The 72,089-nt window shown below is 29.6% G+C and overlaps 2 protein-coding genes and 1 long non-coding RNA gene across 4 annotated transcripts; 1 reads left to right on the forward strand and 2 right to left on the reverse strand.

Annotated features, from left to right (window-relative positions):
* Nucleotides 1-4,252: 4,252 nt before the first annotated feature.
* Nucleotides 4,253-10,278, reverse strand: LOC110652405 (PTI1-like tyrosine-protein kinase 1). The gene is made up of 9 exons (XM_021807992.2): nucleotides 10,132-10,278; nucleotides 9,865-9,951; nucleotides 9,158-9,332; nucleotides 6,616-6,872; nucleotides 6,359-6,485; nucleotides 5,976-6,249; nucleotides 4,999-5,131; nucleotides 4,819-4,905; nucleotides 4,253-4,670 (listed from the first exon to the last, which is right to left on the reverse strand). The coding sequence occupies exons 2-9, from the start codon at nucleotides 9,895-9,897 to the stop codon at nucleotides 4,542-4,544; spliced, it is 1,215 nt and encodes a 404-aa protein (XP_021663684.2). The 5' UTR covers nucleotides 9,898-9,951; nucleotides 10,132-10,278; the 3' UTR covers nucleotides 4,253-4,541.
* A 5,655-nt stretch (nucleotides 10,279-15,933) lies between these two features.
* LOC110652259 (2-isopropylmalate synthase 2, chloroplastic) lies at nucleotides 15,934-32,804 on the reverse strand. Of its 2 annotated transcripts, none has more exons than XM_058145244.1 (12): nucleotides 32,043-32,800; nucleotides 28,855-29,068; nucleotides 28,691-28,771; nucleotides 27,622-27,714; nucleotides 27,436-27,522; nucleotides 26,370-26,470; nucleotides 24,381-24,414; nucleotides 24,199-24,273; nucleotides 18,741-18,824; nucleotides 18,506-18,640; nucleotides 16,495-16,637; nucleotides 15,934-16,387 (listed from the first exon to the last, which is right to left on the reverse strand). In XM_058145244.1, the coding sequence occupies exons 1-12, from the start codon at nucleotides 32,744-32,746 to the stop codon at nucleotides 16,252-16,254; spliced, it is 1,887 nt and encodes a 628-aa protein (XP_058001227.1). In that variant the 5' UTR covers nucleotides 32,747-32,800; the 3' UTR covers nucleotides 15,934-16,251. The 2 variants fall into 2 exon arrangements, 1 of the variants encoding a protein (XP_058001227.1); XR_009148159.1 differs by lacking the exon at nucleotides 15,934-16,387 and adding an exon at nucleotides 16,873-16,947 and having other exon boundaries at nucleotides 32,043-32,804.
* A 16,474-nt stretch (nucleotides 32,805-49,278) lies between these two features.
* Nucleotides 49,279-50,468, forward strand: LOC131178414 (uncharacterized). The gene is made up of 2 exons (XR_009147414.1): nucleotides 49,279-49,540; nucleotides 49,906-50,468. It is a non-coding gene; the product is annotated as an uncharacterized LOC131178414 (long non-coding RNA).
* Nucleotides 50,469-72,089: the final 21,621 nt, after the last annotated feature.

Consider the following 72,089-nt stretch of genomic DNA (forward strand, 5'->3'; position numbering starts at 1 on the left):
GTGCAAGATTACTCTCCCTCTCTTCTTTAAGTATGTTAATCATGCCTAAGGGAGTGGAAATTGAATGAAATTGAAAGGAATTGTTGGCTAATTGCATGACCCTAATTTCAGTCAGCCTAGGTAAGTGAGGGATGTTGAATTTAATTGAATTAAAATTTCAATCCTAGCTTAGATAACATGAAAGATATGGTATATGTGTTGAATTGTATGTGGTATGCAAAAATTGAGAAATTTGAGCTAGGGTTTTTGACTTAATTTTTGGAATTTGGTATATGACTTGTAATTGATGATGTTGAGATGATTTGTTGCTTATTAGACATGCCATGTATGCCAATTGAAGTATGGGAGTTGGAGGAAATTGAAAATTTGAGAGTGTGTTTTCATACAGGTTTTGGGACTAATGAGTCCAGTGTGAAAATTGAGTCATAACTAGAGTTGTGTTGCTCCAATTAGTATAAGGCTAATTAGAGATAAAACTTAGGTCAAAATGCTCCAACTTTCATGAAGAAACTATGCCCAAAAACTGTCCACAACTTGATCTAATTACTGCTTGAATTCGGATGACCATAACCTAAACTCAGAAAAATGACTAAATGAACAGGCCATAACTCCCTCTAGAAAGGTCAGAATGACCTGATTTTTATACCATTGGAAAGGTTAGACATAGGAGCACAACTTTCATGAAGAATATAGAACCCAGAATTGCCTCTAACTAAACCAAATTACTAGAAAAATTTAGATTAACAAAACTATTCAGAACCAAACTGTCCAGAAATTCTGAACTTAGGCATACCCGACCAGTTTTGGAAAAAATATCATAACTTGGCTGACAAAATTGCAAATGCAATGAAACCAGTGCCAAAATTTTTATAAGACATAGATCTACAATATTGGTGTTTTGACCAGAACCCAGAACCCAAGGGAACTAAGTCAAATTGTTAGAACAAATCAGTACACCAAATCCTGGAATTTGCCTCAACCACCACCTGACCCCAGAACAGAGTTTATATCATATCTCTCACTAGGAAATCCCAAATGGGATAAGCCAAACTGTTATGGAAACCTAAGAAATAGGGCTCCAACTTTTATTCAGGAACTTGTCTCAAATTTTGAGTGTATGAACCCTAAAACGGGAGACAAAGCCACTGACCTGAACCTGAAATCCTGAAGGCACAGAGTACCTGAGTCTAGGCCAATTAATTTGCTATAATTAATTCTACAAAACTTGAAAAATTGTAATTCTTAAATCTGAATGATCATAAGACATAGAGTAACAACTTCTATGAAGAACATTAGGCCTAAAAGTGGCTGTAACATATCCAATTAATTAGGTAAAATTTAACTCCAGAATCTGCCTAATTCTAGACCCAGAAAGAGACAGTGAATCAGTTGTGGTTATTTGACCATAACTTGAGTTCTAAAAGTTCAAATGACATGAATCAAAAAGGAAACTAAAAACAAGACATAGAAAAACAACTTCCATAAAGGAAGTGTGGCCAAACAGTGGCCACATCTTAAATAATTTGCTAGGTGAAGTAAAGACACCAAATCTAAACCTTGAGAAAGGTTCATAAAATGACTTGTTAAACATAAAAATGATATGAATATATATGTGAGACTTATGTTTCCTATTACAAGTGACATGAAAATGCTATGAAGTACAATTAGTATATAATACGAAATAATAAAACTATAAATACTTAAAAATATTATTTCTTTCCAAAGTATATGTAGATTTATTTATATAGCATGGATCGATTGGTATACCAATTAGGGACTACATATTGTAGTACTGCCCACAGAAATAATCATTGATAGACAATATATGTCTAAGATGGTTATTCTACTGGTTTTATGCTTGCCCGTTGGCCATTGTGCCTGACATGACAGGTGTATACATGTTAGACATATGGATGTTTAACTAGTCAACTCCCATGTATCCAGTCTTTATAGTTTGTTATAGGTTACTTTGGCACAGATAAGAGTAATAAGCCTTAAATTTAAATAAGTACATGAATAGCTTATAGATATGAACAATAAGATTAAAAATAACATAAATGAATAAAGAAAATCCTAATAACTTACTTGCTCCCAAGATTTCTTAAAATATGTAAATGACTTCAAAATTTATGAAATTACACATAGAATAATTATTTTAATTATTTAATTATTTTTCCTTTATTTTATACACTACTAAGCGTTATGCTTAGCGCGTTGGTTTTTCCATTGCATAGGTACTGGAGAGCAGCAGCATCAATAGCGGTAGTGCTAGATAAGATTCTGACCAGATCTACTACAGAGTGGTTATCACCACAGACGGTTATTTTAGGTAGGGCCTATATGCATGTTTAGATTTTGTATTTTATCCATTGTACATAAGTAAACGATGTAATTTATTTTCTGATTGTAAATAAAATTATAAATATTGTACTTGATTTTATATGAATGAAATGAAATATTTTATTTATTTGAAATGATTATGAGTATTATGATGATATGACATGGTTTATGGAAAATGAAATGGATATAAATTATTTTTAATAGGTAAATAATGGAATCCGCCATACGCTAATAAAAAACAGAGGAGACTCTATCTGGGTCTCCACAAAAATAAAATGTGATAGAAAAAATAAAGAAAAATTTCTCACACATAGAATAATATAAATAAAATGAAATTTAAATTAATACGGTATAAGACAAGATAAGATAGAGTGCTCCGACACCGAGTGTAGCACACTTTGTTCGATTACACTATAGACGGGTGAGGGGTGTTACAAGATTTCAATATAATCAAGCTTTTAACATTATATACAACCTATCTTTTTTTTCATGTCTCTAAACTTAAAGGTGTTATACTATCGTCATCCCTAAACTTCAATTTATAACAAAAAAAAAAACCACTTAAACTTTAATTTAAGTAATATTAAAGTCCTTCTAACAATTTATAATTGGTTTCCCAATTACCAACAACACTTTACAAAAAAAAAAAAAACTGACATAAATACCTCTAAAATCATCCATCTTTCTCACCCATTGCCCCTCTTCTCTCCTATGCTCTGTCTCTCTCCTCATATGCACTTTCTGTCTCTCTATCTCTCTCCCTCACACTCTCTTTGGACGCATAAAAAAATTATATGTTCTCTCGTCCTACATAAATCACAAATCAAAAATTAATCCTCATAAATTAATGCAACACAAAAATATACAAATTACAAAATCACAAATTAAATCTCAATTACAATTATAAATATGCAAATTGAAAAATCACAAATCAAAACCTTAATTGCAAGCTCTACCTATTGATTTGCAAAGAATTAAACTTGTAAGATGAAATCACTAAGGATAGATGGATGGAGAGGCAAACAATTGTGCAAGAAGCCAAAAAAAAAAAGAAAAGGGGATAGTTAATGCACCTCTGCTTCTCCCTAATATCGTTTGGTGCTATAGGGAAGACTTGTTTGGGTAGGCAATAAAAGAATCAACACAAGTGACAAACGAAAATTGCAATTTTAACCAGTAGATGAAGGACAAGGATTAAAATCTAATCAAGATGGCATCAGAAAATCAGACTAGTGAGTAGAGAATGAAGAAGATGATAATGAACTAGAATTCTCTACTCACTAGAATAAGATACTGCAAGCGAAAGAGCTGAAATGGGTGAAGAAAATAAAGACAATGAAGATGGAGACGAAGATAGTGAACCCTTTTCGTGCTGAAGATAGTGGTAGGGAAGAGGAAGACCCGAATGAAAAATTTTCATGGTAAAATCAATAGTTACCAGATTTCACACTCAGCGGTTCCCAGACACTAAATAAACCAGATTTCACACTAAATCCCCTCTTCTTTTTTTTTTATTCACAAATAATGACCTATAAATTACACATAAAATATAAACTGCTCTTTATTTTATTTTATTTTATTTATAATAATCTGCTGAGCTACGGTTATCATAAGGCCTTATTTGATTGGGATAAGTGAGCTCTAGAAATTCAAATTCCCAAAAAGTGTTCACCTCTTAAGAAGTGAAAAGTAATTTTTTCTCCACTTCTGAGGAAGTTACTTACCTTAAATCAGATAACTTCATGAGAAGCAGAATTCCAAGGAAATGATTTATTTGAACCAAACAAGGCCTAATATTTAGCTTAAGGAACAGGGAAAAAAGGGCTGTGTCACCGATAGTTATAAAATCAGATATGATTTAGCACTGAGATAAAAGGGATAAATAGAAGCAGTATAAATAAATATAACACAGTGAGAACAAAGGGATCCATTGAAACCAAACAAGTAGTAATTAATATATATATCCACCGCACAACCCAATCCCAACATCATTTTATGACTTAAAAAAAAAAAAGAAAGAATCAGTATTCAACACAGAATACATCAGTGATGTTAAACAGCCCAATCCCAACCCCAACCTGCACATCCAATCCCATTTACTAACAATCAAAAAATATATTTAGAAGAATCCGCAAGCAAAGTAACCAAACTGCGCACAAGTTGTAGATTTTCCAACTCAAGGTGTAACTGTTTCTTTGCTTTTAGCTTGCTGAAGGAGGAGGATGAGGAGCTGGGGCCTTCAAAAGCGGTTGGAGTGCCTTCACAACGATGCTCATATTAGGCCTGAACTCAGCTTCATATTGCACACATAATGCAGCCACAGCTGCCAACTGCAAAAAGCCAAACAATCACAATCAGTAACTAACAAAATGTTTCCACATGCAAAGGATAGAAAGAAGGAATAAAAAAATAAAAATATAAAAAAATAAAAATCAATTCACACATCCTTGTGTGCATCGTTTATAAGTGGGATCATACCTTGGCCACACCTTTAGGAGGATAATCTCCCTTCAGCTTTGGATCTACGCATTGTTTAACTTTGTCTTCACTCAGTCTTGGAGTAGCCTAACCAAAAACAAGTTTGTGTCAGATTATATCTGGCACAAGAAAAAGCGTAGAAAGATGATAATATTGAAGAGAACAAGGCAGAAAACCCACCCAAGTGACAAGACTCTGTTGTCCTCGTGGCATTGTGTGATCAACAGGTTTCCTCCCAGTCAAAAGTTCCAGAAGAACCACCCCAAAGCTATAAACATCACTCTTCTGTGTCAATTGTCCAGTCATTGCATACCTGTGGAGCAGTTAGAAAAATCACACATCAGTCTCATTGCTCCAAAACAAATTGTATGTACTTGATGCGGGAAACAATAATTTGAGAAGAAAAGAAATAAAGATATGAATATGTTGATAATTCATCAATATATATAGGTGCATTTACAGAAGAAAATAGCTCCCAACAGTTGGCACCAACTCACTAAAGTAAAAGAGGAAGAGGAAAAACAAGGCATTAATGATTACTTTCTGGAACAATTCTACCTAAAATTTGGCACACTTCACACTCAAGGATAAGATGCCACTCAAATTCAAAATTCATATTGAACTTATGACACTAGCATTTTCAAAAATTTACATATAATTACTATTTTCATGATTGCTTTACTTTCTATATCTATCCTGAACGCTCAGTTAATAGTAGGTTTATACATTTTTGTGTTAAATATTATAAATTCAACAATGTAAGCACACAAGACCATATCTGCCTGTCTAGAATGGCAGTTTCCACGTCCAAACATGACTTCAAATCAAATTTATTTGTTCATTAAAAATATTAATTAACTGATACAACTTATCTCAAATAAGTTGATGATATAATCCATCTTGCCCATGTAGTTCAAAGACAACATAATCACTTCATGCCAAAAGATACTTGTGCACTAAATTTCCATGACCGTGCTTTTTCCTGATATTTTACTGCACCTAGTGACCATTTGGCATTAACATATATGTGCACAACAGCACATACATAAAATAAATTAAAACAAAATAACTGCCAAGCATGATCATGCAAATAAAAAAGAGAACTCTCAAGAGTGACAATGACCAAATAAACTGAAGAAGTGTTTCAGAAGCATTACTCCGGAGCATGATAACCAAAGGTTCCCAAAACACGAGTAGAATGAAGGCGAGCAGCCATGTCAGGAGCCTGATTTGAAAGGTTAAAATCTGCAATCTTGGCTTTGAAGTCCTCAAATAGAAGCACATTGCTTGATCTGATATCTCTGTGTATTATAGGAGGTTGTACCTTCTCATGCAAGTATTCCAACCCCTTTGCTGCATCAACTGCAATTCTCACACGCTGCATCCAGTCAAGTGTGGGACCTGGTTGAGCCCCTTGAACTCCCTTTCTACCTGTCATTGCAAATATAAGGAAAGCTAACCAATCATTTTCTTTTCCAAGGGATATTTGCTGTAAGGTGATGTATAATGTAAATGAGGAGTACATAAGATGGGCTCACACCATGTAATATGTCATGGAGAGATCCCATTGTTGCAAATTCATATGTAAGCACTCGAAGATTTCCTTCCACACAGTAACCAAGCAACTCAACAACATTTTCATGTTTCAATCTTGACACCATGGAAACCTGAAATCAAAGAATATATATAATCAGACATCTTAAGACAGAGGCAAAAAGAAAAAAAAAAAAAATCACTTGACCATAATAAGGAATCAACAATTAGGTATGTTCTGTCTTCCCCAAATTGCTGGCATACCTGAGCCAGAAATTCGACGTTTGACTCTTGCTCAGATGCAACATCAAGTTTTTTTACTGCCACAGCTTTCCCATTATCTAAGTTAGTATAATAGACTCTTCCATAGGATCCTTCACCAATTAATGCCTTCGAACCAAAATTGTCAGTCTTCTCTTTCAATTCATCTAAAGACAATGCAGGCACTTCAATTGGAGGTGCTTCCTTCTGCACTTCAGCTCTGACCGGAGCTGATACCTTTGAGCCCTTCATTGGGTTCCCTAATATTTTTAGAAGAAAAAAATTAGAAAAAGAAAATATAAGAAAAGAAGCCAAATTGGACAATTCAAAAGATCATACATAATCTACAAAGCGAAAATAAGATAAAGTATGATGTGTTCAATCATTCAACAACACCGTATCATGATGGCCTCCATTCACATTATTTATTTTGAAGACTACAGAGAAATTATACCAATTACTTGCTTTCACTTCTTTAAAAAGAAGGGGGGAAAAACACATAACCCACAATATCCAGAAAATTAATTCCATAGAATTGGTATGTACCAACAAGCAATCAAATAATAGCTGATTTGGTAGCGCTTCCATTAGCTAAGATGCATTTAATTTGTGTACTGTAAGGATACCTATTCTAATTTGTTAAATCAAATTCACAATTGTAAGCCAAAATGTTGTAAGTTACAAACACTTGCAGAGGAATGGCACCTAGACACCCCATTTGGAAGAATCCTTGTGATAGAACTCAATTTGACACCATTCAGCTCTGTTGAACACCAAATCCGCATCAATACCCAAAGCTTATAAATCGCTTGATACTACTTCTCTCCACATCATCTTAGGTCTCCCCCTTCCCCTTTCCCATCCACGTCATGATTTTATTAGTAGAATTCAATTAAACTGATTTTTTTAAAAAAAATGAATATATTTACATTTTACATTTCACAACTTGTTGAATCTTTTGCCCAACATATTCATGATTTGTGTACTAAGATTAGGCGAAAGATTGCTTTACTTAATTGCTGCTTATGTGCATTGTAGGAATTAAAAAAAAAAAAAAATTCCAAGTTGATGATTACATGGTTCATGTTCACCTTGAAAGATACCCTGTAAATTCCTTGAAGAAATAGCATGCTCAAGCTATCGTTCCAGTCTCCATTTAGCAAGAACTTTGATCAAATGCATATTTACTTGACTTACCTAACCATATGAATATTAGTCATGTTCTCAATGTGGAGGATTTCTCACCTTATCAAGGCACTTTTAAGCCTCCTACATTGCTTTCTAGAGTTTATGCAAATCAACATGTTCCAAAGTCACCTCTCTTCCTCAACAGAAAAATACCATTAAAATTGTGTGAAATGATGAGTTTGTTACTTTCTCTCAAGATGGTTTCCATAGATTTCTTGTCAAGTGGCATGGTCATTCTTATTTCAATGCTACTTGGATTTCTGAAAAGGACTTTCAAACTTTGGATCCTTTTTTCTTGAATTCTTATTTGCAATTCAACTCTTTAGAGTTGAGTTCTTTTCAACCAAGGCGAATGATGCAAGATTTTCTTTAGGAAAAAATATAGGAAGTAGAATTTTAATTTTGTGTTGATTTGAGATTCCTATTTAGTGGTGGTTTAAGATTGTCTCATTCCTAATCCTAGTAGTAGTAGGATTAACAACTCTACTATATATACCTAAGTTCTCTAGGTATTTTGGTACATTATTATTATTATGATTATTATTGATTTTGAGAATTAATACAATAGAGAATTTGTTTCCCTGGAAAATTTGTTTCTCTTCCTCTTTTATTCTATTGGTTCTACATCAAGGGTTGTCTTGGGATTTTAAATACAGGGATCCCATCAAATATACTAAATTCTTGCAAAATCAGGCTGCTTTTGACATATTTTTAGTAACTTGAAAATTGAATTCCAACAACTATGTGCTTTTCCAAGTATAAGAATTAGGCAAATAAAATTCAATTGAAACAGTGGAAATGATTTAGCAATTGCAGTGGAGTAACATGGCAAAGACATCATCAGGACATCTAACATTTTAGAATTGCAACCGCATGCAAGTGGAGAGGTAATTGTAATGTGAAGCAATTTTACGAAGGTAATGATTATCTAGACTCTGCAAAGGCATCATGTAATTGTGTACTCAGAGAGTGAGACAACTTAGTTGTGAGATCAAACAATTAATTTTGAATCCTCATGTCTTAGAAATGTTTACATAAATCTGAACACAATCAAAATATTTTACTAAAAATATGTTCCCAAACTTCATACTAAGTTGCTACAATTTAATTTTAATATAGTTTCTATCATATATATCATTCAACTTGACAATTCCATAGTGATAATTCAACACCTAGACTTCCCAACAATTTATTTTCAGCAATAAGCAGTAAAGCAGGAAAAAGAGAACTACACATGTTATGAGCTGGATGAACACTGATAAGTCTTGGATAGACCTAATCAATTTTACCTTTAACAAGACAGTTATAACTATAAGAAAAACTTGCTTAGTATAAGAAAAGATTAAAACAAATGTACCATCTGTGTAGTTCTTTGGGCTTCTTTGTTGCTCATTCTCCCGTGATGGGTATGATTCTTCTACTTGACAGGTACAACAAAGCCACCTGCGCATCTTGTCTCTCTTCCTCAAAGCCAAATCGTCTACAGCACCTGTTTTATCCAATATATAGTAACCAGGAGAAGGTGCATGTGCCTACAACATACCCACAAAATATTCAAGGTAAATTCAACATCAAAACGTAGTAAATGGATCTTCAAATCAAAAACACAATTCAGCAATAACAAATTAGAATCCAAGGAATTTTTTTATCACATCCAAGCATTTAAATGGAGCACAGGTCACAATCCATAGTAAACAAGCATGACAGAGTAAACACAAATGATCCCATTAGTTAAAATCCTGGAAATGATAAGGGGCACCTTCCATCACAACGTAAAAGCATGTTCATCTTGTTTGATTAAATGACAAGACAAAAATCCGAAAATTAAATTCAACAACAAAATTACAATTATTTTTTTTTTCATTTATCTATGAATAATAATTCCCATCAAGTTGACGCAAATTAGAGTCAACCCAATCACCTATTATTCAACACTGACATTACTCATAATTAATAACACAGAAAAAGAATAGAGAGAGACACCCATTAATGCAATTGCTCCAATTAAAGGATCCAATTAACATTTAATTTAATAAAAAATAAGAGAGACCCAACAATCCTCACCCCAAAATTGCGCTGATGATAATCGTCCGCCATTAAACAAATTCAAGATCACAAGCAAATCAAGAAAAAGAACCCCAAATAATGAAACTGAATAAAGAAAATATTGAAAAAAAGAAAAAGAAAAAGAGGAAACGAAAGAGATGACAGTGAAAATGAAAGAATAGAAATGAAACGAAAGGTAAAGAGCGAAAGAGACCCAAATATTAAAACAAAACAAGAAGTGGAAAAATGAAATCAAAACCGAAATTACAGGAATAGACAAGATACCTGAGCTTTCTCTCTCTAACTCCCTGGTATGGTGTCTCAAAATTGATGGTTTGAGTTGGGAAAATGGGTTAGAGAGAGAAAGGAAGGAAGGAAGGCAGGAGAGAGAGAGATGGGATTTAAGGGTTTGCTTTGGAGAGAAGAGAGAAGAAGTGGGAAAGACAGATAAGCATAGCAACGCGGAAACAAAACATTACTTTGCTTATAACAGTATTCTATTCTCCCATTTTCCTTTCTTTCTCTCTCTATGATCATTTTTCCTTTTTTCATTTAATTTTTTTTTATTTTTTTTTAAATTAAATAATAAAAAATTAATTTAATTACCGTTTAATACGCATCTTCTTTAATATTTTTAATACCCAATCTTATTATATAGATTAATTTATTATAAACAAATTGAAAGTAGACTTCAATTTAAAATAATCATACATTTGAATTATGTTAAATAAAATTTTAATATATGTGTTTCTAGATTGAAATTCATTTATTTAAATGTTTAAAAAAATAAAAAATTAAATGATCACTAATTAAGTGTTATATTAATTATTATTAAATATATTATAATTGAATAAAATTTAATAAAGTAACTTAACATGGCGGCATATTTATATTTAACTCATCACATTTATATAAATATATTAAATTTTATAAATATATTAAATTTTGATCTCGATATAAATATAGTGAGAATATTTTTAAATATATACGAATATAGAAGATATAATATTTTCTATAATATGTGTAATCAGTCTAATTATATATCTATTTTTAGCATCTAAAAATTAAAATAAATATAAATAATAAGCAATAAATTTTAGTTAAGTATGGAATCATTCATATATAATAAAATTTTTTATTGTTGAGTAAATTTTTATATTATTATTCATTTAAAGCATAAAATTTTTTGAAAAGATTAAAATATTTTATAATAAACTAGTTAAAAGACTATATATAATTGAAAAAAAAAATCCTTGAGAAAAGTGAGCCAAATTTAAGAAAAACTAAAATATAATGAAAAAAAAATTATAACTATAATATTAAAGATTAAAGTGTAAAATAAAATAAAGTATGATATTTTCAATGTTTTTATTGGTAATATTGAAATCAAAATTATTAATTTTAAATATTAAAATATTTATTTTGGCAATTTAAGGGTATTATTAATGTAAGCTAATAATTAATGGCCTAATTACATCTAAAATAAATATTTTTATGAATTTAAAATTTAATCCAAACTTTTTAATTTTAATAATTTTCATAAATTATTCGACTGTCTAACTTGTTCAATATTAAAATTAAAAAAAAAAATTTTTTTCAATGAAATATTTTTCTTTGTCCTTTTCTCTTACTCTCTTTTTGTCAATCAATTTTCTATTTCTTTATTCATTAAAATCAATTTTTATTTTTAATGAATAAAAATTTTATTTTTTATTTTTGCATAATTTAATAAATTTGATAAATTTACAAATAATTTCCAAAATTGAAAATTTGAAATTAAATTAAAATTTTACAGAAATATTTAGCTCTTGGTGTAATAATTAGACCATAATTAATGGATAAACGTGAATATGGATTAGGCTTAATAATAAGTTTTAATGTAAGTATTGACTTATTCGAAATTTCTAAATCCAATAGTAAACATTCTTAAGGCTCGGATTGGTTTGACTTTTAAATTTTTTTTTTATTTTCATGTCAAAATATTAAATTATTATATATATACAACATTTATTAAATTTTAGCTTTTGAAAAAAAATCATATTTTAATTTTGGTATAATGATAAAAATTGAAATCCTTGCACATATTTTTAATTAATTTTAACTAAAACTTATCAAATTACGATTGATAAGCCTGCTATTTATTTTTAACTTTTAACTTAAAATAAATTTTTATAATATGAATCAAATTAAAAATAATTAATTAATTATTTAGTAAAATTATTTAAAAATAACTTTTAAATAATTTAAGTGTTAGGTTAAAAGGTAATTAAAAGTAATTTAATTTATTAAAATTAAAAAAAAATATATAATTAAGTGTCCTAATTGTTAAAATAGAATAATATTAATATTTTTTAAAATTATTAAGATAATATAATCTTTTATTTAGTAAAAATAGTTTTAAAATAAATAAATAAATTATAAATAAAATATCTTTATTTAAAATTTTTGACTTATTTTAAATTATTTTTTAATTTATAAGCAAATTATATGTTAATTTATTTAAAATTTTCTACTTTTAAATAAATTTGATCAATTTATAAGTCAAATCAAATACTTTCTAATCAATTTAATTTAATTTTATTTAATAATTAATAATATATCACTTATTTAACAGAGTTAAATTTTAGTTTTCACTCTTTTAATATCTTACTTAAAAAAAAATAATACATTAAATTATATAAAAAAATAAAGTTCATAGTTAGTGTGAGATATTCCAAGTGGGGGAGGAGTTGGAATGTCATCACAGAATTTTAGTAGTGATTTGTAGTGGCCCACACCCCATGTGTTGTTTGTTGCAGTGGAATTATGAGAGCATCACAAGGTGGAAAGTGGAAATTTCCAACCCACCTAATGCTAATTCTCCCTTTTATTCTAACCTTTTGCCAGCTTCTAACTTAGGTGTTCTTTGTATCCACTCTAATATTTTTCATCACATTTGTCACACTTAAATCTAAGGATTAACTTAATTGTAACTGTATTTTTTAATTTTGGGTGATTTATTTTTTGAATTTCTTTTTTAATATCAATATAAAATAAAATAAAATATTATATCTCATGCATTTTAAAATAAAAAAACACTATAGCTATCATGAAAAGAATAAAATATAGTTTTTAAGGAAACTTCTCCATGCTGATTTTTTGTTTATTTTTTTTTATTAACTCTCAAATCTGTATACATTTTCAAATGAATTCTGGGATATCTCATTAAATCTATTATTTGATAGATTTTTAGTGAATAAATTCTCATATTTATTTTTATTAATTAATCTTAAATATATAATTTTATTATATTTTTCTCCTTTAATAAAGTTATTATTTATTTTTGTTAATAAACTATTGTGTTTTGAATAAGAATGCTATACGAGATATAGATCCTTCCTTCCTTCGATAAGATATTTAAATTTAAAAGTTTTATCATGAGACTTGCAAAAAGAATATAAAGAGTGAAACATCCAATTTACCTATTAGTCTATTTACATGCTCTATTAATGCTATGGATTTTTTAATTTTTTTTGTATTAATTTTTTGTATAAATGATTAACTTGTATGATTTGTAGTTTATTTTTATATTTAATAAAATATCTTTCTTATTCAATGAAAAAAATTCACATTATATATTAGTTAATTCACAAAATTATTAGATTTTTTAAGTATAAACACATTATAAAAAAAAGCACATGAATATATTAACTAATAAAAAAAATAGAATCTTTTTTATTTTCATTTTGTCATTACTAGAGCTAGAAATAATAGTTGCACTAATTAGAGAAAAAAAATTCATAAAATGAGAGAAATAAGAAAAATAAAAGCAATGTTATTATTGAAAGTATATATAAGCTTATTAAAATAAATAAAAGCATAATTAGGAATGTAAACCAACTTGGGTGAGCCGAGATTTAAAAAGTTCATCAAAAATTTTTCAAACTCAATCTCCTCTCATATCAAATTCGATCTAAATATTTATAAGTTTAAATTTAGCTCGTTTAAAAAATAAGTTTTAAATGAGTCGAGCCAAATTGAACTCTTTATCAAATTGAGTCTCGAATAACTCGACTCATTTACAAAGTGAGTTAGATTTATTATTATAAAATTCAAACAACGTAATTTTGATTAGCTTTAATATAAAAAATAACTTAATTTTCATAAAAAATTAAACTTAAATACTAAATAACTATATTTAATAAATACATTTTATATAATAATTATATCATAATTTTAAATAATATATTATTTTTATAATATTTCAAATAAAATAACAAATATTTATAATATAATAAATAATATAAATATTTTTATAAACAAGTTAGTACACGAGTATCGAGCCAAATACTATTAAACTCGAGTCCAACTCATTTTCTGAATAAATCGAGCTTTTATCAAAATTAACGTCGAGCAATTCACAAATAGGTTGATTCATTTACAACTTTTTTTTTAATGTCCGTTTAATGTTTTAAATGAATATATATATATATATATATAAACACACATATAAACCTAGCTTCATTGCATTTATTTTTAAAAGTAGGAAGAATGACGTTAATGATCATGTGCTAACGATTTTGGTAACTGGTATTCCTCAAATGCACTTTTCCGTAAATTTGCAAAAATTCAATTCATGCAGTTAATAAAAAAAAGCCAAAACTATATTAAAAAAAAAAGTCAAACCTTTATGTGAATTGTAAATTTTGATCAATTTTTTTTTATTTTATTAATTTTAACATAATTTGAAAATTTAATATTTATTTTGTCATTTAAAATTAGAGATTTAAAGAGCTAATGTGATGAATGACATGTCAAAATATTATTATTATTATTTAAAATGGTATTGCTCATTGAGAAAATACGTAACGACTGACTAATACATTGTTGCTAATGTGAAAAAAGTATTATTATTTTATACGTTTTACCATGTGGCATAAATTTTGATAACAAAAAAAGCTAAACATTTTTTATATTTATCAATTTTAACTAATTCTATTCGAATGGAAAGAGAGATAAAGAGAGGTAGGTGCAAGGTGGAGAGAAATATCCTCTTTTTAAAAAATAATTATATTACTTAGCATAATAAAAAGTAATTTATTTTTTTAGAGAGAGCCAACTCTCTCTCTTTAAAACAATAATAATTTTTTTTTAAAATATAATTTAACAATAATAAATTATACTAATGAACTATTTTTATTAAAGAGAGAGAGTGGATGAAATGTCAAGAGAGAGGTCCTCTCTCTTAAAAATAACATAGAGAGAGATAGAGAGACACAAAAGACAGACAGAGAGAAACATGACTATTTTTTAAATAAATGACATTTCTCTTTTACATTCCACTACCTCTCTCTCTTTAATAAAAATATTTTATTAGTATAATTTATCATTTTCAAATTATATTTTTAAATAATAATTTATTTATTTTTTTAAAGAAAGAGAGAAACAGAGAGAGACAAAAATTGACATAGAGAGAAATACAAAGAGAGACATATACACGGAGAGAGATGGGTGGAGGATGAGGAATAAAGGTCCCCTCTCTAAAAAATAATGAATTATTTTTTATTTTACTAAGGAACACAATATTTTTTAGAAAGAGAACATCTCTCTTTCACCCTTCAGCCACCTCTCCTTGTCTCTCCTCCCATCAAAAAAGAATCGGCTAAAATTGACAAAAATAAAAAATATTTAACTTTTTTAATTATTAAAGTATATGCTACATTATTAAAAATATATAAAATAATAATATTTTATTACATTAGTTACCACGTCAATAACAATGTTTTAGTCAACCACCACATCATCTACCAAATCAATAACACTATTTAAAATAATAATATTTTATCTACATCATCTGCCACATCAACCCCTCAAATCACTAACAAAAATAAACACTAAATTTTGAAATTTGCCAAAATTGACAAAAAAAAAATCAAAATTAACAACTAATGTAAAAGTTTGGCTTTTTCGACAGGCAGACTTAAAAACAAAATTAAAAGCTACACTAAAATAAACAAATAATCCACCATTATTGCCTGTCCCTAATATAACAAAAAGAAAGGTACAATTCTACCATACGCATAGACTCATTCAAATCTTTCAGCAGTAGGCCATACAAACAGAAGTTCAGCTTCCCATCAAATGCTGGAGGCTTTGAGTCTCTCCTATCCAGCTGAATAATGGTCAGAATTATGGGCACAACAATAGAGTATTGATATAAAACTTTCACTCACTTTTGATCTAAAAATCCATCCATTCTCAAGTCAACATAACTTTCTTCAAAAACAATAGCCAATTTCAGATTAAGTTCCAGAATTATAGACAATTTTTTTTCTTGCCCTTTTACATTAAAGCACCTCTACTCCCTATTTTTCACATGATCAATAAGGTGTTATTGATATGCATCAAACTTGTTCTCAAGCTTCTTCATGCGGATACAGGGGTCATATCTGTAGAAACGCTGACTCTTGGCAACCGCCGCTTAAACGCTAGCATCTTATTTAATGCACCAATGTAGGCCTTCACACTGGAAACAACAATATCCATTCCAGCACCGGATCCACTAGCAAAAAAAAAAATAAATAAATAAAATAAAATGATTTTATGATCTGAAAGGGAAGTTGAAAGTAGATATGCTAACTTAAAGCAAGGTTAAGCCAGGTAACATACCTAAATGAACGTATTAGTGGTTCGCCTGTTAAAGCAAGAGTAGTGTGAATGTTCTCTCCACGAATTACAACACGGGTAGTGGCTATTGCATCTATGCCTTCTGTAACAGCATTCATGGAGTATTCAAGAAGTTCAACAGGTTCCTGCAAGCACAGTGAAGCAGACACAAAAGCACCACTTAAATTACAATTGCTTCACTAAAAAAAAAAAAAAAAAAAAAGCAGAACAAATGTTTAAATAAAGTGGGAAAAGTTGTCAAATACAACAAATTCATCACCAGTAACAAAATTAAGTGCATAAATTACAGCACACTACAAATTTCTGTGACATGTTAACCTGAAAATATTTTAATCCTCAATACAAGCATTGCAGGTATACCATGGCTTTAAATCGCGGTCGCGGTTGTAATCGCAGTTGTAATCGCAGTCGTTATCACGGATAACGGAAACAAGCCTGTGATGGTCATAATGTAACAATAACGGCCTATCGCTACGCAAATTTTTTTATAAAATTTGCAAAGTTCATAAAATGAATAGATATTTAAAGATATAATTAAAACAAGATATACAACTAAATTATAAGCATAAATATATTAAATAAAGATATCAAATCCATCCAATCATTAGTATTAATCAAAAAAACCCAAAGATTCTCTGCCAAGAAAATAACAGCCTTTACTTAACAGTTGGTAAGGGCCATTACCTTTACATAACAGTTGTGATGGCCTTTACAACTGTAATTTTAAAAATCCGTTATATAATGGCTGTAACGGTAATGCTAAGCTTATTTTCCTTTGAATAACTATCTAAAACAATGGGGTATACTACATTCTAGGTTTGTTGAACATAACTATCCAATACAAGTAAATCTTGTATCTTTCTTCTTTCAGGTAACTGGAAATAGAGGAAAAGAGAAGTTCAAACAAGTACGGAGAGAAAATAAGACAGAAAAAGCAACTGAATTCTGTTGTTTTCAACTGATTGGATTCTATACATTCCAGATTATATTGCTACTGCTGATTATTGCTCTCAATATGATCACTTGCTATTCCAACACAATCTGTAACTTTTCCTAACTACTATAGCAACTAACAGCCAGCTTATTAATTGTCGTAACTGACATTCCTGCCAAAGCACTTGAGCTGAAGTTTGAGCTGATTTCTCCTTGCATCACTATCACCACAAATAATTTAACCAAAATTTCCCTTTCCCAGACTAGGGCCTAAAAAACAAACCTGTAAGGCAAACAATTCAAAGCTCAACAAAGAGTAAGCTTTAGGATCAGTCAAATTTATAACTAAATTTTAAAATAATTGAGGAGGGACCTATTTGGGATGAGCACTTGATCAATCTTTATTAGTCAATATTGAGTCATATTTTACACTTCTTTAGCCTCTGTTTTTCTCTTGAGTAAGCAGTACCAGCAGCATATCTAGTTTGTGTTCTGCAGAATAAGTACTGGACCCACTCAACTAAATCTTTAAACAGAAGCCATATTACTCAGATCTTATGCAACCCTTAAATCTTCTCTTCCCATTTAGTTTTGTCCATATCACTCAGACCAGAAATATCTCCTCATTCCAACAACTCTGCAATCCACAGCCCATAGATTAACTTTAATCCGCCTAATGATAACTAAACCTTTTTTATCAAACATATCCATCGAACCTTTTTTATCAAACATATCCATCGATTTTACTCTTTACACACGCACACAAAGTTGAACACAAAACCTACTTTTGTTTGCATTGTACGAAACCATGGCCAGATTCTGAAGATGGAAATGAATTTTCCAAGATCCTACACCTGAGCTTTCAATTTACAAACTATATCCTAGGTCAAACCATAAACCTTAATTATAATCCTGAGAACTCATTAAACCTTGCTTTGAATAAGGACTTGCAGCAGCATTATCTGACCTGCAACTGTCACCTAGTTAACTGCTCATTAAAGTTTTTGGACAATCATTTTAAAGTCAATGGAGCATTCTAGCAAGTAAATTCGAATTGCACCTTCACAATGAGATCAACAGCCTTGTATCCTGCATCTACTGGCCCAGATCCAACAGAGCATGCAGTGTGCTCTTCACCATTAGCATCAATGAGTTTAACTGTTGCAGTAGAGAGACCAAGTGTTCCACAAGTAACCTATTTATGAAGTTCATTTCAGTTGAACATTAACAATAAAAGAGAATTAAAATAAATCCGCAGCATGAACAAAACAAATGAGACAAAATTTCAAACGAACCTGCAGATCACAAAGCTTCCACACAATTTCTGGCTGAAAAACTTCATCTGACACCAATGCTATCAAATCCGCATCAGTAACCCTCTAGAACATGAGCAAATCAACAGAATCAACAAAAGCATCTCAACAAAACAACCAGAAAAACCAATAATTAAACCAGAAAAAAGACCAACTCAGGTATTGCTTGCTACACCACAAATTCAACCAACAATTTTAATTACTATACTTCTATATATTTTGTTTATAATATTCTTTTTGGATTTTACAGACATTATATATTATATGTTTTTAACTCTGCCTATACGAGCTTAACAAAGCATAGTCGGTCTCAAGCTTGGGGAAAGGAGGAAGGTTGTGGTAGGTTGACAACCAATGTAAAACTAAATCAATTCTCATGAGTACGGATCTTTTTGATATAAACTTGAGGACATGCCCACTTAGGCATGCGCTATATCGACACTTGAGTTTAGTGCTAAACGAGCAAGAGATTTTAGCATACCGCCTCTTGAGTGTGTCGGATCATATAAGCAATGGTTCCCACATCATAGACGAGTGTGAGCAAAAAAGCTAGTCATGCCAGGAACATACAAGGCGCAAACCAAATAGCTTTTAAGGAAGCTATTGATAGAAGGTGTATGTAATTTAGACAATAGCTTTGATACCGAGAGAAGTTCATTGGTGTGTGCTAGAACAAAAAAGTCAATCTCAAATATACAAATGTCATTAAGAACACATATGAGGGAGCGATTACAAGTGTGAAAACAATAGAAGATGATACGGACAAGTTATCCATAACAGTGGGTTTACATCAGGGATTAGCTTTGAGTCCATATTTGTTTGCTTAGTTATGGCTAAACAATTATATTCAATATGATGTGCCACGGTGCACCTTATTTGCACATAATATTGTCTTAGTAGATAAAATAAGTGAAAAAGTTTATTAAAGTTGGAGTTGTGGAGAAAGATTATTGAGAATAAGAGCTTTAGGCTAATTAGAAGTATGACAAAATATGTATATTGCGAGTTTAGCACTCAGTGAAGAAATGAAAGGGAGGTTCAATTGGATGGAATTTTGGAGCCAAAATGTAGTTAATTTAAATATTTAGGTTCTATCATTCAAAAGAATGAAGTAATAAATGAGGATGATTCTCGTAGGATGAAAACAAGATGGATGAAATGGAAGAGTGCAACAGGTGTTTTATGCGATCGTAAGATCCCTAACGAAGTTAAGTTTTATATAATTGTGATCAGGTTAGCTTTGGTATATGGGAGTGAATATTGGGCATCTAAGGGACAACATATCTACAAGATGAGTGTGGCAAAGATACAAATATTAAAATGGATGTCTAGTTGGGTGGACGCAAGATTAAATATTGGGGAGGGGGCGCTAAGATTTAACTAGTCCTCTAATTATTATAATTAATAAAAATTTATAAATTACACTTTTATTAAACAATAGTCGCTATTCATTGCTTTTTTTATAAATCATATATTTTATTATTTTAAAAAATAAGGAAAAACTTAAAAAAAAAAAGGGTCCATACTACACCCTAGTCAATGAACCCATAGCTTGCCCTCTAGACACCACCTCTAACATAATAATCCCAAAGCTGAAAACATTAGATTAATAACAACACTTCTTTTATGGAAATAGCAGTTTCTCTGCTAAGTGAAATAGCAGTTTCTCATTGAAGGCATCTTGATTTGGAACTCATGCTCCCAACACTGTGCCAACCTAAAGTTGCCCAGCTGAGCATTATAATGGGAGTCAAGCATCACATTGCTTATCTTTACATCTCGATGAATGATCTGAATCTCCAATTGTTCATGAATTTAATAAAATACAGCAGCTAGGCCACCAATTATTTTCCTTCTCTCCCAATTAAGCAGTGTTGCTATCAAGTTTTCTACCCTTCTGAAAAGCACCATGACAAGGTTGCAGTTGGGCACGTAGTCACAAACCAAAATCAACCGGACTTCATGAACACACCATCCTCTTAGCCTAACAAGATTCCTATGTCACAAATCAAGCAAATACCAAAATAGGATTTGAGAGCCAAACCTCAGAAGTCCTTTAATGGTATACTGGATCAGGCAACAACACACAATGGTGAAATGAGGGGGTTGAGGCGACACCGGAGATGCTGATCGGAGTCGAAACGACCAGCAGTCGCCTCCATGCGCCGGTGAGTGAAGAAACGGCGAGAACCTGAGTTGGGCGCGTGAGCCTCATGCGCTTGGATTCCGGCGCTCGTATCAGAGGGGACGGCCGGTAGGCGGCCAAGGTCTCTCTAGAGCTGGGTGGTGAGAACAAATAGTCACCTAGATAGATGACCTGCTCTAATACCATGTAGAAAGAGATGATTCTCCTTAATTTCAATTAATCTGTACATGGGTATATATATACAATTGATTCCTATAATTGTGTTCTACTAATTAGGAAGAAATCCTAAATAAGAAATCCTAAATAGGAATATAGACTACAGAATATACAGAGAAATAATATAGTGATTGACTTTCCATAACAGTCCTTATCTTTCACCAACACTTTTCCTTATTTATCCTTAATGCACCTAACTTGATTGAGATCTTGGCATTTCTTTTCTCTCCTCCTTGCTAATCTATAAATATCTCTCCCCTTCTTTAATTTCAAGTTTCTCATATAACTTTTCAAAAGCCTGCGCTCTTGCTTGACTAACTGCCTTTTTTGTCTCTTTCTTTACTATCTTGTACTGTTCATACGTCTCATTATTATCACACTTAGGTAATTTCTTATACCATTCCCTCTTTCTCTTCACTGCCTTTTGTACTTCCTCATTCTACCACCATCTCTCTTTTGAGGGTGGTCCATGTCCTCTAGACTATCCAAGTACTTTTCTAGCTACTTCTCTAATTTTTGATGCCATCTGTATCCACATACCATTGGCCTCCATGTGGAGGGCGATAATGACAAAATTTACAATTTTTAAATATTGACGCAAAATTTATCTCAAACAGAGCTGAATGGAGAAAAAAGATTAACATAGCTAACCCCAACTAATTTGGTTGTTGTTGTTGTATTGTTGTATATATTATATGTTTTACTGGAACCAAATTAAACCAGGATACATTAGCTTTCATTCGGTTGTAATCAGGGTCAAAGCCCTTAAGAGGCCACAACCCCCCCCCCCCAAAAAAAAAAATCAAAATATTTTTTTAATTATATATAAAAATTAAGATTTATATGTAATAAATTTGTCTATAATTAACTCTTTCGAAATATTTATTTTTAGTAAAATGTTTACATATAGAATTTCAATTTTGTTTTCAAATAAATACTTTATTATATAAAATATTTTTAAGGAAATGAATTTTATTATATTTATACTTATAATTAATTAATTAATACTTATCCCATAAAATCTCACAATAATTATCTTAATTATCACTTGATAACTTGCATTAAAAATAAAATCTTTAATTTTGAATAAGCCTCATATCCACCTACATTACAGTAACAAATAAATTCTTTAAATTTTTCAATTTCATTTATAGTTTACATGAAATTGTCTTAGAAAAACTTTTAAATAGAAACAAATTAAAAAAAATTATATTGTGATTGACCCCTCCAAACTAAAATTCTTAGCTTTCACCACTGGTTATAATATTTTAGTTCAGTTTGAGATATATCTCCAATGTGAAAATCAAACCATGCAAATACCTCCTGTTCTATAAATTGAAATGTCAACTCATAAAAAATAGGTTATATAAAATCTAAAATAGGAAAATCAACTTATATCAATAAGCTTTAGGAATAAATCAATCTCATTTCAAAATTAAAGGAATTTTAGTATTATGCTGACAAACATAACTTTAGCCTCTTTCTTTGTAATGAACTTTAATCTTGTTTATATTCCTTTAACATATATTACTTTGTGTACGTGTGTGTATAGATATATACAAGTTAATCTCTATGTAATAATTGAGAGAATTTTGTTGAAATTTTCGTGAAATGTTGTACAGGCATTAATCCTAAATACGGTTTTGTATCCTAAATCAAAGTAATTTTAATGATAGAGTAATTTATTGTAGTTATCATTGATTATTAGAATTATTAAAGACTATATTATTAAATCATATTATTATGATTCTAATAGATAGGGCTGAAACTAGATGCAAGGGTGAGGGGCTGTGGTACTCCTAAAATTTTACTTATAAATTTTAGTATATTTTTCAAAAAATTAATAACGCCCCCCCCCCCAAAAAAAAAAATAAATAAATAAATAAAATGATAAATTAACCTGTAAATTTTAGTGTATTTTTTAAAGAAATTATTGTTTGCCCCTTCAATATATGTCAATTTCATTTAGATTTTTATATTATCTAATTTTAATCCCTTAATATTTTATATTTTTGCCAAAATTTCATTTAGTTTCTTTTTAGTATTTATTTCCTCCCCCCTCCACACCCCCCCCCCCCCCCCCCCTCCCTCTTCCAAAGCCAAGATTCTAATTCTGCCCTGCTTATGATAGGTTTTTCTTAGATTTTATGGTTATTGTAATTGCGTAAATTATTGTTGTTATATTTGGTTCCTAGAATTATTAAAAATCGTGGCAGTATAATTCTTACATTTAAATTTTTTTAGCTAGATTTTCATTTGTTATACTGTAATTAGTAATTATATTAATTATAATTCCGCCCTATTGTTCCATTAATCAATTTTGATTTTAAAGTGGAATCAAAATGAACATTTAGTTTGATAATTAAATTAATAGTTTGGAAATCAAACAACTTGACAAAAAATATTGTAGTCTCAAGTCCTTAGTCTAATAGTCAAAAATCAATTATTTAATAGTCGAATTAATAGAAAATATTATCATTTTATTGTTGAGGATATTTTAAGAAGTAATAATAAATGAATTTCTAAATATAAGTTTTTATCAAGCATGAATGATATATAATTCAATTGAAATTCCCATATTAATATTAATTTTGATTCTAGTACTCAATAAGAACAAACACTTAAAATGATTGAATTCCTATTCTTTATTGAACCAAACACCTTGAAAAAATATTCATTTTATTATCATTTTCTTAATTTTTATTTTCATTATATTTTTTATTTTGAAGTTCAAATAAAATAGACTCATATATATAAAAGAATATTTTTCCTTTGAGAGATTACCCCCATTCATTTCAAATCCTAGATTCACCATTGGCGCTCACCTTGCACTTTGCTAGAGACACAAACCTTAACAAAATGGGGCACACCTGTGAAGGTTGCTTGCCTTTCAAGGTTGAGGCATTGAGAGCTATGCCCCTTGCGCCTGAGGCATGCATTTAACAACTATGATAGAAGCAACATTGAAATAGAGAAATTTTGAAATGCAAATAGAAATTTGAAATCACGCTAAAATAAGTGATAAGTTCAATAACTACAAGTGAAATAAGCTAAAAAGTATCAATGGTTCATCTTCACCTTTTTTTGTTCAGCTATTGCCTTGAAACGCCAAAAGATGTTGCCGAGTTGCTCATCATTCAATTCATAGCCAAGCTGAAAGAAGCAAAAATGGCAAATGGTTAAAGAATAGCAAATGGTTAAAGCACAGAGCAAACAAAATGGTAATTAATCAATTCTCAAGTGTGTGAATATTCATTTACCTCTTTTAATCGATCTTTTAAAGCATGGCGGCCACTATACCATAAAAAGGTCAAAAGGGGCAAAAAAGTAAAAGAAAATCATTAAATTGAATTTGTGGAGGCTAAAGAACATATGATGTAGTAACCAACAAAAATCAGTAATAGCATCTATAATAATTAAACATAAAATACAAAAAAGTAACATGTATCAAAAAAAAAAAAAAATGTATCTTCTTTTCTATAAGTGGGTAGATATTATTTATTCCTCATGTAGATGCAAACAAATCAGCTAAATTAGAAGCCTATTAATTTGTTGAAGCATAACAAATAGTTGCTTTGGGGAATCTCTTCCTCTAATAATGACAAGAGTTCATACCAAATGCATTCACATAGTTTAGTACTCATGTCTCATAGAAACACTCATGTCTCATAGAAACTATGTCCACCACTCCATGACGAATGTAGCTTGTGCAAGAGTCCCTCTTGTCAATCAAAGCTACGACAAATGAATTTACGATGATTAGGGGTGCACACGGCTCTTAAGGGTCCTGAATTGAGTCGAACAACCGTACCAAATCGATCAGTACCATACTGAACTTAACTTATTTTACTGTTTTGATTCGATTTTAATTCTTCACTAAGAATCAAACCGAAACCATACAAGACCCATGTCAAACCAAGAACCAGTAATGATAACATTAATACTATAAGCACTCTCACAAACTTGTACTCATGTCTCAAAGAAACTATGGCCACCAATCCATGAGGAATGTAGCATGTGCAAAAGTCCCTCCAGTAAATCAAGGCTACTACAAATGAATTTACACTAATTAGGAGCATGCAAGGTTCTTAGAGGTCTCAAATTGAGCCGAAGAACCATACCAATCAGAAATATACAAAACTAAACTTATTTTATTATTTTAGTTTGGTTCTGGTTATTAACTAAGAATTTACTGAAGTCGTACTTGACCCTAATCGAATTGGAACCAAATCGAAAATAGAAAATCGATTTTATACATATGTTTTTCTATGATTTTTTAAAGATACTTTCAATATAATTATATATATTTACATTTATCTACATTTTTCTTATTAATTTTAGTAATAAATACATTAAATCACCTTATAATTCTTAATTATAACTATATTAGTATATTATATAATATGCTTAATTCTTAATTATATATTTACCTTATAGTTAAAAATTATATAATTAAAAAATAGCTAACAACCAACTTTTAAGCTTACATGGCAATTTAAATATAGCTTTTCATGACAACAATTGCATAAATTCATTTTAAAAACCAAAATCCGAACCGAAACCAAAGTACTGAGAATCAAACCAAATCAAAACTAAAGCATCGAAGAATCAAACTGAAACCATACCAAACCATAACTATACTGAACCAAAACCGTATCCAAATTATATTTTGGTTCCAATTTATAGGCAAACCCCAAATTGAAGCCGCACACCCCTATCGTTGATAGTCGCTTTAATTGCCTCTAACAAAATCATGCTATAAACAATGTAGGACCAAATATTAAAAAGCTAGCAACTAATGTTTAAGCGCTTAGAGAACCAAATATGGTGTTCGATCTTATACATATAAATTCTAAAATCCATGAATCCAAGGAATTACCTTTTTCTTTTCCCCGTTTCAATATCACTAGCTAGTCTTTATGTTTAGCTAGTCCTATATGAAATTTCAATCTTGCTAAATGTCTACTAGTACCACCTATAAAGTTCAACTTCAGTTCATTCTCATAACTTGATCAATGAGACTCAAGACTCAACTAAGTCTTTATCTCAAAAATTTGGGATCGGCTATATGGATTCGCTTTCTCCACTCTAAACGATTTTGGGTTAAATCCTCATAACTTGATCAATAAGCAATACAAATAATAAATGTTTATTTGCTTTCAATTTGATCACCAAATTTTGTCTAAGAAATGCATAAGAAGTTAAGAAGACATAATAAATTGATCTATCATAACAAAGAAGATTAATACCTGAGTTTTCCAAGGACAATCCCAGCATTATTAGATCGTTCAAGCCCAATATCTTCAGGAGACATAATCTCATACGTACCTTTATGTTTTAGCATTCCATCCTAGAAAATCAACATATATATATATATATATATATATATATATATATATATATATATATATATATATATATATATATATATTAAAGCTAAAGTCAAAAAGGAATGATTCAAAGATACCATTATCAATTAGGAGATGTTTCCCCAAAATGCATGGTCTATAAGGCAAACCCATGTAATGCGAAACAAATGGGCCAAGATATCCAATGCAAGCACTTCTAACTACAAATGATATATTACTAGAAATCTACATATTGTGAAAGGTCTATATAGCATTGTTGCTAGAACAATTGTTAAAAAATGTTATTAAAATTTGTTTTTAAGGTAAATTTAACATGTTTGGGTACAAAAAACTCCACAATGGATAAACAGTAGTTTCAAATTGCTTTTTATAACATCTACAAATTTTCTCTTCAAAAAAGCAAGTTTCAACCTTAATACCAAACAAATCCAAAGAATACATTTATGCAACCTTCAAAAGCAAATGAAGCAAGTGTATTCATAAAATGAATAAGAGAAAGAAAAACAATAATGAAGGTTAAAATATTGAGCCCCTTATTAAGGCAAATTTCCATGCTATGAAGACAAAAGCATGATTTGTCAACATCTACATTACTTTGCAGAGTTTGAAATTGTCAAAAGACTAAAATATCTTGCTATAATAGGAATCCCTCTCAATCATTTCATAAGCTCAAGCAATGATCACCATCTCAAATTTCCAACAATTCCCAACCCCATAGAAAAATTCAACTGCCATATTTGGACATAAGGTCTTTAGCAAAAGAACAAGCCGGTCATAGGATTTAATAAAACTAACTGCGACATAAATATACTTCATAAGTAAAAAGGCACCTAAACAGCATATAAATGGTTTCGCAACAAAGGTCTAACGCAAACCAATTGTATAATCATAAAGGTAAGCGGTAAACACAATAGACGCTTAGTGTTTGGAGTTTATTAGTACCAACCTGATGTATGCCACTTTCATGAGCAAAAGCATTAGCTCCAACAATAGCCTTGTGCGGCTGCAAATGCAATCCAGTGTACTCTTCTACCTGAATAATCATTGCAAGTAATAAGTATGATAAAAACAAACAACAGTTGATAAAGAAAAAACATATTCTGGACATGCAAAAAAAAGCTCATAGTTATACCATCTTGCTTGCCATAGTGATGCGTTTAGGATTGATTCCAGTATAAAGACCTCCTAAAACATGCTCTCCACGACATTTGATGGCCATTACAACCTACATTAGTAGTTAAAACAAACATAAGAAAACGAAAACACAAATACAAAGAAAATAGTGAAAAACAATTAAAGAAGCAAGGATATGATATGAAGAACAATGAACAAAAAAAAATGCTTCAACAAAGCTGAAAATTCAAAGAAGTGAAGTCCGAGTAGCATTGCTTTTAGAAATTTGGTGGTACTGCAGAAACGCAAGTAAAGCTCAACATCACATATATACAAGCTTAGTAAGTAGGTTGTGTATTCAAAGAAACAATGCATGAAATCAAGGAAGCACACACATTGTGCAGAAAGAACAAGCTATTTCTATGCAACAATCAATATAACAGTAAAGTCCATTCATTAAATACCAAAAATTCTAAAAATGCCCTTTAAAAAAACCGAAACAAGAGGGGAGATTAGGGCAGAAAGGAGAGTTGGAGTTGGCTAATTCTACAAATTCCAAAACAAGTTTGCCAATTAATTGCTATTGCATATTCCCAGAAGTTTATTGTCACCTGTAGTTGCAATCCAGGACTAGAACTTTTAAGTCCAAGTTCATTTTGGGATATTTTGACTACCTCCAAGAGTAGTTTTTGGCAGGCAAGGTAGGAAAGGGCAATCTTTAGAGTGAAATAATTAATTAATGGTGATCTTTTAGATAAAAAGATGAATCACATCTTTCTAATTGTTCTGATAAATAAGTTTAAAGAAGTGTGTCTTCCAGGTAATTCAATTGCTAAAAATTAAATTCCTTCAATTTTAAAGGGCAACAGTAGGCCAAAATTAGATTTTTTTTTTTTTCTTTAAGAACCAATTTCAGAAAGAAGCATGGCCAATAACTACCCTATAAAAGTTTCAACCTTTGTTACCACAGAGAGTTGGTAAACTACCTTATGAAGCATTTCAGAAGCTTAAAGCTTCATTTTTATCAACTAAAAGACAAAAATGCCATGTTATAGGAGCATTCACAATCATGCATATAATAGGCTCACCTCCTCCAATGAAGCATTTCCAGCTCTTTCACCAATGCCATTGATTGTTACTTCAAGTTGTCTTGCGCCTGCATATGCTCCCTGAATTAAGTAAAAGCAAGGATGTGCGCACTTAGGTTCCAGCCCAACATGCATTAAGTAGAATAGAAAGAACAATGACATACTGCTAAGGTGTTAGCTGTGGAAAGTCCAAGATCATTTTGGCAGTGTGTTGAAATGATGACATTTTCTATTCCAGGGGTATTGGCTTTTATTTCAGCTATCAACTGTCCAAATTCACTAGGCAATGTTATGCCAACAGTATCAGGTATGTTCAGAGTTGTTGCACCAGCCTTGATAACTTCACCCAAGATCTGATACAAGAACTCTCTGTCAGATCTGGCAAGGGATCCAGAAAAACAAGAGACCATCAGTCATAAGAAAACAGGTGAGCAAGCATATCCTAAAATTTCTAAAAAGGACTTTGTGACACTTTAAGACTTTCCAGTCATTCAACATAACATTCGATCATATAACAATAAAATATAAATCATTAGCTCATTAATTACTATTAAAAAGGAACAAGCATCCAAAAAGAAATTTTTAAGATGTTGAATTACGAAAAAACCTATGGGAAATAATCATTGCTCTTTGACAATCCTTATGAAGAATCATAAAAAATGAGAACTAGCATATAACAACAAAATCAATGTGATGCAGAATATACTCCTAAAGATTCTAGGAGTACCTATTTTAGGAAAAAATATAGAAATAAAAATTTTAGAGATTTTATGATTGTGTATCATCACAATGCCAACTTTCTTAAACTAATTGAATCAATTGAAAATACAGATTTTAGCAGCATAAAGCTTTTTCCTTTTCACCATCTCTTGGCTCATGGAAGACTAGATTGGATTGATCAATGAAAATACAGATGATCTTTGTTAACAACTTTGCCTAGTTTCAAAATCCAAAGTTGTTAAAAAGAACATTATATTGATATCCTTTTGCATGGAAATGCAGACAAGTATTTCCATGCGGCTGACCCTAAACAAATGTGGTTGAAGAACACAATTCAGACTTCCAGTAAAACGAAAGTAGTGTCAAGCGCACTGCCATGGCATCACAACAAAGACACATCAAGTATCAATTGATTGCTCAAAAATCAATGAACTAAGGCCAGAAAATTTGTAAGGCTCAAAAATGATGGAAAAGAATGTTATCAGTCTCTAGCCATTTTCGGCAATTGCAAATATTGTTTTGGTTAGACATCAACAAGTTAGCAAACACTTTTGAGCAAATTAGCAATATGTAAGGTTCCTTCACTGGATAAGTGCATGTATGACTCCCAAAAACAAAAAGTTCTCAACTCTCTCTCTCTCTCTCTCTCTCTCTCTCAAACCTGAAACTCGGGCCTTCAGGAGTGTCTTCACCCTCTCTCTCTCTCTCTGTCTGTCTCTCTCCCTCTCTCAAACCCTAAGCTTGGGCCTTTAGAAGTGTCTTCAGTGGGGGAGTTTTGGAACTCTCTCTCTCTCTCTCTCTCTGTCTCTCTCAACGTTGCTCTCGAAACCTGAAGCTTGGGCCTTCAAGAGTGTCTTCAGTGGGGGAGTCTCTCTCTCTCTCTCTCTCTCTCTCTCTCTCTCTCTCTCTCAACGTTGCTCTCGAAACCTGAAGCTTGGGCCTTCAAGAGTGTCTTCAGTGGGGGAGTCTCTCTATCTCTCTCTCTCTCTCTCTCTCTCAACGTTGCTCTTGAAACCTGAAGCTTGGGCCTTCAAGAGTGTCTTCAGTGGGGGAGTCTCTCTCTCTCTCTCTCAGTGCATAACAGTAGTCCCAAAAATTAAAAGTCTCAAAGGTTCTCTCTCTCTCTCTCTCTCTCTCTCTCTCTCAGTGTATAACAGTAGTCCCAAAAAAATAAAAGTATCAAAGGTTCTCTCTCTCTCTCTCTCTCTCTCTCTCCCTCTCTCTCTCTCTCTCAGAGAGTATAACAGTAGTCAGAAAAATAAAAAGTCTCAAAGGTTCTCTCTCTCTCTCTCTCTCTCTCTCTCTCTCTCTCTCTCTCTCTCTCAGTGTATTGTTGTCCCAAAAATAAACAGTTTCAAAAGTTCTCTCTCTCTCTTTCTCTCTCTCTCTCTAAGTGTATAACAGTAGTCCCAAAAATAAAAAGTCTCAAAGGCTCTCTCTCTCTCTCTCTCTCTCTCTCTCTCTCTCTCTCTCTCTCTCAGTGTATAACAGTACTCCCAAAAATAAAAAGTCTCAAAGGTTCTCTCTCTCTCTCTCTCTCTCTCTCTCTCTCTCTCTCTTAGTGTATAACAGTACTCCCAAAAATAAAAAGTCTCAAAGGTTCTCTCTCTCTCTCTCTCTCTCTCTCTCTCAGTGTATAACAGTAGTCCCATAAATAAAAAGTCTCAAAGGTTCTCTCTCTCTCTCTCTCTCTCTCAGTGTATAACAGTAGTCCCAAAAATAAAAAGTCTCAAAGGTTCTCTCTCTCTCTCTCTCTCTCTGGTTCTCATAAGCATGTATCATTTGCAGTAAATGCAATTAACAAACATATCTCTAGAATTCTATATCAAACATATCAGATCAAAATGAATATTTGGCTCTCTCTCTCTCTCTCTCTCTCTCTCTCTCTCTCTCTCTCTTAAATAAGCATGTATCATTTGCAGTAAAATGCAATTAATAAACATATCCCTAGAATTCTATATCAAACATATCAGATCAAAATGAATATTTGGCTCAAGTAGATACCAGTAAATGTATTTCCTTTCACCTGCTATCTATTCTCAACAACAACAACTAGTTGAGATTAGCAGCTATATAAATCCTTTTCACCATTCAACCATGTTTGAAACTAATTCCGCATCAATATCTAAAAATTATAAATCTTTTATACTTCACAACATTTTTTGTCTCCCCTTCTCCTATCACTCTTTCCACCGCTAACTTATCACACTTCCCATTCGATACCTTATGTTGGACATGACCAACTCTATCTATTCTCAAGTAAATAATTAAAAAAAAAATAATGGTTAACCCTCTATTTCAGTCGCTGTTCCCATCACTGATAAGAATGCATCAGTTCTCACTCTCAAGTTGTTCATGCCTCATTTATTCGCTTCCCCTGAAAAAGGGATAAATATTCTGGAAATGAGTAGCTCAATATCGCATTTCATGATTACTATTCAAATTTAGATTTTAAATTTTTTGAGAATCAATTGAAGACTCGATACTGGACCTAATTTCGAATAAGTAAAGGCGAGAATCGGATAAAAATAATAGGATCATTCCAGGATTTTTATTCCAATTTCATTTTCTAGAAGAATAAAAAGGCTCAGTGAAAAAAAAAGTTTCAATATTCCAAATTCAAAGTTCGAACCTGCCAGCATCCTCAGGGCTAAACTCCACATCATCACACCCCAAACTCCTGGCGAATCTAACCATATTCCTGGCAATCTCCAACACCTCCTCTTTACTCTTCCTCAACTTGTACTGCATATGGATCGCACTTGTGGCAATAAAAGTATGAATCCTCGGCCTCTTGGCGTATTTCACAGCCTCCCACGCAGTCCTAATGTCCTTCTCATTACACCTCGACAACCCACAAATCACCGGCACATAACCATCCCCATCGATAGCATTTCCCACTTCCTTAGCAATCGTTTTCACGGCCTCAAAATCATCCTTGGAGGCAGCAGGGAATCCAGCCTCAATTATGTCGACACCAAGCTTCGACAACTGGCGAGCGATGTCGAGCTTTTCCTTAGAGGTGAGGGTGGCGCCAGGGGACTGCTCGCCGTCGCGGAGAGTGGTGTCAAATATTCGGACATAGGAAGGGTCAGGGATATGGTTTGGGATGTACTGAGGGCGGCGACGGGGAGGAGTAGGGGCAGCGGAGGAGTAGGAATGGGTGCAGGAAATGATGGTCTTGATGATGGGACTTGAAGAGGGTGATGAAAATGAAGGATTTCGAGGGAAATGGGAACGCTTAGAGTTGAAGTGGAGAAGAAAAGGAGAGAGAGGTGGAGATTTCGAAGTGATTTGAGAGACGGTGAATTTGGGTGGTGTGGAGATACACGCCATTGAAGAAGAAGAAAGGAGAACAAAAGGAGAACAAGTATTTGAAATTGAAAGACGGGCAACTGATATGTATTTATATAAAATATATAAATATAATATAATATTTAGCACTCATGTGAGAAGGATCAGCACGCTAATAAATAAGTCTACTTCAATTTTTGAGCCATAAACACGCGCGCAACAGTTCTATCCATAGCCTTTTGCTTTTTTTTTTTTTTTATCACAGATAAATCGCATATAAAATAGTGATAAAAATAAATTATTATTAAAATTATAATAATTTTAATAAAATTTATTATTTTATATAATTCATGTTTATATACATTCTGTAACTAATGCGAGATTAACTCTTCATTCTTATATAATTCACATTTAATTTATTATAAATTAAAATATAAATAAATAAAATACATATATTTTACAGATGAATTGTCATATACAATAATATACCAAATTTACAAAAGAATCTGGATTTTCGTCACCTTTCAGCTCAAATTAGTGTTGTCGGTTATGTGAATCTTATCATTTTAAATTTTATTACTTTTTTTGCATATGTTGATAAGATGGTAGCCTAGTCTGACTGGATATAATAATTACAAATATATCATTCTCAAATATCACATTCTAGTTTCATTCTTTTAATTCTATATTAAAAAAATAATAGAGAGTGAATGCAGTGATTTTTATTTTTATTTTTTTTTAAGGAATGGTGATTTTTCATGTTATTAATGTATTTTACTTTGAATAAAATTTATTATTAAATTTTTTTATATAATTATCTCTTATTGGAATTAAATTTTGAGATTTTTTTTTTAATTTTAAAGGTGATTTTAATATAATTACGTTAAAATTTTATTTTTATTATAAATTATTTTAATTATGTATAAATTATATTTAATATTTAATTTTAGAATACTTATTTTAAACATATATGAAACAAAAATAAATATGAGAAAAAATAAAGAAAAAAAAAGTAGGATAAGAGTTTGTGAAGAAAATATGAATATTTCAATTTAAAATTATTATTATTGTCTTAATCTTATATAATTTATTTTAAAATTTTATCAAATTTATATACAACTAAATTACATCAAATTTTATGAAGTTAGTTTCAAATTAAGAGTCTATTTGTGAGTTGTTGTTGAGAAAATTAATTTTTTAAATATATTAATTAAAGAATATTAAAAAATAATTTAAAATAAAATCTAATAATTTTTAATTATAAAAATATTAAGCTTCTTTTAAAATTTTTTTTTAAATATCATATAAAATAATATTTTTATTAAAAAAATAATTTTAACACTCAAATTGTATTTATACTTATTTTTATCCTCAATGTTTTTATTTTTTTAATATTTTTTTATATTTTAATGAAATTATAAAAATGTTTTAATTAATTATTAATAATTTTTTATAAAAATAATATTATTAAATTATTTTTTTTAACCCTTATAAAAAAATTTTAAAAACTATTAAATATAAGTCTTATTGAGGGTGAGGAAATTAAATGGTTATGCAGGTCTTTGGTGGCAATGAGTCAGATTCGATAGGGTTAGGCTTAGTCACCGCACCATCCTAGAGTGTGGCAGCCGTGTGCGTGGACGACTTTGTCTTATTTATTTTTTTTAATAAAATAATAATAATTAAAAAAAGAAAAAAGAACGAAAACCTGACATCTTAACAAACTATGGGAAAAAGCATAAATTAATACTATGGAATTATTTGATATTATTATTAAAATTATTTTTTAAATATATTAACTAAATAATATTAAAAATTTTAATAATTAAAATTTTAAAATAATAAAATAATTTTTGAAAAATGATACCTAAAATAATATCTTTAATTTCAATGTGAAATGAGGCTTCACATTTATTTAATATTGTTATTAAAATTATTATTGAGAAATTATTTTTTTAAATATATTAATAGAAAAATATTAAAAAATAAATTAAATTTAATAAATTTATTAAAATAAATATTCTTAAAATTTTTTAATATTATATAAAATAATACTTTTATTTAGAAAAATAATTTTAACTCTCAAATCTAAATATTAAATAAGCACTAAATGACATTTATAATGTATTTATTTTTGTTAATATTTTTCTATATTTTAATGAAACTATAAAAATATTTTAATTAATTATTAATCTTTAAAGCTATTAAAATAAGTCGGAGAGTGTATAAGTCTATTGTAATAAGGAGGATAAAAAATTTAAGTGTTCATTTAACATTATGTTTAGGGAGTTGAAAATATTATTAAAAAATAAATTAAAAAGATTATTTTATAATTTTAATATTTTTATAATTATAATTTATTAAATTAATTTTAAATTATTTTTTAATTAATATATTTAAAATAATAATTTTTTAAATAGCACTTTTAACGGTAAGGTCAAACGAAGTCTAAACGTTGCAAAATGTGAATTGACGTAATCTCTATATTAAATTTACTTTATGAAGACATTTGAAGGGAGTGAGTTAGATTCGATAGGGTCAAGCTTGGTCACCCCACCATCCTTGAGTAGAGTGTGGCTGCCGTCTGAGTGGACGACTTTGTTTTATTTATTCTTTTTTTAATAAAATAATAATAATTAAAAAAATTAATACTATGAAATTATTTGATATTATTATTATTAAAATTATTATTTAAATATATTAATTAAATAATATTAAAAATTAATTTTATACATTTTAATAATTAAAAATTTAAAATAATAAAATATTTTTTAATAATACCTAAAATAATATCTTTAATCTCAATATTTAATGAGACTCAATGCCTATTTGATATTATTGTTTAAATTGTTATTTAAAAATTATTTTTTTAAATATATTAATTGAAGGATATTAAAAAATAATTTAAAATTAAATTTGATAAATTTATTAAAATAAGCTTTTTTTTAATTATTTTTAAAATTTTTTTTTTAATATTATATAAAATAATACTTTTATTTAAAAAAATAATTTTAAATCTCAAATTTAAATATTAAACCTCAAATTTAAATATTAAACAAGCACTAAATGACATTTATACCTTTATTTATTTTTATTTTTAATACATTTATTTTTGTTAATAATCTTTCTATATTTTAATTTTAATTAATTATTAATATTTAAAGCTATTAAAATGAGCCGAAGAGAGTATAAGTCTAATGTAATAAGAGGATAAGAAAATTAAGTACTTATTTGATATTGTATTTAGAGAATTAAAATTATTTTTTTAATAAAAATATTATTTTAAAAAATAATTTAAAAATTATTATATTATTTAATATTTTTATAATTAAAATTTATTAAATTTAATTTTATATTATTTTTTAATTTTTTTTAATTAATATATTTAAAATAATAATTTTTTAAATAGCACTTTTAACCGTAGTGCCAAACAAGTCTAAATGTTGCAAAATGGGAATTGACGTAATCTCTATATTAAATTTACTTCATGCAGGTCTTTGATGGCAGTGAGTTGGATTCGATAGGGTTAGGGACCCACCATCCTAGACTCTGGCAGCCGCGTGCGTGGACGACTTTGTTTTATTTATTTATTTTTTAATAAAATAATAATAATTAAAAAAAGAACGAAAACCTGACATCTTTACAAACTATAGGGAAAAGCATAAATTAATAATTATTTGAATAATATGAGAAATTAATTTTATACATTTTAATAATTAAAATTTTAAAATAATAAAATAATTTTAAAAATATTTTTTAATAATATCTAAAATAATATCTTTAATCTCAATATCAAATGAGACTTAACACTCATTTAATATTGTTGTTGAAATTACTATTAAAAAAATTATTTTTTTTAAATATATTAAATAAAAAATATTAAAAAATAATTTAAAATTTAATTTAATAAGTTTTAATTATTAAAATAATAAAATAATTTTTTTTCAATTACTTTTTTAATAGTATTTAAAATAATATTTTTATTCAGAAAAATAATTTTAGTCACCGAAATACAATGCCAAATACGCACTTAAATGGTTTAGCACTTTTACAAATTCAAATAGTTTTTTTTTTCACGATTAAGTATTCTAAAATTATGTTAATAAAAATTTATATAAATTAATAATATAATATAATATAATTATTAATAAATTTTAACTCAATAATACTAAAGTCATTTATAGAGTTGTGAGGTATTGAGCTTGAACTTCAATCAAAATTAATTGTACCATAAAAAATAATATTATCTGTTGTTGATATATTATTTTTTATTGTAATATGTGTATGTATCAGGCAATTTTTTTTTTAGTATTGCCATATAAAATTTCAAATAAATTACATATATGTCAAGTGATAATTTTTAATTGAATTTATTTATATTTATTAAATTTCATATAACATTTATAGAATATTGATTTTTATTCCTTAACTAATTTTGACTTTCCAAATACAAATGATAAATTATTCATGATATTCTATATGATTGTAATATATATTTGTTATTTAATTTTAATTTAATTTTTTGATTATAAAATATTATAATCCAAATTTAATTTTTAATTAAATTTACCTTTTAAAACCAAATAATAATAAACTGGATTACATTCTTTCCAAAAAAAACAACAAATATTGAATAGTACATAATATGTTAATCTAACATACTAAAATTAAGAAAAGCAATTTAATAAACCAATATTAATGTATTCACAAAAGGAAAATTAAAAAAAAAACAAATATTGAATAATACACAATATATTAATTTTACATACTAAAATTAAGAAAGTAGTTTAACATACCAATATTAATGTATATAAATTTATTAATTTCATACTATAAATGATTGAATAGTATATAATATATTAATTTAAAACATACTAAAATTAAGAAAAGGAATTTAATATATCAATATTAATGTATTTTAAAAAACAATAAATATTGAATAATACATAATATATTAATTTAACATACTAAAATTAAGAAAAGTAATTTAATATACCGATAATAACGTGTATGAAATTATTAATGGCATACTATAAATTTATTTTTTTTGTCAAATAAATATTTATCAATGTATTTATCTTTTTTAAGTAATCTTTCTATATTTTAATGAAACCATAAAGATATTTTAATTAATTATTAATATTCAAAGCTATTAAAAAGAGCCAAAGAGAGTATAAATCTAATGTAATAAGGAGGGTAAGGAAATTAAATGCTTATTTAGCATTATATTTGAAAGGCTAAAATTATATTTTTAAATACAAAATTATTTTAAATATTATTAAAAAATATATTTTTTAAAAAATTATTTTATTATTTTAATATTTTTATAATTAAAATTTTTAAAATTTAATTATTAATTATTTTTTAATACTTTTTAATTAATATATTTTAAAAAAATAATTTTTTAAACAATAATTTTAACAAATAAGTCCAAATGTTGTAAAATGGGAATGGACGTAATCTCCATCTCCATATTAATTTACTTTAATGCAGAATGATGGCCGTGAGTTAGATTCGATGGGGTTAGGCTTAGTCACCCCAACATCATAGAGTAGAGTGTGGCAGCCGTGCGCGTGGACCACTTTGCTTTATTTATTCCTTTTTTTAATAAAATAATAATAATCAAGAAAAAAAGAACGGAAACCTGACATCTTATTGGTCACGCTTATCTGCCAATAAACTATAACGAAAAGAATAAATTAATCCTATGAAATTATTTGATATTATTTTTAAAATTATTTTTTAAATATATATAATTAAAAAATATTAAATTTAATTTTATACATTTTAATAATTAAAATTTTAAAATAATAAAATATTTTTTAAAATATTTTTTAATAATACCTAAAATAATATCGTTAATCCTAATATCAAATTAGACTTAAATGGTTTAGCACTTTTATAAATTCATGATTAAGTATTTTAAAATTATTTTAATAAAAATTTGTATAAATTAATAATATAATTTAATCATTAATGAGTTTTAATTCAATAATATTAAATTTATCAAAATTGTGAGTATTAAGTTCAAACTCTGATTGAAATTAATTATTCCAAAAAAAAAATATCTATTTTTATTGATATGTCATTTTTTTATTTTATATATATATATATATATATATATATATATATATAATAAACAGACTTTTTCTCGTGCTATTATATAGAATTTCAAATAAATCACATAAATTTCAAATGATAATTTTTAATTAAATTTATTAATATTTATTGAATTTCATACTGCATTTATAGAATATTAATTTTACATATCTTAACTAATTGTGATTTTCAAAATATAAATTATTCATGATATCCTACATAGTTATAATATATAATTATTATTTAATTTTAATTTAATTTTTTTATTATAAAATATTATAATCCAAATTTGATTTTTAATTAATTTTACCTTTTAAAATAAATAATAATAATTCAATAACATTTTTTCCAAAAACCAAAAAACAACAAATATTAAATAGTACATAATATATTAATTTAACATACTAAAATTAAGAAAAGCAATTTAATATATCAATATTAATGTATTAAAAAAACAATAAATATTGAATAGTACAAAATATATTAATTTAAAATATACTAAAATTAAGAAAAAAATTAATATGTCAATATTAATGTATTAAAAAAACAATAAATATTAAATAATACATAATATATTAATTTAACATACTAAAATTAAGAAAAGTAATCTAATATACCGACATTAATGTGTATAAAATTATTAATGGCATACTATAATTTCACCCCTTTAATGTAGCCATTGTTTGTCACTCATTAAGAGCATAAAAGAGCATATAGCAAAATTCAACAATTCTTACAATAAAATTTTATATGGCTTTTATAAAATACTAATTTTTCAACAATACCTCAAGAAAGAAATTTATATATAATTTTTATTTAATTTTAATTTAATTACTCAATTAAATTTAAAATTTTACTCTCAAATTAACTTTCACCTTCCTACTCTAAATAATTTAATTTAATTACCCAACTAAAATCTAAATATTATTCGTAAATTAACTTTGACCTTTTAAATCTAAATAATGATAAATTATTTTAATATTTTCTAAATAATTGTAATATATAATTCTTATTTAATTTAATTTTCTAAATATAATCCAAATTTTACTTCTTAATTAATTTAACCTTCTAAATTCTGGTAATGCAGCATCAACAGAACTTTGGGTATTTTACTAAATAAATAAAATATGATAAGTAAAGCACAAATTGCTTTTCAAATATAATGTCTCATCACCAAAATAATTATCAAAATTTTAAAACCTACATGCCAAAAGTAGGGGTGTGCAAACGGTCGATTCAATTTCGAATCGAACCGAACTAATAAAACCGAAAACCAAAAATCAAAAACTTTCAAAACCGAACTAAACCGATTAATAAGAGAAAATCGAATCGAATCAAACCGATAAATATCGGTTCGGTTCGGTTTTAAACCGAGCAAATCGAAATTTATAAAATTTTATATTTTTAACATTAAATATAAATAATAAAAACATAAAAACAAAAAAAAAATAGAAATCAAAACTCAAAAATCTTAAGGTTCAGTTCGGTTTTCTTTGATTTTGATTCGGTTCGATTCAATTCGGTTCGATTTTTTTTATTTCCTATATATATTTATAATTTCGGTTCGGTTTGATTTTTTTGATTTTTTATGGAAATAACCGAATCGAACCGATTAACTGAAATTATCAAAATTATAAACTGAACAGAACCGATTAAATTTTAAAATCGAATCGATTGAACCAAATTGAATCAGTTCGGTTCGATTTTTCAGTTTAAACCGAAAACTACTCTTCCCTAGCCAAAAGAGTTGATTGTCTTTAATTTGGATAGTTGCTTATCCACTCATTTTATTTTATTTAAAAAAAAAAGAGAGAGAGAGAGAGAGAAAGGTCAATATTATTTTTTCTGTATTTTCTAATGGTTGTAATATATACTTGTTATTTAATTTAATTTTCTAAATATAATCCAAACTATAATTCTTTATTAATTTAACCTTCTAATTTCAAATAATAAAAAAAAATATTAATTACCAAATATAATTATCATCAAGTATCTCAATTAATTAATTTATTTTGAATAATTTCCAAATGTTTTAGTTTGATTTAGGCTTAATTATAGACAACTAATTAATTTGCACCTCAATAATAAAAAATATCTTATTTAATAATTTTCATACATAAATTAATATATCAAAATTTGCCTGCTTATGTTATGATGTTATTATATATGGTATCTGATCAATAAAACAACATTATTAATTACAGAGGTCATATTTTTTAATTTTAAATTTGAAATTAATTATTTACCAATTCAAAATATTGAAAATCAAAACCTTGATAGTTTGAAAGAGTTAATTGTGTTTAATTTGCATAATTAACTATCCACTAACTTCAACATTAAATTGTATTAAATAATTTATAAACTTATTTTTAAAAGAGAGTTAATTATAAAACTTATTATCTACTGAACCACACATCAATGAAAATGAAAATCAAAACCTAAGTTTACTTTGAAGGAAAATTAAAATCATTTAGTGAAACATTTTTAAGCACATTTTTTGAAATTATATTTAATATTTAATTGTGAATGATTTGCTAACCTAAAACATTTAATTTCAAAATTCAGCAAATATTAATTATATTAAATATTAAGTTATAATTACATATAAATTCAGCATTTGCAAATTATATTTATTAGTGGAAAATTTTATATTGTGACATAAGTTACCCTTTACCCTCCTCTTCTTCTTCTTCTTCAGTTGAAGATTGTTGAAAAAAAAGGATGAAAAACTATAATTATATCGAGAATTTGATTATAAGTAAAGATGATTGGAGAATAAAAGTTAGAATATCAAGATTGTGGGATGTGATTTTCACAAACAATGTAAATTTTATATGTATAAAGATGGTTTTACGTTATGAAAATGTCAGTAAGTGTAAGTTCTTTTTTTGAAAATAAAATTATTATATTTTAAATAAAGACATTATGTATAAAATAATTAAATAAAAATATTTTAAATTATCTGCATCACAAATTAATTTAAAAAATTACTATTAAAACAGTAGAAAAATTATTAAAAATAAATTAATTAAGAAAAATTTTTGAATAAAAATTAATTTAATAAAAAGAATTTATTATTATCTTACTATAGCGTATGGCACGGTACTCAACTAGTTTTTAATATATTGAAAGTGGGTTCACACAATTTTGTTAGCGAGAGAGATTTATAGTTTTCTCTTTAACAATTCTTCTTATCAGAGAAATAAAGAATATTCTACAAAATTAGTAATGGAAAATCTCATATTTTCTTTTACCATCTCAATCTCTCCAATATTGCAAAATGTTTCTAAGAAATCTCCTCCTCCTCTTCTTCTTCTTCTTCTTCAAACAAGATCTCACCATTGACCAAGTGGCACTTCTTTCTCTTCGCTACTTTGTTAGCAGTCACACCCTCTTTCGGAACATCATCAAATCTAAACCTTCTTTTGAATTGCATCAATTAGGTTGTCATCCTCTGCCTCTTTGGAGTTGCCTTCTCCCTAGTAGAATTTTATCTAAAATTACTCAACTCCATGTTCTCAATGCTCTCACTGGTAAGTTGCCTTCAAGCCACTTGAAATCATTCTCTCAAATCTCTTAAGATCCTGTTCGGTAACAGTTTTTAAAGTAGCATTTAGCGTTTTTGACTATAATCAAAATACTATTTCTCTTATTTTATTATTCGGTGGCATACTATTTATACTAGTTTTTAGAGGTTGAGGGAGTAATTCATGAAGAACTATCATTTTTAACTTTTAGAGGTTGAGGGAGAGTTTTAACTAAGGTCAACAAGATTTTATTACTATTATCATATTTAACCGCTAATCTAATAATTATTTTTACCTAATAATTCTACTTTAACAACTATATAAATAACTAATCACTGACAGTTAATATCTAATAATTAATAGCTAAATAAACAGTTGATAGCTACTAAAATAGCTAACAACTATTAAAATAGCTAATATTGCTAATCAGGCTCTAAGTGTTCAAACTTCTAGACTTACTACTATATTTCACTCAAACCTTATAGCTCTTAGGACCAATTATGCTTTGATACTACATGTTGGGTTTTGCAGGAGGAATGCATTTTTATTAGGCTTAATCACAATAAATAAATAAATAAACATTTTCATAAAATTGCAATTTAATCAAATCATTTCAATTTTGGTAACTAAGGTTAAACTAAGCTAATTGTCATTTAATCCAATTGGTCAAAAATGGATTTCTAACTTTATCAAATTGACCAAAATTAGGCTTACAATTATCAACCTCTTTCCTTTCACTATAATTTTGTTGATGAAAAATGTTAAAAATTGGTTGAAATGGTCAAAATTGGAAGCCTAATTTAGTCAATTGGATGAAATTACAACTATTATGTTGAAGTTGGCCTAATTTAACAGTTCTTCTCATGAAATGGTTGATGAGGTTTTGGAAGAAATGCAAGTTGACACCTAGATACGTAGAACCATTTGAGATCACTGATGGGACTGGAGCAATAGCATACTGACTGGAGTTGCTACCCAGCTTTTTGTGTGTCACATCTCTATGTTGAGGAAATATATCCTAATACTTCACATGTGTTGCAAATAGAGACACTTAAGATGAATGATGACTCGACATACAAAAAGCAACCAATGGTGGTGGTGGATTATCAAGTGCGGCAGTTTTGCACTAATAAGATGCTGATGATTAAGGTGATACGGTGGAGTTAGTGCATGGAGGAGTGTATGTAGGAATCGAAATGGGACACATGGTACAAGTATCATTATTAGTGATCGCAATGAATTGAGTACTCATAAAAATCAAACCTGAGTAATATTCTTAAAATTTAAACTCGTTTCAAATGTAATTAAAATTTATTCTCAGTTATTCAAATTCATCCCAAATTCAATTATTATTATTTAAAAAATACTCGAATTTATTTAATTTTATATATTTTAATTAAAAATTTACATAAAAATTATTTTTATTAATAATTTATATTTTAAAAATTTAACAATTTTATAAAATATTTTAATTTTATTTTGTATAAAATAAAATATATTAAAATTTATAAATATTATTATAAAAAAATATATTTTATATTTAATTAAATATTTATATAAACGAATTTGAGTAATGAATATCTAACATGTAAAATTTGGACTCAATCCGAATCCATCATGGATATTAAATTTTAAATTTGAACTCATCCAAAGTCTAATTATATACTATTTAAATCCATCTCATCAGGATTCGGTCATATCGAATATAGATGAAACTTGACCATTACTACCCCTAATCCTTACTTGTTCCATATCTCTCTTTTATGCTCTAAGTGTCATTTATCTTGGAGGACGAAATTCTCTTAAAGGAAAGGATGTAATATCTCAATTTTGTATTTTAGTGTTTTAAAAATTATAGAGTTTTTGAAAATACTTTTATATTTTTATTTAAATTTATTTAAATTTATACTTCATTAAATTATTTTAAATTGTTTTGAGATTACATAACACACTTTAAATGCTTTTCATGTTTTAAAAAATATTTTGAAACTCTAGAAAATTTTGAGATTTAATTTGTGCCCCAAGATAAAGCAAAAAGGATTAAAAGGAGTAAAAAGAACCAAGAAATGATGGAGCGGGCAGTGAATTCAAACACATAAGCCCCAACGCTCCCCACCCTAAAATTTCTTTCGCCTTTCTCATCAAGCCTCTTCTCTCTTCTCCCTCCACTGGCTTCTCTGCTTCTCCGCGCTAGCTCCAGTCATTATTTCCAGTCGAACCCATTGCGAATCACCTTCTATCACTTCGCCGATCTCAGATCAATAAGGATAGCAAAGGTTAAATGCGCATAAAAATCACTTTAATTTAACCCAATTAATATTATATTTATCCCAAAAATAATTATTATAACTCGAAAAATATTTAAATTTATTTAATTTTATATATTTTAATTAATAATAGTTTATATTAAAAATTTAATAATTTTATAAAAATTTAAAATTCTATTTATTTAAAATAAAAATATAAAAAATTATAAATATTATTATAAAAATATATATTTTATATTTAATTAATTACTTATATAAATAAATTTAAATAACAGATACTTAATATATAAAATCTGAATCTATCACGAATATTACTTTTTAAATTTGAGTCGTTACAAACTTAATTATGTACTATTAAGATTCATTTTATTAGGGTTCAATAATTTCAAGTATTTACAAGTACCTAAGCTATTATCATCCCTACAGACCACCTCTTGTGAAAATACTCAGATCAAATTTATTGAAGATTTTAGCCTTCAGATTGTTTTGGCACAATTTTGGCTAAAAATTCAAGACCAACACTAAGTCCCTCAAAACTTCATCTTCGATTTGAGACCAAATGAAATTATTTTAATCACGCAAAAAGTTTTGAGAGTTAGTTGTGGCATTTCCCTTTTTTTTTTTTTTTTTTTTTTAACCCTTTGGGTCACTTTCTCAGTAAGTAAAGGTAGGGGTGGCAATTTTAGATACGACTCGCGAACACGACACGAAAATATAGTGTTTGTGTTAGGTTTATTCGTGTTCATATCGAATTCGTGTCAACCCATTTATGACACGATTATAATCGTGTTGTGTCACTGGTTAACCCGTTAACCCGACTTGACACGTTTATGATACTATTTAATATTCGTGTAACGTGTTGACCCATGATCCACCAATCTATTTGACCCGCTATGACCTATGAACACACTTATATAGGGTGTTAAATAGGTTAAGTCTGCCAAACCATGTTAAATGAGTTATTTCGTATTAAATGGATAGTGTGGTGTTGAATATACCTAATACAATTTAATATTAATTGTGTTGTGTCGTGTAACTCCTATAATAGAAGGGTCATATTCATGTTTAATTTTTTGACACGATTTATTAATTGTGTCGTGTTCGTGTCTATCTTAATTCTATTCATGTCGCATGTTGACACGATATGAACACGACCCATCAACCCGAATTGCCACCTCTGTAAATGCCGTGTTTGTTTGATGGAAAATATTTTTTTGAAAGATATTTTTTTATATTTTTTAATGTTTAAGATATTTATAAAATTGATTAACGAAAAATTTTTTTTTTGAAAGAAAAATTAAATCAATTTTTTTCAGACTTTAATAATCTTAGTAAAATGTGAAAGTATTTATAATAGCATCATATGCCATTGTTTTCACGTTGTAACCAAACAAAAAAAAATATTTTTTATGAAAATATATTTTTAGAAAGAAAATATTTTTTATGAAAAAATATTTTTTATATTTAATTTATTTTTCACAAAACAAACAGAGCTTAAATATGCATACTAATTTGAAATATTATGAGTTTCATATAAATATTTTCGTATGGGCGAATTTCTACCGGCAACTAAAACTATAGTCATAATCAGGCATTCAATATTATAATTATTCTCAAAATTTTAAGTGCTCAGATGTAATGGTAATAGCAAAATTTAAGTCTTCTGTTCTGCTTAAATTCTAATACCGTCACGGCCATCGACTCTGGTTGTGATATTAATATTTGATTTTTTTTATTATTTAAAATTAGAAATTTGAATTAAAAATAATATACAATATTAACTTTTAAAATTTTCAATTTAGTAAAAAATGATAATTAATAATAAAAAATCATATAATTTATATAAATACAAATTTTCATATTAATACTATTATTGATAATAATATAATAGAGTATGACATTAATAATAATAATTTACTAATTATATAATAATTGTTTTCTTTTAATGTTTTTATATAATTTAATATCGTATATAATAACATATTTTATTTATTTACAAATAATTATTTGATGTTTAAAAAATTTAATAAAAACACTATGTAAGGCGATAAATTAAAATATAATTTATTAAATATTACGTGAATATTAATAAATTTATGCTAAAAAATTATTAAATCAACATTAATTATTAAATCATTTTTAATAAAATGTAAAAAAATGTATGCTTAATATAAAATAATGTTAGTTTAAAGTGTTTAAAAAATATAAAAGTGTATCAAAAAAATAAAAAAATATTTTTTTAATAATGTAAAGAAAACTAATAAGCATTTTTTTTACATAAGAAATAAAAATTAGTAAACATCGATTAATCGGCTACTCAGATCTATAGATGGCAGCCAGATACTAATAGGTAGGGTGTTCGGTTCTATTTTTTATTTTAATTATTTTTTAAAAATTAGAATTCAAATCAAATCCCAATTATTTAATTTGCAAGAATTATAATTAAAATTAAATTTTATTTGATTTTAAATAATTTTAATTTTAATTTGAATCTCAATTTTATATATATTGTTAGTAGCATGCCCTTGAGCATATCATTTATTTATATTTATTTGTATATTGTAAACATTTATTCATTAATAAAGGCAATTATTCTTTTTTGTTAATAGAAATTGTTTATGTTTAATGGAAAAAGTCTTTTAATATCTTGTTTGATGCTTTATTCTTAAAGTGTTAAGAATATGAGTGACAGAACATACTTGGACAAGTATTATAAATTATGATTCACAATCTAGGATAATTCATATAGGACATGATTTATCCGAAAAGGTTGTCATTCATGTTTGTGTCTATATATTAGTATGAGATACTAATGGGAAAGAATTGTGAGTCACATACCATAAGACAAACATGGTGGACACTCATTTGATGAGTAGGCCGAACCAGTAATACTTATGACGTGCACATAGATTTTATTCTTGTCAATGCAATGTTATAAAGATCATGCTAGTGCATACAATCCCTTGACCTGAGATAACACAGTTACCTTATATATTGGTGGTTTGAGTTTGATACTACTTTCATGCTTGTACTATGTATGAATATATGGGCATCTGTTGACTTATACCAGTTATATATGGAGATAGGTGTTAGTCAAAATGAGATATGTTACCCTAAGTAAATAGGGATAAAATACTATATTCTTTTAATTGTTCTTATTGATTTAAGTTATTGGTTAGGACAGATAGACTTAGTCAAAAGAGAGTTTTTAACAAGAAAATCTTATTAATCAAGAATTAAAATTAAAAGAGAACAAAATATTTGATACAAGTTGTCTCGCCTCAGCCAGACAAGGTGCCATGGGCTCGCCTCGCCTGGCGCCTTGCCTAGCGCCTTTTATCGCCTTTAATAACATTGATCAAAACTCAGTTGAATTGGAAAAATCCACATAGACTGATTCAAAAGTACAGACATATATTTGTTTTTCTAATCTGAACTCAATTTTTCTGAATGCCCATATATATGTGTGCCCTTAATGGCTGGTTATTATTTTGTATGCTGTAATCAGGCGGCAGAGTCACCGTCAAAGTATTGCATTTTCTTGCATATCCCAGAAGCAAGCATTGACGCCTCAAATTTTTCTGCAATATGTATCCTCTGTTGAATTGTTCGTACTTTTTCAAATCCTAGTCATTCTTACTTTGATCATAATATGTTATATGGTGATCTTAGATTGATCTGTGCCAATAATAGGTAACTTGCCTGATTGTCTTGATACTACATTGTGTTGTACTTCTTTGTGCTATTCCTAATATTGTGTGAAGTATGCTTAAGTTAAATGAGTAATTTGACTTAGTAATTATAGACAAGACATCACTAATAGAAGAGAGTATATAGGCTAGGGCAACAGAGTTATGAGTATCTAATTTGAGAAAACTCTTTAAAATGCCTTTTAAAGCACCAAGTTCAAATTCTTTTTATCCCTGTTACCGTTTTTAGAGGTAATTAGGGTTGTAAATGAACCTAGCCAAGCCGAGTTTTGAGAGCTAAGAATTGGTTCGTCAAAATTTTTTCGAACTCGAGCCGAACTCATGCCAAGGTCAAGTCAAATATCAATAAACTCAAATTTAGTTTTTTTAGAGAAGGAGCCGAGCTAAGTCGAGTTTTTATCGAATCGAGATTCGAGCAACTTGCCAATAGCTTAACTTATTTACAGCTCTAATGAGTTATAGGTTGGGTTATGAAGTTCAGAGTATATAGTTTTGATTAGATGACATTAAATTTAAATTATAAATAACTATATTTTATAAATATATTGATTATATTATAGTTTTAAACTATATGTTATTTTTAGAACATTCATAAATAAAATAATAAATATTTATAATATAATAAAATATAATAATTAATATAAATATTTTTACAAATTAACCTATTCACAAGCCTTAATAAGCTGAATATTGTGAAGTCCAAGCTCGGTTCGTTTATTAAACAAGCTTAAAAATCGAGTTCGAACTCGACTCGTTTTCTAAATAAGCCAAATCGAGCCAGCCTTAAGCAGCTTGGTTCGTTTATAGCTCTAGAGATAATGGCTTCTTTGCATATCATATTTCTTTTCCACAAGTAGGTTTGGCATGGCACTTCATGAATGCCTTTGTTGGGCATGTCAATTTGCACTTGTGCTGTCATTCTTCTATTTTACTGGCCTAGGTTTTTTCAATCTTTTGAAAGCGAGAAGGTATCCTTTCATCAACTTGTTACAGATCCACAAAAATCTGTCCCTTCTATAACAGCTATTGGGTACAATGGAATTCAACTCTAGCAAAGTGGCATTATATTTATATTATAACCTATTGTTTTTGGTGAACGTAGGATTTGGTACATGATAATGTCCCAGAAATTTAATTTTTTTTTTTTATTTTTGCGATCCTTCTGAAGTAATTGTTTGTGCTGAAGCTGTGGCTTCCAGTTTAGAGAAGGCATTGTTGAGTCTTCATATCCAGGTATGCCAGTATTGGCTGTCTTTTTATTCACATGCACCTTCTGTGAACACCCTGTAATGCTTAAGGAGCCAAACCTCATTTGGATATTGTAGAAATGTTCAAATGTTAGGCAAAAGCTATGGGAATAAAATTGTTTCAAGAACTAAAATCTAGTAAGAAATTTGGTCAAGAAAGAGATATGACAGTTTTAAGCAACTCATAGTATGAGCAGGTGTAATTTTCCAAATAATTGCGTGAATGTGGACCACCTCTGAAAAGACCTTTAACAATTTAAAGAAAATCTGATTCTTTGTTAGTACCAAATTAACTCATGGCCATGTGGGTAGAAGTGTATGCCGCACTGAATTTTTAAATAATTTCTGCAGAAAAGAAACTCCTCGCTCCTCAGTGCATTAGCTGCGTCAAAGCACATGTTGGTGTTCTTAAAGATACGTACAAGCATTGATATTACCAGAAGGTTGTCTGTTCCAGAAAACTGTATCAGAGCTCTCCCACCTGCTGAAAAGGGTCAGGAAATGAGTTTGCACGTTAAGGATAACGAGACTGGGGTCGTGTGGACATTTCGTTGCAAAATTCCTGCGGAAGGGTATTCCAAACCTGTTATTTTTGGAGATTGGCTTCAGTTTACTCGCACTAAAGATCTCAGGCCTGGCAACTGGGTCGCCTTCCATCAAGAGATGGATGAAGCTACTGAAGCTCAGTACAAAATTGAAGTGAAGAAAAGAGGATCAGCTTATTTGAACAGAAATTGAAGGAATTCTTTTGTAATAACACCACTTGATCATTTGGTGCATTGTAATTTTATTTTTCCTTTTTCCTCGAGGTGTCAGGCTATGAACTTCCACAAAAAGATAGAAACTTGAGATATTAGACTATTATCACTTGTTGATGATGAAGAAAATATTGATTTGGCTTTCAAAGATAGAAACGTAAGATATTAGACTATTATTATATATTTTCTAAATGGTTGTAATATATGATTGTTATTTAATTTAATTTTTTAAAAATTTTACTCTTTAATTAATTAATTTAACATTTTAAATTCAAATAATAAGAAAGTATTAATTACGTTGAAAATCAAAATTCACAACTTAAAATAGTTAATTGTCTTTAATTTGGACAGTTAATTATCTATTATCTCAACATTAAATTGAGTTAACTAATTTTTCAATTTGTTTTCAAAGAAAGAGAGAAAAGTTAATATTAAATTTTTCCTCTATTTTTTTTACGGTTGTAATATATAACTATTTAATTAATTTGACCTTTTAAATTTAAATAATCTTACCATTTATTTATGAAAATTAAATATTTGAATCTTTCTGAGAAATTAATGATTGAAATTTTTTTCAAAATGTCTAATTATTAAAGATAATGCAATATCAAGATGACTTTGGATATTTTACTAAATAAATAAAATATTATAAGTACAAATTACTTTCCAAATACAATGTCTCCTTAGCCAAAATAATTATCAAAATGTCAAAATGTACAATTTTTTTTATCCAAACTTTCTTAAAAATAATAATAATTTTATTAATTAAAGGTTGATTATTAAAAAAATATGAATTTTCATTAAAATTTGGTCAATCTCTCAAAGAACTATGTTGTGAAAATTTATATGTTATAATTATAATAATTAAAAATTTAAATGTTTGCATTTATCATCAATTTTAGTTAATTCATTTTTTTATTTTATTAATTTTATACTAATTTAAAAAATTTATAACAATTATAACTAGCCAATTAAAATTATAAATATAATCCTCTTCTTGAACCACATGGTAAGAGTAACTGTTGCTAATTATAGCTATATATATATTTTTTCAATTTAAAGTTAATTATTCACTAACTAAAATCAAAATCTTGACAATTTAAAAGAGTTAATTATCTTTAATTGGATAGTTAACTATCCACTAATTCTTATTTTTTTTTTAAAGAGGGAAAGAACATTAAATTTTTTCTATATTTTCTAAACAATTGTAATATATAATTATTACTTAATTTAATTTTTTAAATATAATCCAAATTACACTCCTTGATTAATTTAACCTTCTTAATTCAAATAATAAAAAATATTAATTACTAAATATAATTATCATTAATATCTCTATTAATTAATTTAATTTGAATAATTTCCAAGTGTTTTAGTTCGATTTGGGGTTAATTGTAGCCAACTAATTAATTTGTACCTCAATTAATAAAAAAATACCTTGTTTAATTATTTTCAAACATAAATTAATGTAAAAATTATCAAATTTTGCCTACTTATGTTATTATGTTATTATATATAGTATCTGACCAATAAAACAATATTATTAATTACAATGGTTATCTAATTTTTATTTTAAAATTAATTATTTACCAACCCAAAATATTGAAAATCAAAACCTTCACAATTTAAAGGAGTTAATTGTATTTAATTTGCATGGTAACTATCCATTAATTTTAACATTAAATTGTATTAACTAATTTATAATTTTTTTAAAAAAATTAATTATAAAACTTATTACCCATTGAACCGCATGTCAATGATAGTGAAAATCAAAACCCATGTTTACTTTAAAGGAAAATCAAAATCGTTTAGTGGAATATTTTTAAACACATATATTAAAACTATATTTAATATTTAATTATTGATGATTTACCAACCCAAAACATTTAATTTTAAATTCAACAAATATTAATTATATTTAATATTAAATTATAATTTACATATAAATTCAGCATTTATACATTATATTTATTAGTGAAAAACTTTATATTATGACACAACATACACTCTCTATATAAAATCATCCAAACACATCTTGCATCCTATATAGTCAATGAAATTTTTTCACAAAAAGTTGAAAACTACATTTCAAGTTTTTACTATAATGAGGTTATTATCTTTTTCTCAATTTCCTTTTTATTTGTCTTTTAGCATTGTATTATTTTTCTGTTTTAGCTTATTTTTTTTTGGCAATAGAAGAATGTCAAAAAATGGATGAAAAACTATGATTATATTTAGAATTTGACTACAAGTAAAATGATTGGAGAATAAAAGTTAGAGTATTAAGATTGTGGGATGTTTCTTTCAAAAATAGTGTAGATTTTATGAATATTGATGTGGTTTTACTTGATGAAAAGGTTTAGGTTTTTTTGAAAAAAATTTATTATATTTTAAATAAAGACATTATGTATAAAAATAATTAAATAAAATATTTTAAATTATCTACATCACAAATTAATTTAAAAAATTCCTGCTAAAACAGTTAAAAAATTATTAAAAATAAATTAATTAAGAAAAATTTTGAATAAAAATTAATTTAGTAAAAAGATTTTACTATTATCCTGCTATGGTGCATAGTATGGGTGCTCAACTACTTTTTAATATATTTGAAAGTGGGTTCACACAATTCTGTTAGCAAGAGATATCTATGTTAAAGAATATCCTATAAAATTAGTAATGGAAGATAGCAATAATGTAAAATGAAAAATCTAATATTTTCTTTTACCATCTCAACCTCTTCTCTCCAATATTGCAAAATGTTTCTAAGAAATCTCCTCCTCCTCTACTTCTTCTTCTCCTGCAGACAAGATCTCACCATTGGCCAAGTGGCACTCCTTTCTCTTTGCTCCTTTGTTAGCAGTCATACCCTTTTTGGAACATCATCAAATTTAAACCTTCTCTTGGATTGCATCAATTAGGTTGCTATCCTCCGCCTCTTTGGAGTTGCCCTCTCCCTAGTGGAATTTTATTTAAAATCACGTAACTCCATATTATCAATGCTCTCTAACGTGGGGTATCCGCAAGTATACAGGCCGTATCAAGTAATAAAGTAATAAGTCAAGTATCGTTCCGATGAGTATTTGCGTTTGATTATCAAACTATAAATGAAGTAATTATTTAGGCTAATGATAATCGAAATAAAGTGTAAATGCAAATAAACTATTAAAATTGGTTAATTTAAACAAAGTAAGTAAAGAGCAAGCAAATAAATTCCTAATTTAGATGCAATTAAACTAAATTAATAATAGGTAATTAAAATCAAAGACTAATTAATACTAAAAATGATTTTAGAGTTGGGATTTATGCATAAACTAATGAAAGTTGTCTTGGTTTATCCAATTTTAAGAGAAAATAGAGTTTGAAGGTGATTGATTTTAAAGTCCTTTGATATCTTTTTCAAGCAAACCAAAGAGTACTTTAAGAAAACCAAACCTACTTTTATACGATATTTGATTCACTTAAAACCCTTTAAGTTTTGTAACCAATCAATAAATTCTCTTAAATTTCCAATTTATTTCTAAGTATAGGTGATTTTAAGTTTTAATCCTTTATTATCTATCAATGATTTTCACATTTCGGTCATTCAATAAAAGATTAAGATAATATCTAATGGGTACCAATACTAGGTAAGCAAAATAGGCACACAAGGAAAGAATTAAAACTCATATTTATATAAAATTTGGAATAAACCAGTCTAAATTCACAAATTAATCTAAAACATAGTTTCCAACTTTGAAATCTAAAGATTCTACTCACTCATATTGATATTTACAAGAGGAAATGATGAAAAAATAAAGAAAAACATGATAAGGGACTAAAAATAGAAAAATTCAAGTAGAAGAACCCAAAATCTCAGAGTTCTGGAGCTTTCAAAAATGGTGGCAGCAGCTCCTCTGTCCAGGATTAATGGCGTTTCTCCTTCCTTTCTATTTTTGTGATTTTCTCTTCTTCTTACTTCTTAGGGCAAAAACTAGACAATGATACTTTTATATGGTCTCGAAAGTTGCCCTAAAATAGGTCTAAAAGTGGATAAGGGCCAATGAATGGATAGAAGATGAGGTGTAAAAATTTCTAGGTTAGCAAACTTTTTCATGCCCTGAGTTGCTTGCTGATGAAGTTACTTACCCTAAGCAACATCGTAAACAAATTCCATGTTCTGCATGTTAGTAGTATACCCTAGAGCATATCATTTAGTATGTATCTTGTACATGTTTTTATTAATAAAATGCATTTTCACTTTTCCGTTTACATAATATATTTATGTGTAATAGAAAAGATCCATTGACATTTTGTTAGAAATATTATTCTTAAGTTGTTAAGAATATGAGTGACAGTATTTCTAGCACAAAGTATTATAAATTGGTTCACAATCGAGGATACTTCACAATAAGGACATGACTTATCCAGAAAGATTGTAATTATGTTTGTTCCCAAGTTATTTATATGAGATGTAAATAAGATGGAATGGTGAGTCACATGCCATATAACAAACATGATAGACACTTATACATGATAAGTAGGCCGAACAAGTGACATTTATGATAAGCACATGGAGTTTACTCTTGTCAATGTATTGTCATAAATCATATCAGTGTATATAATCTTTAGACCTGAGATAGCACAGTTATCTTGTATATAGGTGGTTTGAGTTTGATACTACTTTCATACTTGTACTGTGTATGGGTATATGGGCATGTGTTGGCTCTTACTAGTTATATATGGAGGTAGGTGTTGATCAAGATAGAATCTGTTATCCTAAGTAAATAGAGATAAAATCATATGTTCATTTAATTGTTCTTGATGTTTCAAATTCCTGGCCAGGACAGATAGATTTAATCAGAAAAGAGATTCTGATGAGAAAATCTTTTTAATCAAGAACTGAAATTAAAAGAGAACATAATATTCATAGCAAATGGGGTTTGACATAAACCATGACTCCAGCTCGAATTGGAATTTTGTAACAGAGAGATTCTAGTGCATGGTAACATATGATTATAGGTTCATTTAAGGTAAACCTTATTACTAATTGGGTGGCTATGGCATGCTATGCTAGGTGTTAACCATAGTCTATGAGGTGCATAAAATGATTTAGAGAAATCATTTATGGTAAGAAAGAGTTCTGATGATATTAAGAGTTGATATCATGTCTCATTGCAATTAGTGATGAGCCTAGTAAGTCACACACATACACAAGTAATCACCAAATTAAATATGATTTAATTAATTGATTAATTAAAAAGTTTAATCGATTAATTAAATAGGTTTGGTTTGCAATTAGATTGCAAAGTCCCTAGCATGGCTTGAAACCAAATATAGGTTATTGGATGTATAGTATAAGTTAAATTTATATTTAAAGTGTTTAAATATGAATTTAATTAATGAGAAATTAATTAATAGAGATTAATTAATTAATTTATATTTGATATAAATTGATTAGAAGAAGAGAAATAATTATTTTGGGTTGAGAACTCAAAATTAAGACATAGGAATATTTTGGTCATTTCACAGGGTGACATGTGGCACCACGAGATGGTAACACATGGCACTACACATAAGCTTGCCAATTGTCTTTTAATCATGTAAGATGATCAAAGTCAAGATTAAATATAGGTTTGACACTTGGCAGAATGTGATTGGGTCAATTAAACCTAGAACCAATCAGAATGTGACATGTGACAAGGGTTTTAAGTGATGACCTAACTATATAAGTGTTGTTATGAAAGAGTAAAACGTGTGGGCTGCTGTTCTTCTTTGGTGCCGCCAACCAAAGAACATCTCCCTTCTCTTCTTCTTCTTCTCTCATCAATTCAAAGAGATTAGCAAACAATCTCTTGAATTAAAAATACTAGAAATTGTTTCTAGTGTCATGTTTACATCTGTAATCTCTTAAAAAGCAAAACTTGATTTTCTAATTCATAGAAAAAGCTTTAGAAGCTGTTCAAGGGCTGCCATAGGTGATCTTGGTGTGGACAAGCTAGAGGGACAACATCTGGTATCCTAAAGACGCATCCCAAAGGTGCCAAACACACTGCAGTGCATCAAGAGGTTAGTGCAGTTATTTTTTTATCTAACCTAGGATTCTAATAATTAATCTGATTAGTTCTAAAATCTTAAATGGCAAATGTATATCCAAAAATATATTAAAAGAGTTTTAATATGCTGTTTATCATTGAAATCAAATAGATAAAAATGAATCTTGCATGATGCATGTGACCCTAGATGAAAAATTTTGAATATCAATGATCTAAACTTGTGTTTTTCATGCTTCCACTCCTTCACTGCATTGCCTGTCTGAATAGGGTAACCAACATCTTAAGCAAATCTTAGTAGATTTTGTGTAGCAATGAATTTTTCGCTTATGCTTGACTTCTAGCTTTACCCGTGCCATATCTTAAGCACTGCGACATACCCTAAGCAAGATTTCAAGCAGCTTCTCATGAAAATCTCGATAGGTTTGATATTGAAAATTCTGAAGATGTTGGAATTAAGCTACACTTGACTTGCGATTTGCCCTATGTCATAGGCTAAACAGCGGGACATACTATAAGCAAAATCTCAAGCAAATCTCGGCAAATTTAATTTCTAAAGCTTGATTCCTTCAACTCATTTTCATTCTTCAAGGCTCCAAATTTTTTCAAATCATCTCCTAATGTATCATTGACCTTCAACTTATCACAAAACCTATTAAAAACATCAAAATTATAAAAATCAAATATCAATTAACTAAAATTAATAAATAAGCTAAAACAAAGCTAAAAACATAAAAAGTACTTAATTATAAGGGCAAAATGAATGCAAAACTACCCTAAAATACCTATGTGAAATGAGTGCAATAAATTTTCCTAAACTCAAAACATTGCTTGTCCTCAAGCAAATTAAAAATAGTTAATGCAAGGGGTACCTTCCTTAGATTCATGAAAATCACCTATCCAAACTCTCAGGCTCACCTCTAGCCACCAACAAATCATTTACCTACTTTCAAGGTACAAAGAATTCAACCCTCACCAAAACTATCACCGCTTAGCCTTGGGTCAATTATTTATCTCATTAAGTCAAATCAATCAATTACAAAGAAAAATCATGCTCAAATAAACTCTAGAACAATCCATAAACTAAAGTGTCTCAAATAATGATAGAAATAAATGAATAGATGAATGATATCCCAATCCCATAAGTAATTCTCCTATTCCAATCTCCACTAATGTAGCAAAATACTATCAAAAGATCAAAAGGACTTTTAAGGATTGTAATGGGGCTAAGAGGGTAATAATGTGGCTAAGAAGGAAATGACAAAGGAAACAAAACATGAGAATAAATAAATTATTGAAAGATCAAGATACATAATTTTTTTTTCTTAACAAAACATGAGAATAAACAAATTATTAAAAGATAAAGATACATAATTTTTTTTCTCTTTTTTTTTTTAATTTATTGAATCAAATGGGAGAAAAAACTTTACAATAAATCACCAATGCTAGCATATAAGTTTGAAACTTTTGTAGGGACTACATAAATAATATTGACTCTGAATTACAATTGTCCATTTTTAATTCACCCCCAAATTCATTTCTTTGTGTATTTGGGTGGTGAATTACTTTACATACCATCAGTGAATTTGCTAGCCTTTTTATTTTAGTTAATTCTCCCATCTAATTATTATATATATATAATTTTTTCTTTTTTCTTTCTTTCTTTCTTTTTTGTTTTATTATTTTTTTTATAGTATATCTATCACTTACAAAATTATTCTCGTGAAGGGTAGGTAAGTGTTTGGGTTTATGGTTAGGTAGTAATGTGGGTACCAAAGAAAGAAAAGGGAATAAATGTAGGCTTAAATTAGTTCCAAAGGGAAATTTTAAAGTGAGGTTGGCTAGCACTAAAATGTGAGTTTAAAATTCAAAGAATGCCTAGATCATTTCTCCTTTCAAATGCATGCTAGGATTTCACCTCAAAAGGTCTAAAAGGATTATTCTAGGATTAGTGAGACAATAATAGCTACTTTCTACCCTAGAGCTTTCTCTAAGCACTCAAACTCAATGCAATTGATTAGGTGGCCCTTGGCTAAGAAGATATAAACTAAGGTAAGAATCTCACAACCTTGCACCTATCCAGAACGTTTAATCCATCACCTTCTAAAGATAAGCTCAATTGCTCTTCAAAGTAACTCTCACTCCTCTAAGGATAAGGTAAAAAATTATTTTTATGATATGCATGCTCCTAAAATGAATACATAAATTAAATAAAAACTAAGTACAATCTATATGAAAACTATATGCAAGTGTATGTGTATAAGTATGTGTGGTATAAGTGTAAGTATATGGATTAACTATGTGTGAATGAATAAAATACAATAAATCAATGAAAATACTCAAAAATTTTAAAGATTTTGCAAAAATTTTGCCCTTACCCCCAAACTCAAATGAGATATTATCCTCAATGTCTAAAAGAATGCAAAGATAGGCAAAATTGAATAAACTGATCAATTCATGAAATATATACAATTGGGAATTAAGTCTAAGTAAGCATAAAAAATTCAAAATTAAGCTCAAAAAGATATGAACAATGTATTTTATAGAGAAAAATGTGTAAAAGTATCCCAAATGTATTAATTTACAATGCTTAAGATATTGCTTAAGAAGTTGCTTACCTTGTTGCTTGGGGTGAGCAAAATCATAAGCACTGGCAACATACCATAAGCATAAGCAGCAAAAGGGTTAACTGTTATCTCGATAATTTTAAACATACTCAACTCCAATGAAATTGTGCAACTCATCAATATCAACAAAATTAGGACTGAGTAAAGCATAAAGTACAAAAATAAATTGCAAGAAAATTAAAGATGCAATAAAATATAAAGCACTCATAAAGCAAGTCAAAAAGCATTCATAAAATATATTCACAACTATAAAAAACATATCAAAAGACAAGATAAGATAAACCATAGTAAATGTTTAAAGTGCAAATATAACCATGAGAACCAATTAAAATATACTGCAACTGTTACCAAAGTTTGAAAATGGAATAAACAAATTACAAAAGGAAACTTAAAAGAGAATTAAAACTAAGATTAAGAACTAAAACTAAAATAAAGACTAAACTGCTGCTGCTGCTGCTCAGTCTGCTGCTATTGTTGGTTTTGCTGGTGGCACAGGGGGTTCTGTTGTAGGTTTTACTTCAGGTTTAGCTACTACTTCTTGGTAATCTGATTCCTCAGAGGTTGTTTCTCGGTTCTCTATCAGATCATTCATTTGTTGGAACATGTCTTGACCCCAATGATATAAATTGTTATAAGATTAGGCCAATTTGTTATAAAGTTTCAACATTTGAATTTTTTGCTTCTGTTGCTTCTTTTTAAGAGACTGTTTTGACTATCCATCCGTTTAAGGATGAAAAGCCATGCTATAATGGAGTTGTGTACCCAAGGCTTATCGCAACTTCTTCCAAAATCTAGATGTGAACCACGGGTCTCTATAAGATATAATGGAAAATATGTAGTCTAACTATTTCACTGATATACAACTCTGCTAGCTTCTCTAGTGAATAGTCAGTTATGATTGGCAGAAAATGTGCTAATTTGGTCAATCTATCTACTATCACTCATACTACATCATGTTTCTTCTGGGTGAGAGGTAGACCACTAACAAAATCCATGGTGACCCGATCCCATTTCCATTCAGGTATAGTGATAGGTTGTAATAAACCTGATGGAACTTGGTGCTCTGCCTTGACCTGCTGACATGTCAAGCATCCAGTCACATAGTCAGCTATATCCTTCTTCATACCAGGCCACCAGTAATGAGGCTTCAAACCATGGTACATTTTAGTACTCCCTGGGTGCATAGCATAAACACTATTGTGTGCCTCTTTTAGAATGTTTTTCTTCAATGTTTCATCATCTGGTACACACATTCTTCCTTTGTAGTACAAACTCTTATCTTCTTTCAACTCATATTCAGCCTCTTTCCCCTCTTTGATTCTGCCCATGATGTTCACTAATTTCTCATTTTGTTTCTGTGCCTCTTGTATCTGCTGTAGCAGGTTTGGCTTTACTTGCAATTCAGCCAAAATAGCTCCATCCTGAGCTAAGGACAAACGGGCATTCAAGAATCTCAAAGCTGCAATAGACTTCCTGCTCAGAGCATCAGTAATCACATTTACCTTCCCAGGATGATAATCTATCACACAGTCATAATTCTTCAGGAACTCAATCCATCGCCTCTGCCTAAGGTTGAGCTCCTTCTGGGTTGGCAAGTATTTTAGACTTTTATGGTCTGTATATATGTAGCACTTTTCACCATACAAGTAATGCCTCCATATCTTCAATGCAAAGATAATTGCTGCTAACTCCAGATCATGAGTAGGGTAGTTATTTTCATGTGGCCTTAGCTGTCTAGAAGCATAGGCAACCACCTTCCTTTTTTGCATCAAAACACACCTTAGCCCATTGTGGGAAGCATCACTGTAAACCACAAAGTCCTTCCCAGATACTGGTTGTATTAACACTGGTGCCTCTGTCAACATAGCCTTCAGCTTCTCAAAACTGGCTTGACACTTGTCATTCCAGTCAAATTTTGCATTCTTATGCAGCAACTTGGTTAATGGAGCAGCTATCAGAGAAAATCCCTTCACAAACCTTCTGTAATACCCAGCTAGCCCCAAGAAACTTCTGACTTCAATTGCGTTCCTGGGAGGCTTCCATTCCATTACAGCTTCAATCTTCTTGGGATCCACTCTAATCCCATCAGCTGATACTATATGTCCAAGGAAAGCAATCTCATTCAACCAGAATTCACACTTGGACAGCTTAGCATACAACTTCTTCTCTCTTAGGGTCTGCAGAACAATCCTTAAATGCTCATCATGCTCCTCTTTGTTCTTGGAATACACCAGAATATTGTCAATAAAGACCATTACAAATCGATCTAAGTATGGATGAAAGATACAGTTCATAAGATCCATGAAAGCTGCTGGTGCATTTGTCAAGCTAAATGGCATTACCAAAAATTCATAGTATCCATATCGGGTCCTGAATGCAGTCTTAGGCACATCTGCATCCTTTACCCTCAGCTAATAATACTCTGATATGAGATCAATCTTAGAAAATACACCTGCTCCCTTTAATTGATCAAACAGATCATCAATTATAAGCAATGGATACTTATTTTTCACTGTTACTTTGTTTAGTTGCTGATAATTAATACATAACCTCAAAGTCCCATCATTCTTTTTCACAAACAGCACCAGACCTCCCCATGGTGACACACTGGGGCATATAAACCCCTTATCCAGTAACTCCTCTAATTGGATCTTCAACTCCTTCAATTCAGTGGGTGCCATCCTATAAGGAGCAATTGAGATTGGTGTTGTGCCCTGCATCACCTCTATGGCAAATTCCACTTCCCTTTCTAGGGGCAAACCAGACAACTCCTCAGGGAAGACATTAGCGAAGTCACATGCAGTGGGAATGTCACGAAGACTATACTCAGCCTTTCTGGTATCAACAACATGTACCAGATAGGCTTCACAACCCTTTTTTATTAGTCTCCTTACAGCAGCAGTTGAAATAACATTGGACAGGAAATCTGTCCTTTTACCCACAACTGTGATCTCTTTATTCTCAGGAGTTTTCAAAGTAATTCTCTTCAATTTACAATCAAATATTGCCTGATGATGTGACAACCAATCCATCCCAAGAATGATATCAAACTCGTGGAAGGGTAATTCAATTAGGTCTGCCGAGAACTCATACTCCTGAATCCTCAATGGGCAACCTCTGTACACTTTATTTACCACCACACTGTGGCCTAGTGGGTTAGTGACTAGAATATCTTGGTCACTTTCCTCTACTTGAATTCCCCTTTCCACGGGCAATTTAAAGCAAATGTAAGAATGAGTGGATTCTAGATCCACCAATGCATGCACAGGCATATCATAAAGTAAGAATATACCCCTGATCACATCCAGGCTGTCCTGCTCCTCATGTGCCCTCATAGCATATGCTCTAGCTGGTGTTGTTGCCTCTGGCCTCTCAACTGTCTCTATTACAGGCCTCTGTAAAGTATTAGCTGCCTCTGATTTACCCGGTCTCCTACCCCTTTGAGTTGTAGGGGTAGGTCTATCTGCTTGTGCTAGAGCAGCTGAAACATTTCTCTGAGGACAATCTCTCGCTTAATGTAACACCCCTATATTAAGCAGTCTATAACATTTTACTGTTCTAGTGACTAGTGTCTGTCTGGACAGTCAGGATGTATAGATGTATGTCTGTACCTTTTAGAAAAGCCCTGAATAAAAATTAATAGCAATTACCTAAAGGTAAAATACAAATAAGAAAAACAAAGCATAAAATGTTAAATGAGCCAGGGTCATATGATGGGTGACCGTACTGGGAAATGACTGCGAGATTAGTCAAAACCCTAAATTTGTATGGGACATTGTGACACCGCAAGCCTGAGGATAATTGTGAAACTAGGGGGGAATGAAAGAACCATAGAAAAAAATTGAGAACTAGGTCAAATAATTAGATTAGGGTTCAGGAAGCAATATAGTGTTATTGGAAAATCAGATTAGACAGGTAAGGGGCAATTTGGTCAATTCACCCTTAGAGTTTACTTATGGCCTAAATGTCCAATAAAATATAGGAAATTAATATTTTGAAAAATAGTATAAAAGAGGAAAGGTATATGATAAGAAAAGAAAAGAAAATTGAAATAAAAGAATTATGACATCATCACACCTATGTAAGCATGACATAATTAAACATTTTAATATCTAATTATTTAAATTATGGGATAAATATATAAAGGGCATAATTACCAATTAAAAAAGCCAAAAATTAAAAGTGTCTTCTTCCTTGTTACCGTCCATCTCTCCTCTCTCTCTCTTCACTCTAATTTCCTCTATAGCCAAGATTTTTCCAAGCTTTCAAAGCTTGAATCCATCCCATAAACCCTAGTAAAACTTGTAGAAACGTTCAAATTGAACTCCAATAAGAAGTTGGGAGAAAGAAAATTGAAGAAAATTAAAGGGAATTACAACTTCAAAGGCTCATCAAAAAGGTTAGTGAAGATTTTCCTAATTTTCTCTTTAAATTTATCTTTAGACATTTAATTTGAGTTAGAGTTGGTGAAAATTGAAACAAAATGATAAGTTAAAGAACCATAGAGGATTTCGGCCAGCCATGGATGTTGGGGAAATGATGTGTTTCATTCCAATTAATTATGTATCTAAGTTCAATTGAGTATGGAAATGTGTCTTGGACATTTTAATTTCATGAAATGTAGCAAATTACAAAATTAGGGTTTATGGCAATCGAAAATTTGGTGGAAAAATTAGGGATTTGGGGAATTGCTACCAATTGACCTAATTGAGGTTTAAATTGGTCAATTGGTGTGATTTAAAGTGTGATTGAATGCATAGATTGAATTGAAATGGTAAATGGGTGCTGCCCCAAACTGGGCAGTTTGACCTTGGTTCACTTAGGTGGCCATAAATTGAATTCTGTTGCTCCAATTGGTGTAAGGCCAATTGGAGATGAAATTAAGACATAATGCAACAATTTTCATGTAGAAACCTTGCCCTAAAACTGACCTTAAGCTGGTGGAAAACTGGGTTGAATCTGGATCACACACCCTGCCCCTGTACAGAATTAACTATATGAATAGTACTTGTTCAAATGGTCATAACTTGGTGTATAAAGGTCCAAATAACCTGATTTTTAAACCATTAGAAAGCTATGACATAGTAGAACAACTTTTGTGAAGAACACAAACCCAAATTCTGACCATAACCTAGTCAATTGGCCACCCAAAGTTTGGTACTTAAATATACCAGAACCAGAATTGTGCCCAGAATTCTGGATTTTACCAATCTGGCCAGCCACATTAGAAATAGCATAACTTGAGCTACAAAACTCCAAATGGAGTGATTCAAAAAGAGAATTAAACTGGACACAATAAGGAACAACTTTGATGAAGGACATTTAGCCAAATTCCCACTGTAGAAAAGGCCAATGGAATAGTAAACTTAGGAGACCAAATCTGAATTTTTGAATTTCCTTCTAATAAGTTTTGAATTTAGATTGGCAATCAACGCCAACATAATTATGACAAAAAATGTGGTATGTGGATGCATTTAGAATTAATATGCCTATTAAAGATGGAAAAGTCAACATTTTGACTTGAATAGTGTAATGAATAGTACCATCATAACCAAAAATGTAAAGGACCCAAAGTTTATAAATCATATTGGGTAGATTAAGTCTGCAAAAATTTAATTGTTAGAAATTCTTATTAGAAGTGATTTAATGGAGTACTGAAACACTTTAAATTGTATGTTTCAGTAGTAAAAGACATTGAGAATGATAAAGAGAAAGCGAGTCAAGGCCAAGAGGTGACTCATAAAAGGTTTGTGCACAACTATTGCTTTCTTTTAATTTTCAATTTGAATTTTGATTGGATTAAATTGTGAAATAAATTTATGATTTTCTTATATAAAAAATGTTGAATGATACAATTTGTATGCTATTGACTAAATTCTTGAGAAATTAGTTTGAATGTAATTTGATGGATACTTTTATGCTTAGAAAACTTGCAAAATAGTTTGAAACCACAACGATCATGATTAATTGATTGAATTCCTCACTAGCTTGTCTAGTGGGACGAATTGGTTTTGAATTCCCTCTCTGGCTGAAGTGTCGAGGTGTGTGCTAGTTGAGGACGAATAGGATGAGTGCTCATATATTTTGCTAGCTAGCTATGGTATTCCTCATTAGCCATTAGCTATTGGGATGAATTGGACATTGGTGTCATGATTAAGCTGTGTGACTTGTCAAAAATATTATTTGGTGAATTATGAAATGAAATTTGATTCCTTTAAGAAATTTTCAGATTTCGAAATTTAGCATGATTTTATGTGTTAACATACCAAGTGATTTACTTGTGAATTATTTGTTGTTTAAATTATCATTTTCTTTACGTTGTGCACCACTGAGACATTGGCTCAGAGATAGCTTTTCATTGTTGTCGCAGGTAGAGAGGCAGATAAAGCAGCAGAGTAGGCTGCTTGTGACTAGAAGTGACTGCAATTTGGATTTTGCTGGGTATATAGATTATACCCCTTTGTAAATTTTTATTTTAATATATATGAACTGTATGTATGTACATTATTCGGACTTGAGCAGTTGTATAATAAAGTTTGTAAATTATTTTAATCTGTAAAAATATTGTAATATAAACCTCTTATCTCAAATTATGAAATGCTCAGTTATTTTGAAATTTTTTTAGAATTGCTGGAAATGATACTAAATTGAGTTTGAATTGCGTTGTTGAAATTGATTTGAGTTAAGAATATTGGAGTTGAGGGATTAATTGCATATTGGAAGTGTTTTCACAGGTTTTTAAAGAAATGTTTTCTCAAATTATAGATGGTACTCTGCCGAAATTTTTATAAAAATTATGAAGATTTTAAATTAACTAAAAATTTGATTTATGATTTGACTTCAATTAAAGGTTTTAAATATCTGTTAAAAATTACCCACCACTTTAAAAATGAAAGGAAATTGTTTTAAAATCCCAAGTAGTATATTTAATGGGTTATCGGTAGGCGAAGTTTCGTAATATATTAGGTATACTACGGGATCATGTTATACCTTACAGAGGGGTAAGGTGTGACACTTGATGTTCAGTAGACCTACATTGGAAGCATCCTCCCGTCAGTCACCAACACTAGCCTCTGTGCCACTTATTACAATGTGGGTACGCTGCAGAAACTGTTGGGGCTGGTCCCCTAAATACCATCCCTAGGGAGCTGCCCACTGATGAAGTGTACTGGCCTTTCCTAGTTGTAAACTGAGATCTAGGCCTCTGTGACTGGCCCTGACTCTGTGTCTGGCTGTGACCCTGAGTCTAGGGGCCTCTAAACTTCTTATTGGGTGTAGATGAAGAATTAGCTTAACCCGGACCCCTCTTTTACTACCTGTCTCTTCTACTCTGCTCATCATTTCTAACCCTCTCAACCTTCAGTGCAGCCTCAACCAACTGTGTGAAGTCTATGATCCTTAAAGCTGTTATCAGGATCTTGATGTTATCATTTAGCCCCTCTTCAAACCTTCTGCATCTCTCAGCTTTCGTAGGGACTATTTCTCTGCCATGTCTACTCAATCTGATGAATTCCTGCTCATACTCTGCTACAGACAACTGTCTCTATCTCAAACTGATGAACTCTCTCTTTTTTGCCTCCAGATATACCTGACTGATATATTTCTTCCTGAACTCTGCCAAGAACAAGTCCCAGGTGATCTTATCTGGCTGAACTGAACGGGAGACTGTATCCCACCACTGAAATGCATCCTCCTAGAGTAACGATACTGCACACTCTAAACTCTCTCCAGGAGTGCAATGAAGCTGCTGAAGGACCCTCTCCATCCTTTCCAACCAGTACTCAGCAGCAGACGGGTCATCCTCCTTTTTCCCCTTAAAATCTACAGCCCCATACTTTCGGAGCTTCTCCAATTTAGACTTCTGTGGTGGTGGCTATAGTGGAGGGATTGTTGGGATTGCCCCCATCATCTGTCTGAAAATGCTGTCATTTGCTCAAATAACGCCAGTTGGGGTTGTGTAAGCCACTCTGAACTGGTGGAGCAGGAGCTCCCCTGCTTTCAACTTCAGCCATGGGTGGAGCATGACTCTCCACCTCTTCCTTTACTGCCCTCTGGGACTCTGAGTCCATACCTTAATCTATAACAACAGAGAAATAGATCTACATTAGTGTCACCTCGACTCTTACAAATGCAATGCATGGTATGCACTCTATTTAGGTCCAGAAACACCTAAACCGTGCTCTGATACCATTAAATATAACACCCCTTACTCATTCTACAGTGTAGCCGAGCAAGGCATGTCACACTCTGTATTGAAGCACCTTATCTCATCTTGTTACATTTCTTGCTAATTAAATTTAATTTTTAATAATTTAAGTTCACTTATTTAATCAGAGAAACTGACGGAGTTTCCCCTAATTTATTAACATTTTGATGATTTCCCACCTGTTTAAAAATAATTTCATATTTAATTCAATATTCTCCATAATCATAATATCTCAAACTCATAATTTCATTCATCATCATTCCCATACAAGTTTAATTTATCATTCATTTCATACATAAACTTACAAATTTCATAAATTTCATAATGTACAAAATAATTACATATAATTCATAATTTACATCCCAAAACTTATAAATAAATACAATGTACAAAAACAATTACATATATGGTCTGATAGACCTTACCAAAATGCACTGCTGATGAGGTGACACTCAGGACCCTACGCAGATCTGAAATCCTAACTCCCAGTCTAAGGTCTACTAGGCTCTCTCTCCTGATCTCCAGTATCTACGCGTGGCAAAAAGCGACACGTTAAGCATAATGCTTAGTGGTGCAAGAATAATATAAAAATAAACTAAATAATTAGAAATAAAGAAATTATACTATTATGCCACACAGGATGTATTTTTGATAACTATTTGTAAGATATTTAATTTAATGGCTTTTCTATTCATTATTTATTGGTAAATTTTTAGGACTTATTTTAATGCCCAAGTAACCTATACAAGTTGACTGCACTGGATAAACGGGTAAAATGGCACTGGGTATTAATTATCTCGGGCTGTTACACCATCGATCACATAGTGTTTGCCAAGTGTGCAACAGAATGGCTAAAGAGCCATAACGTCAATCGGGCATAAAGCCACGTGTATTAAAGAGTAACAAAATAGCTAGAAGCCATAAATCAGAGAATGGCACGGAGCCATAAGTAGTACTGCAAGTCAGAACCCTATTGGTATGCCAATCTATCCATACCAATCATAAAACTAGGCATACATGGGCACATTAGCATTTTAGGTATTGGTTCTTTTCATTTTGTCATTATGGTTACTATTCATAGCACTATTCATGCTAAAGTTTTAGTTATGCCATATATAATAGGAACACAAGTTCTAAATTCATGTTCATCCCACATTTTAGTTTACTAAGTTGTTGGCATTAATTGCCAACCACAATTCAAATTCTTCTAAGAGCAATCCAAAAATTTCAGATTTTGTAACTTAAGTTCACTGTTACATTAGGCCAATCTACAGTGGAAATTTGACCTCACTTTCTTCATCAAAGTTATTCCTTAATGTTTTAGCTTTAATTTCCTTTTTGAATCACTCCATTTGGAGTTTTGTATGACATTTTTACCACAACTGGTCAGATTGGTCATTGTCCAGGATTTTCTGGTCAGTTTGGTTCTGGTAATTTTGTTGATCTAACTTTGGTTAGCAATTTGATTAGGTTAAGATCAGAATTTAGGTTTATAATCTTCATGAAAAATGTTCTAATATGTTTAAGCTTTCCATGGGTTCAAGAATCAGGTCATTTGGACCTTTTTACAATGATTTATGCCCAATTGAACATTCACTGTTCATATAGTCATTTTTTCCAGGTCCAGCATATGGTTACCCAGATTCAAGCCGATTTTAGGTCACTTTGTGTTAGGTTTCTGGGCAGGGTCTCTTCATGAAAAATGTGGCATTATGTCCTAAGTTTCACCTTCAATTAGCCTTACACCAATTGAAGCTATATAACTCTACTTATGACTGCTCAAACCTAGTAGACTCAAAGTCCAGAATTCCAGCACAAAAGAGCACTTCTCCTTTTAGCATTTCAACTCTAAAACCAACTCCATTTTAAGGTCAAACCACATCAGATGGTCATTAATTGACCTTAACAATATCAATTCAACAACAATTTAATAAACCCCTAATTTTCTCCACAAAACCCTAGCTCCCAATTCAAGATTCATACAATACATATCAATTAAGTACACTAATCACACTTATCATCATACTCAAGCAAATTCTCAAGTTTATTTGCAATTAAACACTTTCAATCCTACTCCTACACAAGCTGGCCGAATTTCTTGTCTAACATATATCCATCAATTTCATCATTTATCATGTAATTCTATTGTAATCCACTTTTTTTTCACCATGAGAATAAGGACTAAAAGTTTAGCACTAACCTTAGTTGGTCAATCTTCTAAGACTTTCCCAACTTCACTTTCCTTCAAATTCTTGGCTGCCAAACATTTCTCCAAGCCCTAATAACTATTTTTTGTATTGGGGTTTAGGGTTTTTGTGGTGAAAATTGCTAGGGAATCAAGCTAGAAATGAAGAAATGGAGGAGAGCTCCATTCCCATGGTGGTTCGGCCAACTAGTGGAGAGGAAGAAGATGAATAGATTTTTGTTTCTTTTAATTTCTTTTATCTCTTATAAATGTGTTTGTCTAATTTTAATTGGCTAAGAATTTTAATTACATCACCATGACATTATGCATATGTTATAATTAGAATTAAATTTCATTTCATTTTATTTTCTTTTCTTCTTTTCTCCCCTCATTTCCATTTAAATTTTTATCAATATTTCTTCATATTTTATTACATAAATCTCACTTAATTAAATGGAAATATTGGTCAAAAATCAACTCTGAGAGTAAAATGGCCAAGATGCCATTCTTAGTGCTCATTACATCCAATAAGCATAATTTTTTTTTGCATTCCCATGACACTTTTATTGTCATTAAACCTCATTAATCCTCCAATTAAGTCCCAAATATTTATCTCACAGGGTTTCCCATGAGTCTGGGGTTGGCAACTATATTCATAGTAGTTTCCCATTAGGGTTACCCATAACCGGAGCCTCGGCTCCTTTAACCTCTTTGCAATTCATTTCTTTAATTATTCCTAAATTTTTCTTAGTTATTATTTAGGTTATTTATGGCTCCTCACTTTAGTTTAAGTCTGATTCCAAACATTCTGACTATCCGAACAGACGTTAGTCACTGGAACAGTAGAATGTACAGACTGCCTAAAGTGAGGGCGTTACAGTTCTTCCTCTCTAACAAAAATTTCATCATCGAAATTTACCTGATGCAAACAGTTAAGGGAACTGTTGCCTCATCATCTCTTCACTTTCCCATGTTGTCTTTTCAGTATTGTGGTGCCTCCAAAGTACTTTCACCTGTGGCATTCATTTGTTTCGTAGTTCTTTCACTTCCCAAGCTAGGATCTTTATTGGTTCCTCTTCATATGTCAAATCTGGTTGTATTTTAATTTCTTCCATTGATATGACATGTGAAGGGCCTCAGCATAGATACGTGAAATACATTATGAATTTTGTCCAATTCTGGTGGTAAAACTAGCCTGTAGGCTACTGGACCCACATGTTCAATGACTTCATATGGGCTAATAAACCTAGGGCTTAACTTACCCTTTCTCCCAAACCTCAATACTTTCTTCCATGGTGATACTTTGAGAAACTCCTTATCGCCAACTTCATATTCTATGTCTTTCCTCTTTAAGTCAGCATAGGGCTTCTATTTGTCTGAGGTAGCTTTCAAATTGGCTTTAATTAATTTCACCTTTTCCTTAGTCTGTTTCACCAGGTCTGATCCCACAGTCTTGTCCTCACCAAGTTCTGTCCAACACAAGGGTGTTCTGCACTTTCTCCCATACAGTGCCTCATAAGGAGCCATCTGAATACTACTCTGGTAGCTATTGTTGTAAGCAAATTCTGCCAGTGGGAGGTATCTGTCCCAACTTCTCTCAAACTCTATGACACAACTCCTTAGCATATCCTCAAGTACCTAGCATATACTTCATGTTATTACTATTATTTTAGTTTAACATTTATAATAATTCAATAAGTTTTAAGGTTTACCTATCATATCAGTCCAAAATATCAAGATTGATCATCATTCAAGTTGCATTCAACAAAAATACATAAAACTCACAATTGAACATGTGTTACCAAATAGATTTCTCATATTAGCAAATTAGCACAAGTAAGATAATGTTACTATTCATAGGGACTAGGAAAATGCATAAATTGTTTTATACTTGCTGCCTTTCAATTCTTCCCTTTTATAACAAATTTCACTTGGCCCAATCTTTATGAATGACATACAAAAGATAAACAAATGTAACTTTTGAGTTTAATAAGGGTATAAACTAAAATAAAATGAAAAAGAAAATTAATGAACTATAAATGGATATGCTTGGAGTGCCTCCTAATAAGCACTAAGTTAAGGTCTTTAGCTTGACCTTCCATTTTAAGTTACTTAAACACCCTCATTTAGGGAACCAAGCCATGAAACCTCTATAACCTTCTGTGCAGGCTCTCCAACAATATAGTGCTTCAATCTTTACTTATTAACCTTGAAAGTACCTGAAGTTTCATTCTCTATTTCAACAGCCCTATATGGATATACCTGTGTAACTGTGTAAGGCCCTGATCATCTTGACTTTAATTTTTCAGAAAACAACCTTAACCTGGAATTAAACAAAAGAACATCATCTCCTTCCTTAAATTCTCTCCTCGTAATGTGTTTATTATGCTATCTCTTAGTTCTTTCCTCGTAAAGCTTGGCATTGTCATAAGCATCAAGTCTAAGCTCTTCAAGTTCATTAAATTGCAACATTCTTTTTTCTCTAGTATCCTTCAAATCAAAATTCAATGTCCTTATGGCCCAATATGCTTTATGTTCCTACTCCAAAGGCAAGTGACAAGCTTTCCTATAGACCAATCAAAAAGAGGTTATACCAATGGGGGTTTTAAAATTGATGTTGCAACCTTATGCTTAACTCTATATTTTTGCAATAATCTCTCAAATTGATGGTTGCAAAAGTGAGAACCTCCAGCACTTATTATGGCACGTGGAGCTCCAAATCTTGTAAAA

Source organism: Hevea brasiliensis, chromosome 1, assembly GCF_030052815.1.
Source record: "Hevea brasiliensis isolate MT/VB/25A 57/8 chromosome 1, ASM3005281v1, whole genome shotgun sequence".
NCBI classification, from domain to species: domain Eukaryota; kingdom Viridiplantae; phylum Streptophyta; class Magnoliopsida; order Malpighiales; family Euphorbiaceae; genus Hevea; species Hevea brasiliensis.

Bases quoted from the DNA above. Each gene is read 5' to 3' on its own strand.
- LOC110652259 (XM_058145244.1), bottom strand. From the start codon at position 32,746: ATGGCGTGTATCTCCACACCACCCAAATTCACCGTCTCTCAAATCACT. The intron at 27,715-28,690 runs GTGAGCCTATTA...CTACTAATGTAG, and splicing joins GAAATGCTTCATTGGAGGAG to GTTGTAATGGCCATCAAATG. The intron at 18,641-18,740 runs GTTCGTTTGAAA...CTTCATAAATAG, and splicing joins GGAAGCTTTGTGATCTGCAG to GTTACTTGTGGAACACTTGG.
- LOC110652405 (XM_021807992.2), bottom strand. From the start codon at position 9,897: ATGGCGGACGATTATCATCAGCGCAATTTTGGG. The intron at 6,873-9,157 runs GTACATTTGTTT...TAAAAATATTAG, and splicing joins CCCAAAGAACTACACAGATG to GGAACCCAATGAAGGGCTCA. The intron at 4,671-4,818 runs GTATGATCCCAC...GGCTTTTTGCAG, and splicing joins CTCCTAAAGGTGTGGCCAAG to TTGGCAGCTGTGGCTGCATT.